Here is a 72,089-nt window from a genome sequence, read left to right as displayed (position 1 = left end):
GAGGCTTTAGTTACCCTGATACCCAAAATACACATATATGCAACAAAGAAAGAGAATTACAGACCAATCTCCCTTATGGATATTGATGCAAAAATACTGGGAAACAGAATCCAAGAACACATAAAAAAATTCATCCACCATGATCAAGTAGGCTTCATCCCAGAAATGTAGGGATTGTTCAACATACAAAAATCTGTCAGTGTAATCCACTATATAAACAAACTGAAAGAACATCTAACTCTAAACATTTTTCTTAAAAAAATGCTATCATTGAATGAAAATTAAGTATTCTAAACTTCTATAATATAATTATTGGAATAATTCCTGATTTTCTAAGTTTAAATTCTGAATTTTTCTCTAAATTTTCACCTACAATCAACTTGCTTTTAAAATCATATATAAATTAATTTCACAATTTTATCTATATTTCCCTCAGTGATCCTAATTCAAATTCAAGGATGTATTTCCAGATAACAAACATCATACTAAGTATTTGAGATAAAATAGGATAAGATGAATCTGGAAGTTTTCAATCCTAGAGGAGTAAAAAGAAACATCATAATTATAAAAACAGCTTATTAGTAGATGTTCAATCATTGAGATTGATTTTCATGACTTGGGGAAAATAGACATGATTTGAAATAAAATATATGTTCCATGGACAGAGAGTGACTTCAGAGAGAATTTAAACCTTGCAAGGTAGAAATGAAAAACATAGCCCACTAAACAGAAATTTGAGAACAAGCGTGGGACAATCTCTATATCCTGTATAAAATATTTTTTTTTCAGGAAAAAAGAGGTCATAGATAAAACAGATTAAGAAGTATACATGAAAGGCTGTTGGTAGTTTTCTGTTGTTAAGGTATGATGCCAAAGACAGAGAGTGGAAAAATGAGAGTAAAATATTAGACAGAGGGTGAATCATAAAGAAAACTAATATCATCCATTATAATTTTGATAAGCTTTCAAGTGGTTAAGCAGAAGACTTAAACAAAGTAATTTTCATTTTATGTTCATCTTAGTGGGCACATAATAAATATCTGCTAAATGAATAAATTAACTTTATCTGGTTTTTAAGAGAACTAAATAACTCAGGGATAGGAGCAGGGAAATTCATTATGAAGACAATGCAATAATTTACAAATCATATTATCAATACTGCAACAACTCTAGTATAGATGAGAAGAAAATATCTTGAAAATATAACTTTTGGCAAAGCAATAGCTGACTACATGGTGTGAAAATTATATTAAATAAAGGCCAATGACATAGTAGTGGAAAAGATAAAAATGTTCTCAGCATGAGTTTTTCATTTGAGACAAATCCTTACAAGAAAAGAAAGTACATTAATAGAAAAATGGACTTTTAAAATATACTTAGTATATATTACATAGGAGAACCTCAATGTAAAGTGTGTGAGAGCAATAGCTTTGCATTGTACCTTAATTTACATTTTCAAAAAACAAAAAACTTGGTAGAGACATGAGAGGTTGAAGGAAAGGCTACTAGGCTTTTAAGGATAAAAAAAAAGTTGGAAAGGTAAATATTTGGAGGAAACTAATATGGTGAGATTTGTTTGGAGATTCCTCTGGGGATGATACAGGACTGATAAGATGCCAGAGTTGTCGTGAAAACAAAAGAGAAATTATATTCTGACTTTAGGCATAAATTCCTCCTGTTTATTTCATCTAGATCTCTAGTTTGTGGAGTGACACATTTTCTTCTCTGTTAATCTTCTCCAGAAATGCCTACAGAGACAAAGCTAAAGATTTCTTTACTAATTTCCCAGACTTTTCTTATGTCTATAAGTTTGAGAGTCAAGATTAAGAAAGTTGACTTCCTCATCATTTGTTATGCTTCTATATTTAAAATCATCACACTGGTTTATAATTAATATTGAATAAATATGTGTTCAATGAATAATCTTATATCAAACATAATTTTATTTCAATATATGCTACTAAAATATAGCTATAAAAATATTTCCTTTCAGATATTTAACTAATGTTGACACATGCATATTGAATATGATATTATATTTTTCTGTTTGTAATCACTTGTGATATCTTACTTCATATTATAAATCATTTATAAGAATCAGGAAATTTCCCCATTATGGTCTATAATCATAGATTGTCCCATTGATTTAGATTTATCTTCTCTGTCTGCCAAATTGATAATGATATATGGGTGGACTTGGGAATGCCAGACACTTAAAGAATTAATTACTACTAGCATGGGGGATTGTGGTGTAAATTGTATTGTCTAAAAGCCAAGACATTCAGAAGGATTGTTATAAAATATTATAATTTACAGATTAGCAATAACTCAATGCCAGCAAGGAAACATGCAAAGGGATATTATGGACAATGAGTTCATAATGTAAATATTTTAAAATCCTCAGTAAAATATTAAATAAGCCAGTCAAGCAATGAAAATAGATATCAAAGTTGGGTTTAGGTTAGACTGCAATGATTATTCACATTAATGACCTACTTAATAACTCACTTCACTTAAAGTTCAAAAAAATAAAATTGAATTAACAAACATACTCATAATCTCTTAATGATCTTAAGCTAGCTCATGTATAGCAAATTCTAAGGAAAGTTCCAAAAATTCTTATAGTGTATTTTATAAGGGCAATATGATGGAATTTCTTTAGTGACAGGAAAATAGTGAAGACATCTATCACTTTTCTCAATTGAAAAAAGTTTGTAACATCTACTTTTAAATGAAGAAAGATAGGTTTAAAAATATTGGAAAGTGATAGCTTATATGTTGTATATACTTATATGTTTATAATAAATATTATGTAAAAGAAAAATAAATTTAACAAATTATTTGCCATGATTTGAAAATTATTTACAATGTACCTACACATGTATGTGTATGAGTGTAAACAAGAAATTTAAAAATGTTTTTAAAAATCCAAAGAGCTACTCTCCCTCATCTATGTTGGTATTTTAACTGGCTTGGTCTTGTATAGATCTTGTGCAGATGTCCACAGGTATTGTGGGATCATGATTGATAAATGTCCCATGCTGCGCTGTATATCCCCAAACCTATGATCAAAATATGATCAGAGCTAATAGAACTTAATAGGTTATCCTTCCCCCTAGAAAATAAAGACATGAAATTGGGAGGGGTAGTGCTATGGAATAATGCTCTTATATACCATAAAGATTTGTCACTCGGATTGGTTTAATAAAATGCTGACTGGCCAGTAGCCAGGCAGAAAGAATAGGAGGGGTGACCAGACTAGGAGAAGTATGGGAAGAGGAAGGACAGAGTCAGAAGTAAGTAGGGAGATGCAAAGGAAGCAAGATGAGAATGCTGCACTGTGGCTAAACATAGATAAGAATTATGGGTTAATTTAAGAATAAAATCTAGTTAGTAATAAGCCTGAGCTATTGTAGCCTGAGCATTTATAATTTATGTTAAGCCTCTGAGTGGTTATTTGGGAACTGATGGGTGGGAGAGAACCATTTGATTACAGTATAAAAGATTAGTAGATTATGAGTAAGAAATATGTGGTCATTCTCATCACATTTCACTCCATATATGTATGAAATTCTCAAGAAAAATGAGATTAATGAATAGAAAATGAAGTAAACAAACCCAAAAGATATGCACAGATGCTTTATAAGAGAAGGAACTAGATGGCTATTGCAAATATGAAATGTGCTTGTTTACTTAAAAGTAAGGAAACACATATTTAAAAAATAGCTAATGTCTCACACTAAATTCCTTAAAATCTCAAACAAAATAATTTAGGGCTATGGTGACACAGAACTTTTGGGAGTACCCAAGGGATGTTTGATTTGACATAAAGCCTACTCCACAAGAAGGAACTCATACCCAACAATGCATGGATAATCAAGAACCAGAGACTAGATAGCCCAGATACCTAGGGTAAAACCAAACACTACTTGTCTAAAAAATGAATGAAAAGATTCCTAATGATTTTCTGCTATACTCATAGGTCAGTGACTTACCCAGTCATCTTCAAAGAACCTTCCTACAGCAGCAGATGGCAACAGATGCAGAGACCCAGAGGCAGATTATATATAGAGAGAGTATAAATTGGCAATCTCCATCAAATCCCTCCACTTTTAGCTAAGGGAATCCCTCAGAAGAGGAGGCAGAAAGATTATGAGAGCCAGTGGAGACAAAGGATACCAGGAGAACCAAAGCCCTCTGGATCAACTAAGCAAGGCACGTATGAGTTCACAGAGACTGAAGCACTAAGTACAGGGCCTACATGTGTCTGTACCAGGTCCTCTATTAACTTAGTATATTTATGGCACTCCTGACTATGTGAATGAGTGGGCCCCTGACTCTTGTGTCTGCTTTTGGGACTCTTTTCCTCCTGTTGATTGCCATGTCCAATTTTGATATAATAACTTTTGTTTCATCTTATTATATTTTGTTATGTTTGATTGCTTTTCCCCTTTGAGGGCTGCTCTTTTCTAAGGAGAGCTAGAAAGAGTGTGAATCTGGATGGGTGTGAAGGTAGGGAGGAAGTGGTGGGAGTAGAGGAAGGGAATAGTATAATTAAGATATACTAAAAAAGAAAATCTGTCTTTAGAGCCCGGCAGTGGTGGCACATGCCTTTAATCCCAGCACTTGGGAGGCAGAGGCCGATCCAGGCGGATCTCTGTGAGTTCAAGGTCAGCCTGGTCTGCAAAGTGAGATCCAGGACAGGCATCAAACCTACACAGAGAAACCTTGTCTCAAAAAAAAATCTGCCTTTAGTAAAATAGAAAAATAAAATTAAAATGTGATTGTTAAAAATAAAAATAAAAAACCCTCAAAGTTCAAATATAAAAGTATATATGAACTTATGAAGGTGATGTAGTTCAAAAATACTGCAGGTATATGTCAATTCAGGTACAGACACTTTTGAGAGGAAAGAAAAAGGTAAGCAGGTCTATTACTTGCACTACAATTGTATCTCAGAGAGGCTCCTATCTGTTTGCAAATAGAGATACTTAGAGAGTAATAATAAGAACTTAAATGGAATGATTTCCATTAAAACATTGAGTACAATTGCTTATGCCTATGCTCCTATCTCTCTTGTGGGATTGCTGTCAATTTAAGTCCAACCTGGGCTACATAGTGATTTTGAGGCCACTCGGGATTATAGAGTGAAACCCTTCAACATGAAAAGCGGATCATAGTGTTGTTGTGAACTATTTAACTAGGCAAAGATACATTACATTTGTTTATGTTGTGGAGCATTACTTTAACTATGAGAAGGTGTGTTGCATTTGTTTATGCTGTGTTTGTTGAATGATTTAAAGGAGGCAGAAGTGAGAAATACGTAGATAGAAGTATAGAGGAGAGAGACAGAAACACAGGATAGCCTTAGAAGGGCCTGGGCCAAAACCCACCAGCCCCTTCTGTCTCTGGTAAAAGGCTTTTAAAGGAATGCCAAGGGGTGGAGAAAAATACCTCTCCCCAGCACAGTCTAGTGCAGACCATTCCAAGACACCTGGTAACCATGTACATGGCCAAGCCATCTCCTAATGCAGCCCTGCTGTGTAAAGCAAGCTCAGATCCCACTACGAAGCTTTTGTGGGCTCCCACAGGCACCTAATTTGTCTAACAAAAAGCTGAACAGCCAAAGGCTAAGCAGGAGAGGAATAGCTGGGGCTAGCAGGCAGAAAGAATAAGTAGGAGAGAGAGAACAGAATAAGAGGAGGAAGAGAGAATGAGGGAGAAAGAGAAGGAAATGCCTGGGGCCAGAAGCCAGGCAAGCACTAGCCAGCCAGACACAAAAAGTAGAAAAGCTGGATATACAGAAAGAAAAAAAAGGTTAAAAGCCCTGATGCAAAATGTAGGTGAAGAGAAACAGGTTAAATTAAATTATAAGAGCTAGTGGTACAAGCAGAAGATAGGCCAAGAATTCATAACTAATAATAAATCTCCATGTCATGATTTTGGAGCTGGTTGGTGGGCCAAAAGAAAGTCTGCTACATAGTACGTCTGTATTCACTTTATATTTTTTTTATTTTCTTGCAAATTGCAGTGCTGTACAGAAAGAAATAATATTAACCAAAGTACATAGATGATTATTATAATTTAAGACTGAACAAATACATACATTTTTATATGTATGCAGAATGTTTAAAATACTTACAAAACTCTAACAAATGTTTAAAAGTCATTAACATATTATATTTCTGTGTTTATTTGTACTGGGTGGTTTTGTGTATCAACTTGACACAGGCTAGAGTCATCAGCGGAAGGAGCCTCAGTTGAGGAAATGCCTCCTTGAGATCCAGCTGTAAGGCATTTTCTCATTTACTGATCAATGACGGAGGTGGGTGGTGTTATCCCTGAGCTGCTGGTCCTGTGTTCTATAAGAAGGTGGGCTGAGCAAGACATGAGACACAAGCCAGTAAGCAGCTTCCCTCCATGGCCTCTACATCAGCTGCTGCTTCCACGATCCTGCCCTGCTTTGACTTCCTGTCCTGACTTTCTCAGGATGAACAGCGATGCTGAAGTGTAAGCCGAATATAAACCCTTTACTCCTCAACTTGGTCTTTGGTCATGTTGTTTCGGTGCAGCACTACAAACATTAAGACATTATAGATACATAAATCTGTTATGAAAATGATAAAAGTATTCTAAGAAAACATGAATAACACACCCAAATGTATAATGTCTAGAAAAACTGAGACGAGAATGAAATTTGAAGTAATGTGCACTGATACTTCAAAGAATTTTTTCACAAAAAATGTTTTTAAATGTATGTTATTTTAATATATTATTTTAGGATTTTTGTCCATCAAAATTCCTCACAATAGATTTTTTTGGGGGGTGGAGAAGGATGATTCAAGCGTATTCTCAGTTACCTAGGATCATTTGGTTATGTGTTTGAACATTAGGCACGGCAACAACAAATTAAATACTTTGGAAGTAAATTTGTGAACTTGGTTTCAGTCATAGTTGGTTTTAGAGTCTTTAGAAATCATTATACATAAAAAATATGTTGAGTATAGTTTCAGTGTAGCCCTTGCATTAGAGATAAATACTTCATATCCATAGCTAATACTGATCAGATGAAGCCCAAGTAGCTTTTATGAGAATACCTGCAGAGATTACATAGAATAGAGACATTATTCCAGGAGCAGAAGGAAGGCATGTTAGTTTTCATAGATTGGTATGGATTTCAGCTCCTCAAAGCATCAGTAGAAATTTTAAACTAGAAATATCATCAGAATCCTGAGACAGAGGTTTCACAATAGTCAGTGGAATAGATTGTTCTAGGGAAGCAGTATTCAGCATAAACCACCCTGCCATTTATGACTGGGAATTATTTTCTAGATGTATAATCATTCACGTTTTAGAAAGTAGGCACCATTAATATATTTTAAATATGAAGATGCTGATTACAATGCAATATTTGATGTATCCAAATGTAAGATTAATGTTTGGCATAGAACATTAAATTTAGTGTATTCTGCTGCAATTTATATATACATCAAAAGAGTGTGTAGCATGCAGCACATGATGAATATATTCAATTAATTAAAACAGTGCAGTGAAATAATAATTTAAATAACTATAGGTCTAAAATCCTCCGTATCTCAGGTTTTGTAAAATTGATCTTAATTTCTATGTATTCAAAGTCTTGAATATAATTAATGTTCAGTATGTAAAGAGATGGATGAGTGAAAAAGGGCATAGTAATATCCGTTGATACTTTTTTCCCCCAGGTATGATATATTAAATATCTGTTATAGCAAAAATATTTACAAGTATCAACAGAGTTACAAAACATAGTATTTTGAAATATAGGGAAAACAAACTATTATTGATGAATGAATCAACATAATTTAATGATGTGTAGCATTAATAATTATCCTTCAATTTATTTCATATATTTGAAACACCTTACTTGGCTTCACAAACAAGACAGGATGAAATTATATAAAACAAAGCTACCATCATTTCCAGCCTTCACCATTTTAAGAGACAACCAATCTGTCTTTCTATATTAACTACTGGTTTTCTAATCCATGCTCTGCATTGAATTGAAATTATACAACTGCCTGGAATTTGTGCCCTTCTCCTAGCTCCTTTTTGTTTTGTTTTAAGTTATTCTGATTTTATACAGGAGTTACCTCTTCGTAGAATCCCTCTAGTGTTATCATATGTGTTTTAAGATTTTGAGCACACTGAAGTTTTCTGTTGTTTTTATTATTTAGAGGTAATTGTTGAACCATGTTAATTTACTTAAAAATATAGACTTCTAATATATTTACTATTCAATTTCTAGCAATCATTGCTAGAATCAATATATGCAAACATATATGGTATTACGAGTTAAGTAAATCTTTTATCTCTTACATTGCTTATATCAGACATTTTAATCACAGCAACTGGAAAGAAAACTATGGCATTTCCCTATAAAACAGTGTTGGGAAGTTGGGGCCTTTTGATTGTTGTTTAGGTCCCAGAGTGGTTTAATGTCATTATAATAAATAATAAATGACTCAATGAGTTTGTTACTTTTCATCCTTAAAACATCTTCCATAGGAGTATACAGTATCTCTGTCCCCTCCAGGATGCAAAATAGCAGTTCCAGTTTGGAAACAGTAAATTATTGTCCTATTGAGCCATATTAAGTTATTCAATTTTGATGCAATTTAATCTTTTTTTCATTCAGCGATATGAAAGCAGGTGGCAGGCTTTCCTCCCAATATATTATTTTTATAGTTCGATGGAAACTTTAGATGTTCTTTTAATTGAGGAAACTAAAATCCAAAGGAGCTGAGGAACATAGTTCAGCATTTTAGTCACTAGTTGAATATTTAACACAGTGATACAGTATGGTAATAGGTATTGATAACATAATAGCTACTAATGTTTGGGCAAATGATGATAACCTCTTAGCATGTTTCAGAATTACCTAGAGTTAAGTACAGATACCTGTATCCTATCCCCCAAATTTCTGATTAAGTAAGAAGTGGAGCTTGAACATTAGTATCAGCAGCATTTAATGCTGGCTCATAGACAGAACTTGAAAATCAATGGTTTAAATCAATGGCTTTAAGACCAAATGATACATCATATGAAACTTTGGGGCTATTGGCACATTGATATTTAAGCCTTTACTTAGTCATATGTAAGTAATATCCACTTTGTGTGGATTTAGTACAAAAAGATGTGAGGTTAGCTCTGTGCATGGTATCTATGGCACCTGATACATAATTTCGATCATGTTTAAAATTATCACAGTTTTCTAAACATTTAGAATCACCAGGAACAGATCACGGCAGATCAACTATATCCTACTAACACCCTTTAGGAATTTTATTTAATAGTGGAAAGAATGGAGGTTTTTGATTGTGTTATTTACATAGAAACACAAGCAATTCAGTTTGACTGGAAAGAATTGAAGTGGATTCTTAAATAAAATAAAATGATTGACTGCCTCTCCTTTACATTGGGCCTAATATACCTTCAGTTTATTTGCTAAAATTCATCTTTATTTTCAGAAAGTAAGTAGTATATACTGCCATCAATTTGAGTAAATAAGCTCAATGATGTGTTACTGCTTGTAGCATGTGTATGAGTAGTAGTGCTTTTGGAGGTCAAATGCAAATATTAATTTTTTGATAAAAATCTCTTCAAATGCAAATGCTTTCTGTCTGGAGGTAAATAATCTCCAAGACATTTGAGGAACATATAGGAAACAAAAAAACGGAGCAATAACAACAACAAAAACCCTCTTTAATCCCCAAATGCCAGTCAACTGGTTAAAAGGATTCTGTTGAATGCATTCAGGGTGGAAAGTAGTTTTCCCTGAGCTCCCCTTGCTACTGTGCCACTCTGTATTCTGGGGCTTGCCTCTTGCCAGATTGTTTCATTATCCAGCAATATCATTAATCTTTTTTATTAGAACCTTAAAAATAAACAAACAATGATTTTGTTATGTTTGACACAAGTAGTGCATTTTAATTTTGTAGGCTTGTATTATTGACTTAAAAAAATCTGCAACAATTCAGATTGAAATACTGCACTCAATTCTTAACAATATGAAAACTCTATTCAGATGTGTAGAAATATAATGGCATCTGTTATGCATATTAAATGAAGCAAGCTATTTTTGCATCCTCCACATGGAGCTTTGGATTAACTAGGAAAGTTGGTATTAATTACCTCTGAAAAATTAAAACTTGTCATTCAATTTTCTACTCTCCATGAAACTTGCTGTGAAATTGAATTAACACTTCACAAAATGCTCTACTTACAATCATTTCACAAAGATCACTTAAAAAAAGAATACATATGGTTTAGTTAAATGATAAGATGGGTTTCAAAACCAGTAAATAAAAACAAAAAGACACTTGACTCAAAGCTCCTAATCCGTGACATACTTTTCACCATTTTTCTGTTTCTTTGTTTGTTTGTTTGTTTGTTTTTGAGACAGGGATTCTTTGTGTAGAACTGGCTGTCCTGTCCTGGAACTAGCTCTGTAGACCAAGCTGATCTTGAACTCACAGAGATCCACCTGCCTCAGCCTCCCCAGTGCTGAAATAAAGGCATGCACCACTACTGCCCTGGCTCTATTTTTGCTTTTTAATGTTATATTTTTTCATAGATTTAGGTTACAAAACATCTAGCTTTCTTTCTCCCCTTCTCAGAAACAAAGCCACACATTGCTGCAGCTACCACTGGACAGAGAGAATACTGTGTCTTCAGAATCCTTAATAAGAGTTCAGTTTTCTTCCTCTCAATTATGGCTTTGAGCAAGCCTAGTGCACCTGATTCCTAGACCAGACATAACCTTTAATTACAAGTTTATTTTTACCAGTATCATCCTGACTTAAGGTGAATATGCCAGGTTAGGCTAGGTCATGGAGTATGGAACTTACCACTGAAACCTCTAAAAGCATTTAAGGTAGAGAAATTCAATTTGTTTTGAGGATCTGAAGGTTCCCACATCTCTCTTCAGGGCCCCTTATATCTTGCCTATGGCCATGATGCTGTATTTTCTAATGTTCTGCCACTTCAGGGTACAATCTTGACTTCCTATTATCTTGAGGTTTTAGCCCTTGGTAAAGATCAACTGAAGTATAATTTTGAGTCATCTTCTTTCAATGCACCTCCACTTTTTTCCTAAATTATTACATAGATAAGTATTTCATTACTTACAACCAAGGAAAAACTAAATGAAGTCAAAACTAGGACTATATGCATATTTGCTTTCATTTAACATATACATTTATTTATTTACTGCAATGCAGATGTACCTATACTTGTGCATATAAGGAATTCCTATTGCATAGTTCAGCAAGTTTAAAAGCAATTTCTTTATGTAATAACCCTCAGGCTTTAAGACAAAATCAAAAACTTTATTTTATTGTCCCAATTACATGAGATGTTTTTATCACACACACACACACACACACACACACACACACACACACACACACACACACGACAGACAAAAATGTCAGGAAGTTAGGGAGCAGGTATAAAGTCCCAGAACTAGGTTAAAAATCCCTTGGAAAATGAAAGCTGCTGGAATAGAATGGATTACTTTTCTTTAAAGGTGTGGATTGCCCCACACCCAAGAGTATATTTTTAGTATAAATTGTACTAGAGTTGATAAAACAAAACAAAAATATAACACTAAGGTAAGTAGAGAAGGATATATGAATCTCAGAGGAGCTGGGAGAGAATAGGTAAATGTGATCAAAACTTATTATATTAAATTCTCAAATAATAAATATTTTTAAATTGACTCTAAAATAATATTTATTTACCAACCAAGTTTCTGAAAAGAATATTGAACTAGACTTTGAAACTCATGAAAACTTAATATGTAACACTGTTCTGAAAAAAACTAGCAAAACAGTCACAAAGTTGCTGTCCTTAAGCCTTCAGAATGAGAAAAAACCATGCAAAAAATTCAAGCTAGTTTAGGGTTTAGATAAATTAAAAGCATATCAATTTCAATTGGTTATTGGTCTTTAGACTTCTAGACATCACTTAGGAGTATACAGAAATATGACAATAAATAAATGAATAACTAAGAATTATTTGATTAGGTGCCCCTGGCAAGTGTGTGATTAAATATATATTACTCTATAGCCATTTTTAGAAAAATAGCTCTTGATAATTAATGAAAAAGCAAAATAATTATATAATAATATTTAAACAAAGCAGAAGTAGGTTAAAGACCTAAATGTAAAATCTGGAAGTATAAAATAAATGATGAAAATGAGAGGAAAAAATTTATAATAATAGCACTAAGGGCCTAAGACATTATGTATAAAAATGTCACAAGAATTCACTAAAATAAATAAATTAATAATCTGTGGTGATATTGTATTCCCCAATATATTGTGCACCCTAATAAACTTATCTGGGGTCAGAGAACAGAACAGCCACTAGATAGACATAGAGACCAGAAAATGGTGGCACTCACACCATTAATCCTTGCACTTGAGATGTCATGTCTTGCTTGGGAAAGACACATGCCTTAAATTCCAACACTAGTTAACCATGGAGGTCTGTACAGATAGACAGGAAGTGACAGGGCTGGGCAGGAAGAGAAAGTGATGTATATATAGAGAGAGCGAATCAGAGAAGCAGACCAGAAATTTTGTGAGGATACCTGTTGTTGTTGTTGTTGTATAGGTGTTGTTGTATTGGTGTTTTTTAAACTCTTTCTCATTTTGGGGAGCTGACAACCAGCTCCCAAATAAATACATGAAATACATGTAGACTTATTCTTATTTATAAATGCCTGGCCTTAGCTTGACTTGTTTCTATATAGCCTTTCTTAAATTATCCCATCTATTTTGCCTCTGGGCTTTTATCTTTCTCTATTCTATATACCATTCTTTACTTCTTACTCTGTTGCTTGTTGTGTAAATGGTTGGCTTGCCCCTGACATCCTCCTGTCTTTGCCTTTTTTCACTACCCTATCTTCTCATTCCAGATTTCTCCTCCTATTTATTCTCTGTGCCTGTCAGCCCTGCCTGTCCTTTTTGCTTCCTAGCTATTGGCCATTCAGCTCTTTGTCAGACCAATCAGGTGTTTTAGACAAGCAAAGTGACACAGCTTCACAGAGTTAAACAAATGCAATATAAAAGAATATAACACATCTTTGCATTGTTAAACAAATGTTCTGTAACATAAACAAATGTAACACATTTATAACTAGTATTCAACAACAGGCACCAAATTACTTTCAACTTTAATTAAATTACTCTCAGATATAGTCTAAATTAAGCACATATTAAAACGAAGACATTTTAAGTATTATATAAAAGAATCAAAGTGTAGAGAAGGGATGGAAAGATAATGATAGATAGACAACTTTTACAAAAATAACTATAGCATTTATTTTCAAGTTTCAGCTTTTTATTATTTCTTCTCCCTATATCTGGTCTCTTGTGCCATTGTGTGTAGGCATGCACATACATGATGATAACATGCAAATTTACAAAAATAAAATTGATCTTCCAAACTTGGTTTTATAGAAAGTGGAGAAAAATAGTGAAGCATTCTGAGAATCAAGGACAAATTGAATATTTCACAAAATGGAAAAGTGTGAGACATGAATGAGCACTCATATTATCATGATAAAGATATTTAAATGAATATTTGATGATACTTCCATATATGGTGAATTGGGTTTCAAGACAGGGTAGACAAATATAACTAGATAATTGAATATTGCCATCTGACAAAATCATATGTCTATGTATGTTGTATTTGTAAATATTCATAATTGTAGAATATTTATTGGGAAAGGAAACCTTGCCTTTTACTCATCTCAAGGATGTTCGTCATGGGATGTTAGTCCCTAAATATCCATAGTTGTCTCATTTCTTGTGCTTTCCAATTATATATTACAGTCAAGAACTTTAATTAATAAAACTATGGGACTCAATTGTTCAGTATATAAGACTATGAGTTCAGAACTACATATTATTAGTAGTAATATTTCATTCATCTTGCATCTTCTTCACTGATGTTAAAAATAACTATTCTAATATCCCTATGATTTAATTATATGCATGTTTTATTCTTCCTCATCTGTGACTGTTATAAAACTTTTGGTAACTCTTTAGTATTCATTAAATGTATCAATATTTACATCTTTCCTATTCACCCCATTTCCTACCACTGATTGCTACAGTGATACATAAAATCAATAATATACTTTTACATTTATTTAAATTTTATTTTATAGAGAACATAGCTGCACATATTTATAACATGGAAAATGATATTTTTATTTTTTGTCATTTGTTAGACAATATATTAAGATAATACAGTGTGGCCTAGAAAACAGTATGTAGTGCAGGCTAACTTGAATTCATAATCATCTTACTGTGGCCTCTTTAGTACTTGGATTATGGGTATGTTCAGCTATGCTAGACAAAGTGATATTTTAATTGATGTTAAATTAGTATTTTCATCATTTTAAACTTTCATTATATTTCTTTGGTAAACTTATATAAACTCCTCTCTTCCATTTTGTTATATGACAATGTATTTTTTGTTAATTGCATTGACACTGTTGTGTTTATTTCTCTTGTATACACCAAAATCCCCCAAAATCAACTTTTGTCTTTCTCCATCCTCCTTTTTGTAACCTGTGACTGGTGAACCTTATTCTGTTCTCATCATCTGGAAAATCAACTTTCACTTTCATATTCTACTTCAATCATGAAATTGTGTTTTCAAACTTAATGTGTTGTATTCTATGTGCATTCCTATTGTTGAAAATTATATTTATTTATCTGTTCATGAACATGTTCATTTGTCCAACTAGCTATTGTGAATATCACACAAATAAACAAGATCATGCAGATATTCCTCTGATATGCAGAGAGAATTTTCTGTAGTGAGTCTTTCTCTTTCCTGCCTGCCAGTTCCCAAATAACCACACCCAGGTTTATTAATGAAAGCTTGGCTGATAGCTTCACCTTGTTTCTAACTACTCTTATAACTTAAATTAACCCATTTCTATTAATTTACTTTCTGACTCATGGCTTTATCATGTTTACTCTATACTGCCCATGCTGCTTTCCTGATTCCTCCATGTCTGGTTGGTGACTCTGCCTTCTTCCCAACATTCTCTCTGCCCTGAAAATCATGCCTTGAAATTGGTCATTCATCTTTTTATTAAACCAGTCAGAATGACATATCTTCACAATGCACAAAAGATTATTCCATAACATTTCCCCATTTTTTCTCTAAACAAAAAAGAAAGTCTTTCATCTCTAATACAGTAAAACTATATATGATAAGTACAATTATCAGGTAAGAATTATATTTACAATGTCTGGTCCATTTATAATTGTCAAATTCAGAGAAAATCCTCCATTAACCATCTTCTTGTGATGAGTCCAGGGTTTTGTACCTAATTAATTTTCTATCATGATTAAGGGAAACTGTAACTATAAATATCTTGTCTTCAACTCCATCAGAGACCTGAGAAGGATATATTACCTAAGTAATAGGAAGTACAGAGCAAGCAACTTATAAAACTCTAAAATAATATAGACTGCTGGCTGCCTGGACAGTCACCCTAGGGTTCCTCTGTAATGTTGGAACATCCATCTTCAGCTTATGGGCCTAGAATATCTGACAGACTTTTCTGTTATGCAGGAATTTATGAAGGATTGTCCTACTCTGTCTTGGCAAAGTTTGGCAGTTGCTTTCTTTTGTGTCCTGCTTATCAAGTTTATACAGCATACAGTCAGTAGGTGAAGAAAAGGCAGTTTCTTGCCCAAATAGCTAACTTTTGCCACAATTAAGCTAACTCCATATGGAGGTTTTGAGTTTCCAATCATCCTTTTATAAAGTAGATTAGTGCTGCCAGGAGTAGACGTGTCTCACTGTCATGAAAAGCTCTATGTTATTAAAACATCAAAAAGCCATATTCTGTAGGTCTCTGAAGTGTTTGAAGACCATCTATCTATTTAAAATATGTCTCCAATTGATATAAAATATACCTAACATGACTCTAAGTGTGTTTGTTATAGACGAATAACTACTAACCTGTATTTCTTTATACTCCTAAATAAGTTTCAAAGACTAGAACTTTACATTGTATTTATAAATGAGCTGCATAGGTACAATAACTTAAACAAGAAATAGAACCATTAATACAGTATAACAAAAAAATTTTAAATTTGTGTCAGTATACAAAAATATCTTACACAAGAGTAGAAGCATATATACATTATAACAAAAATAACTTTAAATTTTTATCAATATGAAAAAATACCTTACACACGATTAGAAACACATATATAATATAACAAAAATAACTTTAAATTTGTATCAATATACAAAATTTCTTATACAATGTGGGCATCGTATTCTGAAAACTATTTCTTGTTTGTTGTCTGGAGGCAATGGCATCTTTAGGCAACCCTGAGAAAATTAAGGTAATGGTCAAGTTCAAAGGGAGCTAGCTGTTGTCCAGTCTCAGTGCAATGGGATAATGCAAGGCTTATTTGGAGTCCTGGATGGAGTAGTCTATGATGCTTGACCATCTTACCTAACCACTTTGAAACTGTCCTGAGCAGTTTGAAGTCCAGTGATGGTCTTTGGATGATGTTTGTCAGTTTAGTGCCATTATCACAATCCAAGTGTATTCATCAGTGTGGGGTCCCAACATCCTTTCAGAGACTTCAAAGTCACTGATAGAAATGGTCATGTTTCACTGCAGGAAACTTAAACAATTTAAATGTTATGTGCAGTTGATAGCAAGTGGTTAAAGGACTACAATCTATTAAATACTTCCAGGATACACAAACTCAATTCCTAGTTACCTGGTTCAGACTCAATCCTGAAAACACATACAGGAAACTAGATGAAGCCTATTTCTAGAATTAGTTAGTACTCTATATGACCATTAATATCACAACATAAAATGTATATACATACATATACATATATACACATACACATATATATTAATCTTATACATTTAGAGATAATATTTATACCTTAGTGACAATAGAATAGTCCTTTAATTTTGTTTTTCTTATGTTCTATAGCAATTTTCTTTATATATTTATCCATGTTTAAGAACTTGCATTATATGTTAGACCAAATTTTTAAATTTGAAAGCAAACTTCAGAGAATTCTCTATTACAGTCTCACTAGATTTTTATTCTCACTATGACTATAACAAAATGCCTCTTTGTCAACATCCACATAGGATATATTTTCCTAATGTTCACTGATATTGAATATCTTCTCATATGCCTGTTAGCTAATTCTATATCTTCTTTTGGAATATAGTCAGATATTTAGCTATAAAAACTTTGTTGTTTATTTTGCTGTGTTTATGTTTTGGTGTCCTTTATATTCTGCTTCCTAATTCCTTCTCTGATGTTTAGTTTGCATATATGTTTCAAATTCAGTAGTTAATCTGTATATTCTTTTGACTATTTCGATGGTTTCTCAGAAAACATTAAGTTTGATGAGGAATTAAATGTACTACTGAAAACAATAAAAGTATTAGAAGAAAACAGAAAGGGAATTATTCAGAACCTTATTCTAATTAGTGATAATTTCTTTAAAAAAAACTATAGCTTTACTTTATTTGTAAAACCCAGAACCTAGAAACAACCTAGATGTCCATCTACTGAAGAATGGAAAAAGAAAATGTGGCACATTTACACGATGGAATATTACTCAGTTGTTAAAAAGAATGACATCAGGTAATTTCAAGGCAAATGAATGGACCTAGAAAAAAATCATCCTGTTGAGGTAATCTAGACCCACAGAGACAAACATGGTATGTACTCACTCATAAGTGGATATTAACGTTAAATAAAGAATAACCATGACACACTCCACAGACCTTGAGAAGCTAGATAACAAGTAGCACCCAAGGGTTATGCATGGATTTCCCTAGGAAGGGGAAATAGAAGAGATCTCCTGGTTGTACTGGGGAATAGTGGGAATGAGAACTTGAGGGATCACATTGGGGGTTGGGTGGATGGGGAGAGTACTAAAAAAAACTACTAGAAATGTGGGAGCTTTTGGGGGTCAGGTAGAAATGTGATATAAGGGAAATTCCCACAAATCTACAAAGATGACCCCAGTTTAGAATCCTAGCAATATGTAACCTGAACTGGCCATCTTCTATGATCAGATTGGTTACTGCCCCAGTTGTCATCAAAGAGCCTTCATCTAGTGAATGATGGAAACACATACAGAGACCGACAGCCAAACATTAGGCCAAGCTGAGGGAATCCTGCTGAAGAGAGGGAAGAATGATTGTAGGAGCCAGAATGGTCAAGGACATCACAAGAAAACCATAGAAACAACTAACCTGGCTCATAGAAACTCACAGAGTCTAAACCAACACGCAGAGAGCCTACATGTGACCAACCTAAGCCCTCTAAATATATGTGTCAGTTTTGTAGCTTGGTCTATTTGTGGTACTCCTAAGAATGGGAGCAGGTGCTGTCCCTGATGTTTTATTTGGCTCTTGGGTACCTATTCCTCATACTGGATTGTCTTTCCCAGGATAAATACAAGGGGAGGTACTGAGTCTTACGGCAATTTGGTGTGCCATACTATTGTAATACCCATGAAACAGAGGAGGAGTGGATTGAGCTGGGGGTTGAAAGAAAGTTGGAAGGAGGAAATGAGAAGAGAGGAGGGTGAAGAAACTGTGGTCAGGATGTAAAATAAACATATAAAATAAACATATAAATTAAATTTAAAAAATTAAATAAATAAATTTAAAAATCTATAGCTTTAAATGCACTAGTAGAAATAATAAATAATAAATAATAAATAATAATTAGTACTAATTATTTTATTCCACATTAACCATTTACTCTGACACCTTGAGTTTTTTAGTGCATGTAACTTTGACATCTCTAAAATACTGAATTCAAAAAACCTGCTTGTTAAAATAACATTGGATTTTCCATTCTCTTACCTTAAATGAATATTCTCTTCGTCTCTTAGTACTTCATTTTCTGCACTTTATTAGACCTCATATATTCATTTCCTTTTCTAAACATTGGGTTCATCCATAGTCTACTATATTATTGTTTATAATAACACTTAATTACCTCGGATACCTCCCTTACCTTAGTATTCATTATAATTATTTTCCCATTGTTTCATTGATCCACACAACAAAAGTTGATAGCATTCAGTGTCACCTTTATCATGACTTCATAACTATACTTATCTTTTAATTATTACCAACTTTATTTCTGTTTTATCTACAACTCAAACTTCCTATAAAATATTAAGAATGCCTTTTTATTAAACCTTACATTCTATTATCTTATATTTAGCTTATAAACTTGATTATCCCCTTCATTATAAGTTGCTCACTTTGTGTATCTTTCATTCTTCTACTCCTCAGTGAAAATGTCTTTCTCCTTTCCAATCTCATCAATACACGTTACTCATTTCTTTTTCCAAATCAAACAGTAAATGCATACATATGCTCAAAATATAAATTGTTTTATCCTAAGACCTTTAGTCACAGGAAATTTACTTAGTTTAGGTTTTTAGGAGTTAGTTAAATCCACCTCAGCCTTGCTTTTTCATTTATTTAACTTTACAGCAGTATTGATTTTATATAGAACAATGCTACTCAACTAAAATAACTAAATAAATATTGATAATTCACCAATGTTTATGTGGCCTAGTTTCATTTCTGATGTTTTGACAAATTATGCTGACAAAAAGCAACTTAGAAAAGACAGCATTTTTTTCTTAGTTATGGTTTCTATTGCTATGAAGAGACACTATGAACACAGCAACTCTTATAAAGGAAAACGTTTAACTGGAGCTGGCTTACAGTTTCAGAGTTTCAGTCCATTATTATCACAGCAAGAAAGATGACAGAATGCAGGCAGAGATTCTGCTGGTAAAGGAGTAGCCAGCATGGAAAGACTGCCACACTAGGACCAGATTGAGCATATAAATCTTTAAAGTCCACCTCTACATTTACTGACACACTTCCTCCAACTAGGCCACACCTACTTCAACAAGCCCATACCTCTTAATAGTACCACTCACTATGGGCCAAACAGTTAAACGCATGAGTCTGTGGGGCCCATTCCCACTCCAACTACCACACATTTATTGGGCTTATACTGCCAAGTAATAGTGGATTACTATAGGGAGCTCAAGGCAGGAACTTGGAGCATCATATGCACAATAAAAATTTGAGAGTGAACAAACACATGGATCCCTGTTGCCAACACTCAGGGTTGTTCTCATTTCAGTTTACAATTAAAAAAAAAAAAACCTCCTTACAGACATGAGCACAAGACAACCTAATCTAAACAATCCATCATTTATTGTGTCATCTTGGGTGATTCAAGATTGTAGCATTTAGAACTAACCATGACAGTGTGTTTTTAAAATATGAACCAAGCAATACTGATAAGAACCCCATGGAAACATGATCATCAGTTTTCAATACTGTAAGCTTAAACAATAGGAGTTATTAAATTTTACCAAGAGTATTACAAGACACAGAGGACTGGTGTTTTACTTTGGTAGGACATAAGAAATAAAAATTTTAGTTGTATTTGTTAGAAGTTTTCCAAATTATGTCATGATCATGATAACCTACATCCACCTGTAGGTAAACAGGCAGCCAAGGATTCAGATTCAGTTGTGTGAATATATTCTAATATACCCATTTATGATTGTAAACTTATATGACTATCTTTGTCAAACTTTTCTCATTTATAAAAATTAGATAGTAAAACTAATTGTCTTAATGAATTATGTGTATTAAATTAAATGATGTATATAAAGATGAGGTCTTTATTGATCACCTAATATAGGACTATAAAAAGTTGGGACTATTTTGCCTCTGAACTGTTTGAATATAGAAAGATTTTAAAATAAATAAAAGTTTCTTGCAGCCTGACTCATGCAAATCAGACTGGGAAGATGTCAGAGTAGTAAGGAGAGGATAAATAAAAAGATTGTAACAATGATACATCACAGTTAAGTTGTCAAAAGTAGAAGACAAGGGGGCATATAGGGATTGATAAGATCTGTCTAAGTTCCATGGAACTATAGAGACTTAGTAATGTAACTATGGATCCTTGTTATACAAAGGCTATATAATTTGGAGCCATTTGATAGAGTGGCTTACACAAGCCATTAGGGACACTTGTTTAACATTAACAAGGTCCCCATGAATATCAATGCCTGAAAGAAAATAGAGGATATACAGTCATTACTGAAGAAATTTATCCTAAGTGTGTTTTATTTCCTGCCTGCCTAAGATCATGGCACAAAAGACAGTTTAAAAAAAGGAAAAAGAAAAAAGAAGAAAGTTAATTCAGCAGAGACCTTGAAATTGAATGAGACTGACATCACTTGTTTGAGCCTGTAGTGGTTTGATCTTTATGATGTAGGAGAGGCTCTGGTGGGTCTGAATAACTTAGACTGACATGTGATTTTGAAGATGCCAAAGCACGAAGGAGTATAGCAATGGTACATTACAGACAAGTATTCTAAGTTAGAAGACAAAGAGAAAATTCTTAAAGCAATGAGAGATTAATATTATATCGTTTATGTGATAACATACATTGGACTAAAGGTCAATTTCTCAACAAAAACATTGTAGCACAGGAGACATTAAAAAGAATTATACCAAGTTCTGACAGAATGCAACTATCTATTAGTGAAATTATTAAGGCTACTCCACGTACTTAAAAGGAGATTTATTTAATGGCGTAACTTACAAATTAAGGGATAGGTAGGTCACGGGGTCTGGGGAAGGTGTATCGCAGTCCAGCGGTGTTCTCTGGAGCTCTGCTTGGCCCACCTCCACCGTCCAGGGTCCCGGACCAGAGAGAGCCCTCGCCCATCCAGCTCTCTGGTCTCCAGGTGCCTCCCTTGGCCCCGCCCTGTAGGCGTAACAGTTGCCGAAGTCTCAATGGGGGTTGGAACTTCCAGATCAAAGCTGGAATGGCTACTCACTACATCTATCAACCAAGAATACTATATGAATGAAGATATCCTTTAGAAATGAAAGGAGAAAGCAAACCATAATCCCTGTACATGAGCGAGGAAAGCAAATGTAGCAAGATTTGTGTGAAGACAGACTCTCTAGGTGAAATAAAATGATATAAAAATAAACGTTGTGCTTATGATTCACTGGAAGGCTCTAAAGGCTAGCAACAGTTCACTGAACAGAGACTAGGAAGATCACCATGGCATTTTTCATATCTACCTAGGAAGGAGGTATCCTTAGTTGGTAGCTCCTTACTCCACTGCTTTTAAAACAGTTTGTTCAAGATTATGTGCACATAGAGAATATGAAGGGTGGTCAGACTGTCCCATATTGAATTGTGTATTTCCTAATCACCTACTAATTAATCAAAAGAACAGTAGAGCTTTGGTGGATGTTGGAACAAATTTGATTTAATTCATGGAAATCTCCAAGGCAGAAAAGTAGCAATGTGATATATGAAGTTAGAGAGGAATAAGCACTAAACCCCAATCTGCCACCTGTAATCCCTGCAAGTCATAAGATATATTTACTTGTGTAATAGTGGCATGAATTTCATGGAAATAACTATTTTCTTATTCAGTTTAAGGTTTCTCCATGAAATGAAACCTTTATTAAACACTGATAACAAGACCAATATCCCATGTCTGGTTGTGCCCTAAGACCTGAGAGAGAAACTAATACAATTATTCTGCTAAATAATACAATGTCTAGTGTGTTTTTGTTACACACATTGGTTAGTTTAACTATAAACCTTTATCAGAGAAGATTCTGCTTGCAACCTAAACTATCCAACACAGTAAATAAGTGATGGGAGTATTCAGCCCTGAATGAGACATCATATCACACCCTTTCTCTCAGGGCTTAGGGGCATTCAAGAAAGGGGATAGAAACAGGCCCTCTGAGTGGGTGAGACAGTTGATTGGCCTGATCTGTTTGGGAGGCATCCAGGCAGTGGGACCGGGTCCTGTGCTCATTGCATGAGTTGGCTGTTTGAAACCTGGGGCCTATGCAGGGTCCCTTGGCTCAGCATGGGAGGAGGGGACTGGACCTACCTGGACTGAGTCCACCAGGTTGATCTCAGTCTGTGGGGAAGGCTTTGCCCTGGAGGAGATTGGAATGGGGGGCGGGCTGGGGGGAAGGTGAGGGGGGCGGGAGGGGGGAGAACAAGGGAATCTGTGGCTGATATGTAGAACTGAATTGTATTGCAAAATAAAAATTAAAAAAAAAAAAAGAAAAAAAAATAGAAACAGATTGAAAGAACTAGAAGTGGCAGATACCTTTAATCATTCAGTTTTTTCCACATACAACAAGCCTATTGCAATATGAACTTACAGTGATTATGACACTATACATAAAACCTCAGTATGCTCAAATCATATAAAAATGCTACCACGGAGAAGGGAAGGTAAGCAGAAAATTTCAGTGCTAGCTGAGGATATATTGGTATTTGATAGCTGATGAGAGAGGAGGAATCAGTTTTCTTTAGTGATGTGTTCATTAGTAGGCTGAGAACTCCAGGGCAGATGCATACATTCAAGACTAGCTGAGCAACAGAAATTGAACTTTGTGGGTTAACAACTTTAAAAATAGAAATCACAATGTTATGTGGGGAGAAATGAAAGGGTAGAGAGGATAGATATGGGACCATTTGTAGGTGAATATGATCACAATATACATTAAATGAAATTCTCAAAAATAATGACATATTTTAAATGCATGAAAATTGTGTACTATAAGAGACTAACATCCTATATAAGGGATATTTGAACAGTATTTTTCTGATTGCTGCACCACTCATAGGAGCAAAGATATGGAGTAAACATAGATATTCTATAGATGATGAATTGATAAAGCAATGAATATATACATACATATGTGTGTGTATATGTGTATATACGCTATAGTGTATAGCAAATTGGATGAAACTGGTAGTTATAATATGTGAAATAAGTCAGACATAATAAGGCAAATATTGCTTATGGGATATGTTTAAAAATTGATGACAAAATAGTAAGAGTAAAGTGGGAATTATTCATGATTAGGAATGTGAGAAAATCAGAAAATGAGTTCCAAATTCTACATAGTATAAATTATGGTATTGTCTATCACAGTAGGGCAAATACAGTTCATAGGTTACAATATACTTTGTGAAAAAGGAGAAGAAATTGTCTTTAAAGCTCCAAATGAAAAGCATAAAGGATGAAATAGAGATATTAATTACTTTAATGTCAATTACTACAGATTATGATATAAAAGATATTGTGACATTATTCCATGATTGACAAACATGTGCTCTTTTCTGCTGAGGAAAAAATTGTTTTCAGTACTTAAGGAGGTAGAAGTGTTGATAACACTGATGTGATTTTGATCAATTGACAGTTGACAAACACATTTTAAATTCTGTTATTTCATAAATTCATAAAATTCAAGTAAATATAAATATAGCAAATCCCTAGCATGCTGCAATCTCTCAAAAACACTACTAACTACCTTGACAATTGTATAGATAGTCAGAGCTTGAAAAGTTCATAATGTATGTTTCCACTTGAAAAAATAATCACTATCTTTTGGGTAGCCCTGAAGAGTTTACTTTTCTATATTATGCTATTAAAGTTTTTGAAACCCAACACAGCAATAACATCCATATTTTGCAGTTGAAAATTCCTACCAATGTATGGGCATCTCAGAAAACATAAGAAACCTAAAATTAAGAACATGTTACTTTTTCACGGGAATTTTGAGATGTTATTTCACAATTTAAGCTAGTGTCAATATATATTCCCACAGTCATTTTATTCTATTAGTATTTCCAGAATTATAACCATATTGGAAAAATGCAAATAATTATCAGATTATTCTGGAACCCTAGGCTACAGCAACCCAAAACTAGACAATGTACAGACAGTGAGAGACTTCTGAACACTGTTTTAAATGGGATATCTTCATCGAATTCCTCCCCTTTGGTCTCAGGGAACTATACTGAAGAGAAGGTGGAAAAATTTTAAGAGCCAGAGGGGATGGAGAACACAAAGGATACAATGCCTTCTGGACACAGCAGGACTAATACAGATATGAACTCCCAAAGATTATGGCAGCATGCACAGGGCATGCAGAGGACCAGGCTAGATGTGGTCTCATTGGTGAGAGGGGAAGTGAACATGAGTACCCAGAAGCCATCTCTAATTGACAACCACTCACAAAGGAAAACTTAGTTTTCTTCAATGGAGTCTCACTGGCTCTACAAATCACATTTAAGGGCGGGCCCCATGCCCAGTAGTGGATGGCCAACACAAAACTAGCTCAACAGTATTTGGGGAAGTTGTTGTTTCTTTTTTTTTTTGTCTCATAATACTTTTATTTAAAAAAACATTTTATTGATTCTTTGTGGATTTTATGTCATGCACTCCAATCTCACTCATCTCCCTGTCCCCTGGCTTCCATCCTCTGCCCTTGCAAACTCCTCCCCAAAAGAAAACAAAATTTTAAAGTAAAACCAAAAACAAAACAAAAACAAAAATAAGCAAACAAGCAAATGAAAAACAAAAGAAAAATTTTTGGAAAGCTATAGTATGGCCCATTGAGTCACACCATATACCCTTTAGTCCATACATCTTTACTTACAGGTGTTAATTGCAATGAGTCATTGATCTGGTTCAAGGCCTCTGGCTTCTGCTACTCTATTGATACTGAGCTCTCACTGTGAGTCCTCTTGGATATCCTGTTATTTCCTTGTGTCATGGAGATCCTGTAGCTTTTGATATGCAGGTCAGTTAACATGCTCCAGCAGTTCATAGATGAAGTGGATGTTGTGATGGGCTAACTCATAGCCCAGGTTCTGGGCCTGGTTGGTAGCTGGGTTGGTCAGCCCTCCAGCTTTTCCTTGTTGTCACCACCAAGTGAGCTCACCATCACTGCCCTGTGTAGCTCACCCAATGCAGCAGGCAGCAAGGAGAGGGCCAGTTCTCCTGTTGCCATGTGCTCAGATTCAGCACACCAGCACTCACACCACCAGGGCCAGCTCTACTCTTTTGCCCAGAGGAGGTGTAGGGCCCACTGTCCTGATTGATGCTCTTGGTGAGGGGCAGGACCAGCTATCCCATTCTCATGCTCTGAGGCCAACTCTCCCACCTGCCACAAGTGGCAAGGTATAGCGGCAGGGCCTCCCCATCAACAGGGTCAGCTCTGCTATGGGGCCAGGGAAGGTGCAAGGCCCTTTATCCCATGGGCTGCAGTTGGTGAGGGGCAGGACCAGTTCTCACTAGTGTTGCAGCCAGTGAAGGCAGGACCAACTTTGTGCTTTCAGTGGTAACAGGAGCCAAGGACATCAACACAGACCTAGACCGTGGCAGGGCCACAGACCCAGACATGGCCCTTGGCAGCAGCCCAAGCTTGGACCACCATGGCCCTGGCTGGCAGTGTAGGTCATTCAGATTGGCATGGACCCAGTGACAGCATGGCCCTCAAATACCCACATGGCCTCAGATCCCACTCATGTCTTCATTGATGGCAATAGGAGCCTCAGTCATCAATACAGACTGGCTATGGACCCAGCATAGCCCTAGCCACAGCTTGGGACCATACAACACTGTGGCTCCAGGTGGCAACACATGTTACTCAGATATGTATGGGCCCTGCAGCTGCAAAGCACATGGACTCTAACATGGCTACAGGTGGAAGGCCACATTCTGGGCATCTATGTGGCCTTTGGTGGCAACACAAGCCATGGAAATCAGCACAGACTCAGGCTGTGGTAGGACCATGGTCCCAGATGTGCTCCTTGGCAACAGTCTGGGTCCTGATGTCATTGTGGCCCTAGTTGGCATTGTAAATCACCCAAATCGGCATGGCCCCAGTGGTGGTGCGGCTCGTGAATGCTAATATGTCCCCAGTTTGCAGCCCAGACCCCAGTCATCTGCCTGGGCTTCGATGGTCACAGAAGTTAAAACACCAACACAGACCTCCATGGCTGCATCAAGGACACAGACCAAAACATGGCCCTAGACAGAAGCCTAGGTCCAGACATCGCCATGGCCCTGGGTAGCAAACAGGCCATCTACCTCAGCCTGATCATCATTGCCCTCACCTCTTCAGATCTGCCTCTCTCCCGAGCAAAAGAATGATTCTGCCTCTATCTCTCCCATTTCTCCACTCTATACTAGCTCACCTAAATGGTGCCATGCTGGGCAGGATCATGGTTGATTTCTACCCACCTGGGCCAAGAGGCCTCAGATGGATATGTGGCTGTCCTAAGCATGCCTGTCTGGGCCTAGAAGCTTGGAGCAGCACATGGTTGATTTTTTGTCTCATAATGTTTTGTTTGAGCATTTTTTTTACCCTACTTTTCTTTTGCCTATGTATTATGGCTCCCAAATTTATGATTTTATGGATGTCTGTATGTGCATGTGTCTGTCTGTCTCTCTGTCTCTATTTTTATTTTTGTTTTTTTAATCTGTTAGTTTGTTTGCTTTATTTTATTTTGGTTTGTTTGTTTTCTTATTTGCCTGCTTGTTTTCTTATGAGAGAAAGAAGGTGTGTAGTTGGATGTGTGGGGCAGTAGGGAGGGGGATCAGGGAGGAAAAACCATAATCAGAATATACTGTATGAAAAAAAATATTTCAATAAATAAAACCAAATATTTATGGTATCTTTCTGTAAAATTATCTAGTGACAAAATTAGTACATTTTTATTGTAACCAATACCAATACTTTGATATAGGGTAGACGATAATAACTGGGCATCTTAACTATATTATTCTGTTTTCTTAGATGAATGCTTTCATGCTTTAACACATCTTTCTTGTGTCTTTGAAAACACTGACACTTTTGGTTCACATAATCAGCATGTGTTTTGGGTATTTTTTTTTATTTTAACGAATAGTTATTTATTTATTTCTACCCAGAAAGATAAAATTATTATAAAAGAGCTGCTGGACACTGCTTCTATCAGTTTCATATTTTTTTTCTCCCTTGGATTTCATCCAAATCCAAATTTGTTTAATCTGTTGGCTACTGTTCTAGAGTTACATCTGTTCAAATTTACACTTTTTACAATGGCTGACATATTATTTGTGTTTGTTTACCTTAAACCTAGTTCCAACTGCCTCATGCTGATAATTTGTGATTTCTTCATTCAGCATATTGCAAGTTTCTAGACATTATATTGCTTATGCTACCCAAGTAAAATCATAATTTCATTACTTGTACCATGTTAGAGAACAGGGAACAGAACATGAAAATTATAGCTTATTGAGTTAAGTGGGAATCAAAGCAAATGTCTTCCTCTCTTAGGAATACCATAAAATTTGCCAGTAATTAGGCAGATTGACATACATGTAACACATCAAAAATATATCATGGTATTGACTATGTATATAATAACATAGCAAGGTATATAAAGAAAATATATAAGAATTGATAATGAATTGTAGTATTTTACAAAGTACTCTTAGAAAAAGTTGGGGTAAGAATAACAAAGTTTGCTCATGATAAAATATACATCCATCATTTTAATCATCAAATCCTTACCATTGGATCTTAGTTAATTGATTTAGGAGACTTAATTAATAATAAAAATAACAGTTATAAAACAGTTGTTTGTATTATTTCCTGAATGTTGAAATACTGGAAATGGCTAAAATTGTAAATATGGCAGAAAAATGCAAGACATTTAAATTCTGCATCTTAATGGTATTTAGGAGTTGTTGGTGAGGAAGAATCATTCTTCTTTGGGGCACTGGCCACTGATAAGTGGCTCATGTTCCAATGGGTAGTGCCACCCCATGTGAATATGTGTAGCAATAAATGTGCATAGTGGATTTTTTTTTAAAAAAGAATAGGATATGAAAATAGGAGGTAGATATTTGGCTGTGATATCTGGAGGGAGTGGAGGGGGAATGATCACATTTCCTTTTATACATATGAAATTCTCAAAGAATTAAAAAAATAAAATTAAAGAACCAAAAGTGATAATGCAATCATAACAATATATTTCATTTTTTCACCCTGAAACTGATACTGTCATTTAAAAAACAGTTATTTATCAATTTTTATTTGTATGAGTGTTTTGCTTGTATGTGTGTACATGTATCATATGTATATAGTGCCAGTGTGGTCCAGAAGTGGATTTCATATTTACGGGAACTGTAATTACACATGGTTGTGAGACACCTTGCAGATATTGGGAATAGAACCCGGGTACTATGCTCTGAAATGCCCAGCCATCTCTTCCACTTCATGTACTGTAGTTTAAAAAAGTCATCTTCAAAACCAAATAAATTATGTTAGAATATGAATACACTAAGAAAATAAATACCATCAGCTTCAATTAGTCAAGATACTGAGGTATGAGGATCACTTGAGCCCAGGTGTTTGAGGCCATCTTGGGTTACAGAGTAAGATATAACTCTTTATACAACAAAAGCAAATACAAAAGAAATGAAAAAAAATCAAGAAAGTAAAAATAAAGAGGAAATGCTCTTACTAGGCCTTAACACTAAGGTATAGAAGAATAAAGCAGGCTGGTGAATAACATGGTTGAAAAGCCATCAATGACAAATACTGATGTATTTATAAAATAGTCTGAAGATTTAATGAGTATATACTATACATCAATTTATTATAAGTAGGACACCTTCTTTGATATATATTCATTGGTTATTATGACATTGTCCAAGAAGCAGAATCAATTACAAGAAAAACAAAAGTTGAATGGCCAATATTTACAAAGAATAATCAAATTTGATTATTTAATTTCCAATATTATTCATCTATTTTATTGTCAATATAAAATTTAAGGACAATTAATATTGTCAATAATATGACATTAAAAATTCATCAAAATCATTATTTTAGATGTAGTATGATTCTCCATTTTTTTTACATGACTGGGAGAGGAGAAAAAGTGGAAACTTGCATTGTGTGATATGTTGATTATGTTCTGATGAATGAAGCTTGCCTGGAGTCAGAGGACAAAGCTAGCCACTTGCTGATCATAGAGTTTTGGAGGACTAAGGACAGACAGCATACAGGAAGTAGTAAGGTGGGGCTAAGAGAGAACTTTGGCACTTTTGAGTTAGGAAGCAACTGGTGGCTGGTCCTGGTTCTCTGATCTTTCAGGTTCTTACCCCAATATTTGACTCTCAATTTTTTTATTGATAAAGATTAATTAGATCTGATTGATTTTCATAAATTCTCAGTGAATGTCTATATTTCTACATATTGAAAACATGAATTTCAAAAACTGCCATATTAGGTCAGTTACTGCTTGGAGGAGGGGTACTGTACTTAAATAATTCTTGAAGGCATTTAAAAAATTTTTCTTATAGCTAGAAAATGTAGTTAGTGCAACTCTTATTAAAGGTCTGAGGCTTTTATAATTATAGAAGTAGAAAGTTTTACTGTGCCTCATACAATAAACTTGGAGCATATATGCAAATGTTTACATAATCAATATTCATTTAAAAATTAAAATTCTTCCTATGTAAGTATTTATTATTGAAGTAAATGTACCATCATTAAGTTATCTGCCTCTGGCCTATGATGTTCAGAGGAAGTTTTACTTTGATACGTTGAACATTTCTCCAAGTGAAGACAATTGCCATTATGACAATCTCAAATGGTTAAAGGAGTTTCTAAAAATATTTTAATCAAGTAGTAAAAATTATCATTCATCTATGTAGCTAGATGATAGAAAAAAGAGATAAAGACAGATAGATGATAGGTAGGTAGATAGAAGATAGATTTAGTTCTTTTAAATGAGAAAACAAGTTTATTTGCAACCTATTTACTTTGGAAAAATATCTTGAAGGCTAAAATTCTTTTAGGTATTAAAATATATTTCACCACATTTATTGAGTAATAATTGTAGATAGACTTGTTATATGTCTTACTAAGGCAATATTTCATTCTTCTTGGCCTGAGAGATGTTTCATTTCTTGATATGGAAAGGCATGTCTATTTTGATAATTGTCTACTTTCAGAAAAACATGAAAGTGTTACCTTTTTCAAGAAGTTTCCTTCAATTCAGATTTTTGAAGTAACTATATAAGCATAATCATTTTCTAAATACATCAGCAATATTGCAAATATGGCTTATCATATTTAGTGTAAAATATGTTCAGTATAAATTGTAAAACTTGAAGAAATATTCTGTATTGACTCAGAAAATATTTTCTTTTTTAATTTAATTTAATTTTATTAACTTTTTTTCATTTATTTTACATGTCAACCAAAGTTTTCCCTCCCTACTCCCATTCCCTCCCCCTCTCTCATCTAACTCCCTCCCCATCCACTCCTCCAAATCCATTCAGAAACGGACAGGCCTCCTGTGGACTTGAACAAAGCATGGCACATCAAGTTGAGGTATAACCAAGCTCCTCCCCTTGTGTCAAGGCTGGACAAGGTAATCCAGCATGGAAAACAGGTTTCCAAAAGACAAATAAGCCCCAGGACCAGGTCCTGATCTTGCTGCTAGGAGCCTTACGAACAGACCAAGCTGCAAAACTGTCATAAACATGCAAAGACCCTGCCTAGGTTGGTCCCATGCAGGCTCCATAACTGTTGCTCCAGAGTCTATGTGCTCCCACAAGTTCAGGTTAGCTGTCTCTGTGTTCCTTTCATGACATTGAAACCCCTAGCTCATACAATCCCTCTTCCCTTTATAATAGCCACAAAAAAAATATAAAATATCTTGGGGTAACTCTAACCAAACAAGTGAAGGATCTGTATGACAAGAACTTCAAATCTTTGAAGAAAGAAATTGAAGAAAAAGCCAGAAAATTTTTTTTCTTTTTTTCTTTAGGTTTGGTTTTTTGCTTATAACTTTTCTAAGGTGTTTATATCATGAAAGTTTTACCTTCCCCTTTAATTATGGTAAATATTTTCTTGTCCTATTAATTTTGCTGGATATAATAGTCTAGGATGGACATAGTCTTTTAGCACTTGGAGTGCATTGTTCTTGGCTCTTTTGGATTTCAAGTTTCCCTTGAGAACTCAGCTGTTGTTTTGATAGTTTTTCCATTATTGAGGTTTGTGTTAATTTTTCTTTGTTCACCATCCAATCCTCTGAATCAATAGTTTCAACCATATTCTGTTCACTGATCTGATATTTGCCTTTACCTGCTCAAAGTTACTACTGAATATTTTAAGTCAATTATTCATTTCAATCTCATACACATTGTTTCTGGTTTTTCTTTATTCCTGTTTATAATTTCTATACTTTTATTGATATCATTATTTTTATATATAATTTTCTTCATTTAGTTCTTTTTTTCCCATATAGTTTAGATCTTTCAGTGTATTTGAAATATAGTTTGAGAAATCTTATCTAATAAATCTATCAATTTCAGGGTTAATTGCTATTCATTATTTCCCTTTGTACCATCTGATCCTTCTGATACTTTGTAGGATTGTGTTTGAATAATAAATACTTGAATGGTATAATATGGTAACTCTGAAAAACATTTCTTATTGGGGGTATATTATTGATTTTACACTATTTAAAGCTGTCATAGTCTACATCTCAATAATTTTCATAAATTATTTTTGCAAAAATTTCATTTCTTTTTGTGTGGTCACTGAAAGGTTTGTCCCTGTTCTCTTATTATGATGCAAGTGGACAGAGTTGTCTCTGAATGCCACATGCTTCTGCTTTAGTCCTCATCCATTTTTTTTCTGTGCAACATTACCTCTTTTTACAGAATTGTCATTTTAGTTGGTTCTGGAAACTTCCTTTCTCTGGCACATGAGGGCTTATGTTTATTTTCTTTCTCAATTAACTTCCATAGAAATATATTAATTATATTCACCATACAAAAAATGCAACTTTTAGTTTCATTGATTTTCTATATTACTTTTCACTTTTATGTTTCAATGGCTTTATCTTAATTTATGTTATTTCTCACTTTATATGCAATTATTACAAAAGCACCTCTTTCTAATTGATAATGTCAAAAGAGAAATAAATGTTTTCAGATCTTTATCTATTCAAATATTTCATTTTAATATAATACATTTCCATGGAGGTAGACTTTTAGCTAATCTTAAATTTTTATTTGATGATTAATTGATTTATTTTGATTTTCTTTTATTTCAAATATTAGTAGACTTTCATGATGTTTATATGAGAACATGTGTACTGATTACATATATATCGTTTGGTCTCTAAAAATTTTGAAATTATCTGTAGGAAATGGTTTACTAGCTAGGTGTTCTCAAGGACGCAATGCTTTTTTTTATTTTAATCAAAATATTCTATTTTTTTTTCATTTGTATGGATGTGTTTTTTCCTACAGATGCTACTCTTGTTTATTTACCTGGGGTATAGAAATCCTTGTAGTGACGGATGGGAACTCACAATTCAGCCACAGAAAGCTCATACACAGTGCAGCTGCTCTAATCTGAAACTCAATCATGGAGAGAAAAGCTCAGTTGGAAACTCCACCTGTATCTGAACTTTCCCAGTCACTTTCTACCCTGGAAGCTCAGGTTCCATGATTTTACCTTTACTCTCCCAAACAGGATACTCCAGTGACTTCTGTTGCCTGATTTAAGCTGATTTGATAATGTTTTGCTATCACTTGAGACTTATACTTGTTATTTATTCTTTCACTGTTGCTGAATACATACTTAATAAACTCATTTATTTAAACCCTCCCCCCCAAAATTTTTTGAAATTAATTTTCCTTGCTATAAATCTTTTTTTGAAATTAATATTACCACTTAAATTTGGTATTTTTTCATTTTTTTATGTTTAAGCTGGGTTCTTACATTTGAAATATTATCTCAACAACAGCATGCAGTTGAACTGATAATTTTTTTGTTTCTGAAAATTTTAAATTTAATAAGTATATTTAGAAAAAAACTTAAAATTATTGTTGAGTCTTTCAATTTATATAAAAAATAATTTAAATATTTTCCATTATTAACAAGTCTTTTTCTGACTTTTCTGAATTTGAGAATTAATATTTGAATTTACATCCTCTCTGAACACATTAATTATACCTCTTTTAAAGTATAACTACTGTAATAGAGCTTTCAGTATAACATTATTACTGAACCCACTGACTATATTTTCAAAAAATATTGTTATGCCAAGTAAACAATTTAATAACTTGAACAATATATTCTCATTTATTTCTCTTAATCCTTTATAATACTATTTATATTCCCTTCAAAGTCCTTTCATTTTTCCTTATTTTGAGTTTTCTGTTCTCTTTTTGGACGAAGAAGGTTTTTTGTTTCAATTTCAAATGTCAATTGTCTTGACCTTAAGCCTTAGCTTCATGTTCTGTTCTGTTTCCTCTTTAGAGCATCTCCCTATGCAGTTCTGGATGGCCTCACACTCACAGAGCTCCCTCTGCCTCTGCCTCCTTAGTGCTTGGATTAAAGGCATGTAGCCAGGTTAGATTCGTAATTTTATTCTTTAAGTTCTTTACATATTTCACTCAGCTTTCTTGGGTGGAAAGATTTTTTAAAATATTTTCCTTTATTATTGAAAACTATAACATAAACACATGATTCCCTTCTTCTTTTTGCTCCCTTTTACCCTCCCACGAACCCCCTTGCTCTCTCTCACAATTTCATGTTCTCATTTTTAAAAAAGAATTGTTGTTATTGTTGTTGTTTTGTGTGTGTGTTACAAATACATAATACTACTTGTTCAGTCTGTATCAGTCTTTATAATGTTTCAAGATCTCATGGCCTATCACTTGGTATTGAATAGCTGATTTATGGGACTCTTCCCTGAGGGAGGCTCTTTATCCTACCATCAGATTTCTCTAGTTGCCCTTAATTCGTTATCTAAGGTTGGGGTCCCTTAAGTTTTCCCCTTCCATGTTAGCATTTTTATTGGTGACCCTGTTGTTTAGGATTGTTTAGGAAACATGTTAATGAGACTTCATGCCTGTAGCCTCTCTGACATTTCAAGAGTATATAATTTCACAGAGTTATTATAACCGTGTGTGTGTGTGTGTGTGTGTGTGTGTGTGTGTGTGTGTGCGCGCGCGCGTGCATGTGTGTATATGTGTATGTACATTTAACACAAATCTCAGTATAATTGAACCATGTAGATGCAATATAGCTGTGAAAGACACCGACTAAAAATTATCTGAAAATGCAGACAGGAGCTTATCACTAACCTGTGTCATTCATATAAATAAATTTAAACTTCATCTTGTAAAACATAGACAACAAAGCTATTTGACCAGTTTCATTTGCAAGCTGTCTTGTGCTTACTCATGATGTAGAATAACACATATAAAAAATAAATTCAACTGATTTTGATAGTTGAAAATGGATGATGGAGATAAAAGAAGTCAACTGAAAATAATTTTTAATAATATGAGTAGAATATAATGTCTAGCAATCTGCATATTGACAAAGGAAACATAAGAATTATTTTTGACAATAGTTTGTAATTGCTTAGTTCTAGGTAAATGGAACTTAAGCCTAATTTTATTCTAGTATGTATGCATTGACATAAAGGAATGAGAAAGATAATAATGAAAGATTAAATTTCAGGGAAACTTCAATAACATATAGAAAATCTCAACATGAGGTAATAATGTGTGATTTCAGATGCATGTAATTCAAAATCTTCCAGTTATAGAAAGCTCAGAAGTTGGAAGGTTAAAGAAACAGATATAAACCCAAAAATGCATAGGAGCAATGAAGTACAAATGCTTGAAAATGTTCATCCCTATTTAGACGTCAAGTAATTACAAAGATATATTAGATCCCTAAGCCTATTTGTATTTTAGACCTTTTATAAAGAAAACATATTGTCAAGAAACTCTTTTTGTTTCATGAAACACTTTATTTAATAGTACTTTTTGAAAATGTACTGCCAAATCTAATTGCCACCCATGTCTTAATATGTATTTTTCTCTTATGCAGTTCACAAAACAAATGTTCCCCATCCCCACCCCATGGAGAGCAAATCATTGTATGGCAAGTGGCAGTCCAATTACATAGCATCCTTTAAAAATCCAGCATCAACAATCTGGAGAGGAAATTGAGCCCAGGCCCATTATGTTGTCACATACTTCCAGTTTAGTGCTTTTTTAGTGACCACTCAATGATCATAAACTACCGTTGGAAAAGTACTCTTATTGCTTTTATGTATTCTCCTGTTTCAGTTCTGCATTGAGTTTAGGTTTTTGAGATTAAAGTTAGTCTCTTTCATCTTTTTGTCATAGCTTCCTAAGTAGAGAAGAAATTGAAGAAGACAGCTTTAATAACTTTACATACAGTAAGGAAACAAGGCACAGGCAGAATATAAAAAAGTAATCTAAAATTCAGCACTTTAAGTGCCTAGAGCTTCAAAATGACAAAGGTGTTATAGCTTAATAACATCTTTTTGGAATCACATTTTGCAGTTAAAAAAATAAGAGGAGGAAATGCAACTTGTGATTTGTGGTACAGTATATTGCCCTTCTGAGGATAATCTGTTGCCTGCTCATTATTACAACAAGTCTGATAAAAGTAAACCCACGTTTAAATTATACTGTGCAGATCATTGCCATCTTAATTTACAGTAAGTGAGGTTAGTAATTAAAACCAGTTGATTTTGTTCATAAACTGTTGCTGTAACCTTTGGGGATGTTCGAACCTAAATATTACAAAAAAAAATTAACAAAAAATAGAAAACACTTTAGTTTTAGTATAAAAGGAACCTTTATAAGTAACTTGCACAGTATAAAATGTGTACTTATTTTTCCTGGTTTTGTTAGAAGTCATTTGAAAACAATGCTAGGGTTCACACTAAGAATATATTTTCATATATTCATGCCTTTAGTCCCATAAACACAATAAACACTTGATGTAGTATTTGAAAATCAACATGTTACAACCTTCTTAGATTGGCCTGCTTGACCTCTTACTGTTTAGTTTCACTCTCTCAAAATTTTCATGACTGTAGGCATGGACAGAAACAGAATGGAAAGTATTCATGGAAAATACACATAAACCAATAGAATACCTATGAAAGAAAGGTATAAAAACAACCCTAATCTGTAATGTAATCACATCACAAGGGATTTTACCTCATTTGCTGGCTATGTCTATGCTGTTGATAATGGGTGTAACTAGGTTTTTCTATATACTTAGAGGATACATTGCCAGGCCAAAAACAGGAGATTAGGTAAATTAAGTTCTCTAGGAGAGGCACCTAGTGAATCAATCAGACCAGAGATAAGAAAAGTCAGCTGCATAAGAAAACTACAAGTCAGGCATTTAATGACAGATTATTTTACTATAAATGTAAATTAATAAATTAGCAAAATGATTTTATCTTTATTCTTCTGTTTAGTTTAGTTAGTATAAATTATCTATCCACTGTTCATATAATAGCTGGTCTCTTCAGTATAGCCCCAATGTATTGTTATCAATAAAAATATTACCATTACTTAAATGTATGTAAACAAACTAAGTATTCCAATTCTGAACCGAGTGGCATCATTTTAAAATAATGCTATCATTCAAAAAGGTTGTTTTCAGACATCTTATGTACATGCAATGCAAGTACATCATTGCAGTTATTAAATGAGCAAACTAAAGATATGATTGTTGGATAAAAAAAATGAAGTTCAGTCATTACATTGAAGAGTTGAAAGTAAGTTGTTGAGAAAATATCTCTACAACAACAATCACAAGAAAATTTGAAAAATTTTTAATAATGTTTCAATTTACTCCTGTTGTGGGGTATCCACCAGGGAATACTGCTTGGATATGGGTTTAAGCCTGTAGAAAATCTTTATTAGCCAGCTAGAGACCATGGTGGATACTTGAAATTGCACTATAGCACTGAGCCTTTTTTATGGTAAGCTTTTAAGCAAAAACAAGCAAGTAAACAAACAAACAAAAAACCCTTGCACTTCATTTAACAAGAGTAGTTAGCTAGAAATGGAACTACAGAAGCAAAAAAGCAAGGTTAGTACATTAACAGACTTTTTCAGAACTATGGACATTGATGGATTAGGCTTTTTGTTGTGATGGTGGTTTTTCCTTTTCTGTTTTTTTTTTTTTTGTTGTTGTTTGTTCCTTTTTTTTGTTTAGTTTTGGCACATGCTGTCTATATGATGAGTTTTATAGGCTGAATGTTGCCACCATCATGGAGTCAGTTGTGTTAAGGTCTGGGAGCTTACTAAGTTCTGGGGCGCTGTTATACTCTTATGAAATTTCACACACACACACACACACACACACACACACACACACACACACATATATATATATATATATATATATATATATATATATATATATATATAATGTATTTTGAGCATATCCACTCCTCATTGTACCCTCTAGTTCCCTCCATGATCTCCCCAATATATCTCCTTTACAACTGCATATCCTATTTATTTATTATTTTTTAAACTGTTAAGTCGAATTGGTGCTGCTCATATAGATTTAGTGTGTGATCATCCTTTAAAGCATGGAAAGCCTACCAGTGGCCATTGCTCAAGAAAAATCAAAAGTGACTTTCTTCCTCTGACAGTCTCCATAGCACCTTCTAGGATTGTGGAAGCTCTCCAGCTGTAAAAGAATGGTCTGATCATTTCAAGACTGATTTTTCTACCCAGAGTCCAAAGTGAAGAATGTCTTACCAACTAATTACATTGGCAACCAAGAACAATAGTAATAGCCTGTATTATTTTAGGTGCCTCTGGTGCTTTAATGACTCATGGGTTGATTTTTCCCAAGTGCTAAGATTTTTCACTTAATAATCCATTTCTTTTAGAGCAGAATTGCTTAATTGCTATTGAGACTTTCTTTTTATTAGTATATTTTTAAATAGCTTACAATCTAGTAAGGCTTTTATAAGGCTTCTTCATAAATGGCAAGTTTGGATTAACCTATCCCCTACACACTTCATTCCCTAGTTTGTTAATAATAGGTGTGATAAGCTATGATGGTAGTTATAGTTATTTAATTAGCAATGTTTAGGTATACTTAGGTTTTTATTATTTCTCAGGCTTTAAATACCTTTTTATTTTTTATTATTTTTTTCTTTTTATTTTTCTTTCTACTCACTCTACGTACCACCCACAGATCCCCCCTGTTCCCTCCTCCCAACCTCCAGCCCTCCCTCCCTAGCCAGCCCACATTCCCACATCCCCTGAATCAAGGTTTCCCATGGTGAGTCAGCAGAGCCCAGCACACTGAGCCTAGGCAGATCCAAGCCCCTCCCCACTGCACCAAGGCTGCCCAAGGCATCACATCACAGGCACTGGGCTCCCGAAAGCCTGCCCATGCACCAAGGACAGATCCTAATTCCCCTGCCTGGGTACCCCCCAAATAAAATACCTTTTAAAAATGCTGTTTGTGCTACTAATATCGAGCATGACTTCAGAGTTCTGAAAGGATGGAGATACCATCAATTATGAAATGCTAGTTAGAAATTAGTAAGAGAGAACACAGGGCTTAAAGATCTTAGTTTAGATTGAGGTAGGTGGGCTTCAAGATTCTTTGAAACATAGAGATAAGTGGTTAAGGAGAAAATCTGAAATACAGATCATGATTACATTTTTTTCATTTATTAATGTGATAATATCTAGAGAGTATAAGTTCATTAATAAAGAAGATTAGGAAACAGTATCTTGGAGATGAAAATGCTTTATGGAAAAGGGGTGTGTAGGAACATGTGACTCAAATATAAATTAATTAAAGAGGAACAAAGAAAATAAAGGTATAAAAATAGCAACAGTGTTGAGAAGGTAACAATACTGCGTATTGAAAAGAGGAGAAAAATATCAAATGCATCCATTAAATATCATTATCACTCTCTTTATAAAAAGAACTCTCAATAGAAATGAGCACACATATCCTTTTGTAAGATATTGAATTCTCAAGTAGAAAAAAATCATCCTGAGTGAGGTAACCCAGATCCAGACAAAAAAAATACGGTATGTATTCACTTATAAGTGCATATTAGGTCTTAAGTAAATGATTATCAAGCTACAGTGCACAGACCTAAAGAGGTTAGGTAAAGAGGAGGGCTCTAAGGGGGATGTATGGGTCCCCCTGGGAAGGGGAAATAAAATATACTTTGCAGGTGGGTGGGAACAGGAGCAAGAGTGATGGTAGGAAGGGACAGAGGGAAAGAGTAAAGGGAGAAACAGCAAGAATTGGGGGAAATTGAGGGGTAGTGTAGAAGCATAGGGCAGAGGAAACTTCCTGGAATCTATGACAGTGACCCTAGTGAGTACTTGCAGTAGTGGTGGATATGGAGTCTGAACAGGCCATTTCTGGTAGCCAGGCAAGGCTCCCAGTGAAAGGACTGGGTTGCATTCTCATGAGTTATTGGTCAAGGAGGTCCCTTGGAAATCCCCACACAACCTAGGCTGCTGTTTGGGCAGAGGGTTGTTCTCTCCATACTGACAGCAGGGCCTTTTGTCTAGGATAACTTTCACACAGCTCATTGAACATGGAGCTCTCCTGGTGCCTGCATGGAGCCTTCAACCCTATTTTCTTTTCTCTTTGCTGCAGAAAGGTACTCTGCAGGACACAGAAAGAGAAACCTGGCACCAACCCAGTCACAAAACTTTTATCTATGATCTGTTCTTCCTGCAGAATGTGCTGGGTGGCACAGAACTTGTGAGAGTGGCCAATGAATTTCCAGTTTAACTTGAGGCACATGCCTTACACTACCTGTGTGACCAGCAACTGAATGCTAGAAAGCACGGGGACCTAGGGTAAAACCAAATATGACTTGCAAAAATATCAGTGAAATGATTCTGAATGATTCTCTGCTCTCTGCTATACTCCTAGATCAGGGCCTTGCTGAATTATCATCAAAGGGGCTTCCTCTGACAGTAGGTGGGGGCAATTATAAAGACCTAGAGCTAGGCATTGTGTGGAGAGAGTCTAAATTGAAGGTTTCAATCAGGTCCTTCCCCTTGGAGATAGAGAACTCTTCAGAAGAGGAGAAGGAAAGATTCTAGGAGACTGAGGGCATGGAGGACACCAAGAGAACATGGCACATTGAATCAACTAAGCAAGGCTCATATGGGCTCATAGGGATTGAACTGGCACACATGGGGCCTGCATGAGTCTACACCAGGTCCTCTGCATATATGTTATAGATGCAAGCTTGATGTTTTTGCGTTACTCCTAACATTGGGAGTGGGTACATCATTGACTCTTTTGCCTGCTCTTGGGACTCCTCCTCCTACTGGGTTGCCTTGTCCAGCCTGGATAGGAGGGCTTTTGTCTTGTCTTATAGTATCTTGTTTTGTCCTGTTTGTTGTTTCTTGGAGGCCTGTTCTTTTCTCAAGGGAAATGGAGAGCAAGTCAATTTGAGGGGGTGAGGCTGGGAGGAATGAAGAGGGGAAACTGTGTTCAGGATATATTGTATGAGAGAAGACTCTATTTTCAATTAAAAAGATATTGAATTCTCTATAGTTATGGTCTGAAACTAGCACTGAGTAAAAAGACAGTATCACCTGTTCTTCTGTGTTTGAGGGGAAACACCGATCTTCATTGAAGAAAAGCAGTAGTAGAGACACCCATATTTGTTTCCTTTTATTGAAAATAGTATTTTCTTCTCACATAATTTAACCTCATTACCATTTCCCCTTCCTCTACTCCTCCAAGTTCCTCCTCTCCTCTCCTCTAATCCAGACCTACTGACTTTCTGTCTCTCAGAAAACAAGCAGGATTTTAAGCAATAATAATAAAATAAAATTTAATAAGATAAAAAAAAAACTAACAAATCAGAAGAGTACAAAACAGACAGTAGGAAAAAAGCCAAAGGAAAATCACAAGAAACAGTTATAGATGCAGAGACCTGCTTGTTTGCACACTCTTGAATCCCATAAAAAACCTAAACTGGAAGCCATAATAATATATATTAGAATGACCTGCAGGGTAAAAAGAGAAGAGAGGCTCAGCTGCAGGCCAAACCAGTCAGAATAACAGATGAACTGCGATACTCCCTAGAATCATTTCCCAAAGACTTACCCTACACTCCACACCAGCCCCTATCCCACCTCACCATCAGTACATTGTACAGTCTCCACCCCCAACTGCTGCAGACTTCTGCTGTTCAGGCTCAGGCCACACCAGTCATAAGAACAAGTGTAGGCCACAACAGTCACAACAGAGACCCTCTGCCACACCAAAGGCCAAGCTAGCTACCAGAAGTCCAGTCCCCAAGTTAGACAAAAACTCCCTACTGGATCAGATGTCATGATGGCTGCCAGAAGTTCAGTCCACAAAGACCAGAAGATCAAAAAAGAAAGAGAAACCGAGGAATAAAATACACATCCAACAAATACAAACTCAGAAATGCGTATCTAGACCTACAGTCAATCCAAATTCAGATGCCTAAATGCCAATATAAGAACACAATCAACAACACCCAGGGCAATATGGCTGCACCAAAGCCCAGCTCTAGTAAGACTTGAGTATTCCAACACATTTGAATCACAAGAAAGTGACCATAAAACCAAACGATAGAGGACCTTAAAGAGGAAATGAATAAATCCCTTCAGAATCACGGAAAAGGCAAAACAAAAATTTGGAGGAAATCAATAAAGAATGTCAAGAAAGCAAAGGAAAAAAAAAACAAATAGTTGAAGGAAATGAATAAAATTGTTCAAGACCTAAAAATAGAAATAGAACCAATAAAGAAAACACAAACTAGGGGAATTCTGGAAAAGGAAAATGTAGGTAAGTTAATAGGAACTACAAAAATATGCATCATCAACAGAATATAATAGATTGAAGAAAGAATCTCAGGCATTGCAGATGCAATAGAAGAAATAGATAAGTGGGTCAAAGAAAATGTTAAATATAAAAAATTCTTGACACAAATTATTCAGGAAATCTCAGAGAATATGGAAAGACTCTACCTAAGAATAATAAGAATAGAAGAAGGAGAAAGGCCCAGAAAATGTTTTAACAAAATCGTAGAAGAAAATTTTCTTAACCTGAAGGAGGGTATGCCTATAAATGTACAAAAAGCTTACACAATACCAATTACATTGGACCAAAAGAGAAAGAGCCCCTCACCATGTAAGATATTTAATAACAAAGTCAAATTTAAACAATATATATTCCTAAATCCAGCCCTACAGAAGGTATTAGAAGGCAACTCTAACTCAAGGATATTGTGTACCCTAATAAACTTATCTGGGGATAAGAGGACAGACCCAACCACTAGATTAAACATAGAGGCCAGACAGTTGTGGCACACACCCTTAATCCTATCACTCGGGAGGAAGAGATCTGTCTGGATCTCTGTGAATTCAAAGCTATACTGGGAACAGAGTTAGGCAGTGATGGCACATACTTTAATCCCAGGATTTAAGATCTCATGCCTTTGCTTGAAAAGCACCCACACCTTTAATCCCAGGAAGTGACATGGATGGATGGAGAATGGTATATAAGGCATGAGGAGACAGGAACTAAGCAGTAATTCAACTGACACCCTCAGGGGTGAGGACTCAGAGGCTTTCAGTCTAAGGATTCATGGAAACAGGGTTGGCTGAGAAGTTGGTGAGGTGAGGGTGCCTGTGGCTTGTTCTGCCTCTCTGATCTTTCAGCTTTCATCCAAATACCTGGCTCGAGGTTTTTTTTATTATAACACCTTTTAAGATTCATGTTAAACAATGAGGTTAACTAAACCCACAAAAACACAGACAATTAATAATTTTACATCAACAAAATGCAAAGAAAGGAAACACACACCCACTACCACCACAACCACCAACAACAAAATGACAGGGATTAACAATCGTTGTTCATTAATATCTCTCAATTTCAATGGACTCAATTCCCTAACAAAAAGACACAGTCTAACAGGTGAATACAAAGCCAAGATCCATCCTTGCGTTTCATACAAGAAATGAACCATAACATCAAAGACAAAAATTACTCAGAGTAAAGAGTTGGAAAAAGATTTTCTAAGCAAATGGTCCCAAGAAACAAGCTGGTGTAGCTGTTCTAATATCTAACAAAATAGACTTCCAACCAAAATTAATCAAAAGAGATGGGGAAGGACATATCATACATATCAAATGAAAAATCTACCAAGATGACATCTCAGTGCTGAACATCTATTCCCCAAATGTAAGGGCACACATATTTGTAAAAGAAGCATTATTGATGATTAAATCATACACCAGACCTCATGCATTAATAGTGGGAGACTTCAACAACCCACTCTCACCGATATAAATGTCATCCAAACAAAATCTAAAAAGAGAAATAATAGAGCTAATAGAGGTTATGAATCAAATTGATCTAACAGATATCTACAGAATGTTTCACCCAAACACAAAAGGATATATGTTCTTCTCAGCACCTCACAGAACTGTCTTCAAAATTAACCACATACTCAGTCACAGAGCAAGCCTCAACAGATACAAGAAAGTAGAAATAAACCTGTGTATCTTATTAGGCCACCACAAGCTAAAGGTGGATATTAACAACAGCAGAAGCAATAGAAAGCCTACAAACTCAGGAAAAATGAACAACTCCCCACTGAATGAGAACAAAGAAAGAAATTAAAGATTTCCCAGAATTCAATGAAAATGATTACACAGCATACCCAAACTATGGTTACACTGAGGAAAGTTTATACCACTAAGTGCATTCATACTAGCAAGTTAAAAGGATACCCAAAAGCTCTAGAATAGAAGAAGCAAACATACTCAAGAGGAATAGACAGCATGAAACTTCACACTGAGGGCTGAAATCAATAAAATCGAAACAAAGAGAAGAATGCAAAGAATCACTGAAACAAAAAGTTAGTGCTTTGAGAAAATCAACAAGATAGACAAACCTGTATCCAAACTAACTAAAAGACATAGAGAGAATATCCAAATTAACAAAATCAGAAATAAAAAGGGGAACATAACAACAGACAAAGAAAATCCAAGAAATCATTAGGTCATACTTCAAAAACCTGTATTCCATAAAATTAGAAAATCTAAAAGTAATGGACAATTTTCTTGATAAATAACACTACCAAAGTTAAATCAAGATCAGATAAACAATTTAAATAGACCTATAACACCTAAGGAAATAGAAGCAGTCATTAAAAGTGCCCCTCCCCCAAAGAAGGACCAGGGCCATATGGTTTTAACACTGAATTCTACCAGAGTTTCAAAGAAGAGTTAAATACAAATACTCCTCAAATTATTTTCAAAATAGAAACAGAAGGAAAGAACACTGCCAAATTCATTTTATGAGGCCACATTGACCCTAACACCCAAACCACACAGACTCATCATAGAAAAACAATTAAAGACCAATATTCTTCATGAACATTGATTCAAAAATACTCAATAAAATACTCACAAACTGAATCAAATGTAGGAATACATCAAAAAGTTCATCCGCTATAATAAAATAGGCTTCACTTCAGAGATGCATGGATGGACCAACATATGAAAATCTGTCTATGTAATCCACCATATAAACAAACAAAAGGAAAAAACCCACATGAAAATCATCTATAAGCTGAAAAGCCTTTGACAAAATCCAACACCCCTTCATAATAAAAGCTTGGAGAGATGAGGGATACAAGAGACATACCTAAAAATAATTAAAGCAATTTACAGCAAGCCTTTGATGCATTTGGAGTTGATTTTTATGCAAGGTGATAAGTTAGTATCTATTTGCATTCTTCTACATGCATCTGTCCAGTCCAGTTTGACCAGCACCATTTTGTTGCCGGAGTTTTCTCCTGTCCTGCCCAGCCCCACAGACTCCACAACCACTTATAAAATAATCACTCAGAAGCTCATATTAATTAAACTGATCCGCCATTAACTACCACTGTCTAGTTCTTACACTTAAACTCAGCCCGTTTTTATCAATCTATACCTTGCTACATGGCTTGTGGCTTACTGGTAACTTCCACCTTGCTACTTGTTGCAGCTGGCAGCATCATTTGACCCAGCCTTCTTCCACCCAGCATTCTCCTCTCTCCTTGTCCTGCCTACACTGTACATCCTGCCTGGCTAATGGCCAATCAGCGTTTTATTTATCAATCAATCATAGCAACATATATTCACAGCATACAGGACATCCCACAGCACCATTTGTTAAAGAGGCTGTCATTTTTTTTCAGTGTATGTTTCTGGCTTATTTATCAAATATCAGATGTCCATAGATATCTGAATTTATGTCTGGAACTTCAGTTTGATTCCATTGATCAATGTGTCTATTTTTATGCTTATAATGTGCAGTTTTCATTACTTGAGCTCTGTGTAACAACTTGAAATCAGAGGTGTTGATACCTCCAGCAGGACTTTTATTGTTTAGGATTGTTTTAAGTATCCTGGAGTTTGTGTTTCCATATGAAGCTGTAAATTGTTCTTTCAAGATCTGTGAAGAATTGTTTTGGCATTTTGATGTGGATTGAATTGAATCTGTAGATTGCTCTTGTTAGAATGGCCATTTTTACTGTATTAATTCTATGGATTCATGAGCTGGTTACCATATATTAAGTCATCTGAAAACCATGTGATTTTCCACTATTGTTGAAGTTGTTACATACACACCCTATGGACTTCCTTCTCTAGTGAGTTTTCTAAGAGTTATGCAAAAATAAGTTTAGAAAAGTGAGGTGACACTTTCAAAACCTGGCTCCTGGTTGTGTAGAAAGATTTATTTCCTTTTCAAATTTTTATAATTATAATTAGGGAGTAATTATGAGAATGTATCTTTAAATATGTTTAGTTTGTATCAATACCAGTATGTACTATCCAAGAAAAATATAGAAAATGCACAATTGCTGGACTTCAGAATTTGCTTTAAAATTCCTTTCCATACTTAACAGTTTATTTTAGATTTACACAATGTAGATTTGCTTTATACTGTTTTGATGGTAGTAATAGCCAACTCACAGTTATATTTGAATCCCAAGCATCATACTAGAGAATAAAATAAATATAATTTATGTGTTTATGTGCATTAGTCAGTTACATCATTTAAACCTGAAAATTCAATTAGGAGTGCTCTCAAAATGATTTAATTGAAACTATGTTTTCAGCCTGTATTTTCCTGAAAAAATCAGATCATTTCTGAATATATATCAAATAATATCATTTTATATGATATTTTTCAAGTACATATTTCAAGTAAACACCCCTCTGAGGTAATATAAAATGCCATAAATCATATTTCTGAGAGTTACATGCACAATATATCATTAAATATGGACACACAAATAAGTAAAGTGCATGGTTTATTTATGTAATTATTCAGGAAATTCAACATCAGTTTCCAGTGCAATAAAAAAAAGATGTTGCCAGAGGATATAAAGTGTACTGCTATATCAGGAATTTTTCTTTAATCTGGAAGCTGCTATAATTTAAAAACTGGAGGTGGTGTCTTTTCACCCATCTGTAGTTTTAAACATTTCCCTGTTGCTATTTCTAACAGACTTTGTTTTGATATGGAGAAGTACAATGTATATACCAAAGCTTCTTAATGTTTCTCTTTTAACTTTGTTTTTGTTTATAGTATACCAATAATGATGATTTTATTTTATAATTTTACTTGCCATTAGAAAGTGAAACATGAGAAAATGAAATGGAAATTGAATGTTTCTGCCTCCCTAATTGATTCAACTAGAGCCTATGGCATGTAACATAGGGGGGAAAGCAGAATAAGTGTTTTATGATGAATTACTTATGGAGATATTCTTACTTATGCATAATTTTTGCATGAATGAATACGGTTACACTTTTATGCTTAAGTAAAAAATGTCAAGCATTCACCAGAAATAAACTTAGATACTTCTTGAAACACTAGGTAAACTCAGAAGATGTCACTATTACTTATATTTAATTACATACTAGATAATTCTTAATGTAGAGCTTCTTGAAGGACTCAACTTTTATGAATTTTACAGAATGTCTCTGTCAAATATCTATACATGATTAGTGTTAGGGCAAATATATTGTCTTTATATTTATTCAGAGATATGAATATTTTATTTATTATCTTATTTAAACATGTATGCCATTTCACCTTTGATAAATGGGGTGACATAGATTTTTGGTGTGATTGTGTTTCTATTGTATTCTAAAGATAATTGCATTGTTATGTATATTATGGCTTATCATACATGTTTCCATGTATATTCCAACAGAATTAATAACAGGGTTTATCAATGAATGCTAAGTAATACGGCTGCTGTGAGATTTATTTAGCATAATGTTGAATTTGTCTAATTTACATTTCTTTCTCTGATTACCAGAAGACTTCAGTTCAAAAAAGCAGTGACTTTACTTGGATACCACTGGTTTAAGAATGTGATTCTATCATGTTACTATCTTGAGGGTTCCTATATGATTATGTAACAAGGGCTAAAAATATTATAAGTCCATTGCATTTTAACTAAAATGAAAATTGAAATAGTTGATATATTAAGAGAAATACTAACACAAGAGCTTGGGAAAGTACAACAGAGGAAAATACAATTTCCACAGAGCAATTTTAGTTACAATTCAATAATATTCACAAATATTGAAATACCTCAATCACAAAGGTTGAATCTTAAAATCCTATGAAGCCAACATAGTTTCTAGGACTCACTGAATATTTTTTGATAAGGATCATTTACAAGTGAGATTAAAGGTTTACTGCATATGACATTAGATATTTCACCCAGTCATACCAAAGCATATGTGAAACACTGTGCCAAAATGAAGCCATATGCTTTAGGGATTAATGGTGTCTCCTTATGGTTCAGCAGAGGGAGGTAATTTGTCAGTGATGATTTATTATAGCACATAATACCAGTCAGTTCTTTACTCTAAGGTATGCAACACCTTCTATTTTTAAGTCATTTTAAATGAAACAATAAGAAATCAATTATATATGTATTTGTGGGGTTTTTACATACTCATTGAAAGGTTTTTTGGTTATTTGATTGGATTTAAGGTTTGCAATACAAAATAAATTTAGAGACTGAATATTGATATTTAGGAAAATAAAAATCTTTCTCTGTGTGTATGTTTAAAGATACAGATAGAAACAGAGTGACTGCCAGGCAATTTATGACAATTAGGGTATAAACCACATGCTAAAGTGAATTATATCTCTCTATATATAGAAGTGTACCATAATTTAATATTTAATTTTTTTCAGTATCAATTAAAACTTAAATGAGAAGTGAATATTATCATGCTATTTTAAAGACTCAAAACACACTGGAATTTAATTATAAAATTAACTTTATCATGTTGGTTTTATCATAGAGATGTAGAGATAGTTCAACATATGCAAGTCAATAACCTTGAAAATAGACTCAAGGACATAAGTCAAATGAGCATCTTGTTAGATGAGGAAAGTAATTTGGTAAAATCCAACATTATTTCAGTATAAATGTTTTGAGGATCTTTGAATACATGTGACCTGCCTAAACATAATAAATGCATCAAATCACTAGCCAAATCCTGCTGAGCAAATGAAAAGCAAAAACAAAGCATGTTTTACTAAAATCAGGAACAATACAAAGATGCCAATACCTCTTCGATATAGTATTTCACATCTTAGCTACAGCAAAGAGACAAGTGATGGAGATATAGGGGCTACAAATAAGAAATGAAGAAACCAAATATTTCTTACAGGTGATACAATTATATGCATAAAGAACTCTCAAAAGTGCTAAAGTTAAACATATTCAGAGAAGTAGCACTATTCAAATTAACACAGAAAAATCAATATTCTTCCTATATAAAAATGACAAATGGGTCAAGAAAGAAATCAGGGAAACAACACATTCACAATAACCTAAAAAATACCTCTGAGTACACCTAATCAATGAAATGAAAGAATTGAGTGAAAAACCAATTAAGACAAAGAAAATAATGACAATGACAGCATAAATCATAAGGCACTTTCCTGATCATGTGCTTGTAGGATTAATATTGTGAAATTGCCCATCCTATAAAACAAATTCAACAGATTCAACATAGTTCCTTTAAAAATGACCCTGCAATTTTGACAGATATTGAAAATTATAGTCTTAAGTTGAATATAAAAACAATAAAATCACAGAATTATCCAAACCATACTGAACAATAAAAATGCTTCTAAAGGTATCACCATCTTAGATTTTCAGTTATACTACAGAGATATAGTAATTAAAACAGCAAGGCACCGGCATAAAGCAACGCAGCAGGATAGTACTGAGTATTCACATAAAAGACCATTCCCCCACAGCCACATAATTTTTGACAAACAGGCCTAACGTGCACATTGGAGAAAAGACAATATTGTTAACAAATGGTTTTGCTCAAACTTAGGTAGTTACATGTTTAAAAAAAAAACCCACTATCATTATCTCTTACTCTGTACAAAATTCAACTCCAAATTAATCCAGGAACTTATAATAAGATCAGATTCCCTGATTCTGATAAATAAAAGGTAGGCAATATGATTGTACTCATTAATAGTACAGGAAATGGCTTTCTAAGCAGGCTCCCATCAGCACAAGTGTTAAGATCAGCAATTGATAAATAGAACACTATAAAAGTAAAAAGGTTTCATACAGCAGCGAACAATATACTTTGAGTGAAGAGGCAGCACACAGAATGGAACATAATCTTTACCAGTTACTCAGCTGACAGTGTTAAAACATAGAATATATAAATAACTCAAAACGCTAAACATCAAAAATGAGGGACAAAAGTAAACAGAAGATTCTTCAGAAAATGAAAATAAAATGGCTAATAAACACTTTTAAAAGGTTTAACATTCTTAGCCATTAGGGAAATGTAAATTAAAACGTTTTTGATTTCATCTTTCCTCAGTCAGAATATCTAAAATAAAATCAAACAATCAAACAATCAAACAAACAAACAAACCAAGTTATGACAACTGCTCATGCAGATATTAGAAAGAATGAATATTTATTTACTGTGTTGAGAACAGTCATTCAGGTAATCAGCTTTGAGATTGCTTAAAAGTCTAGGAATTCACTCTATTGCATATACCCAAAAGGGTATTATATCCTACCACACAGTTACCTGTTCAACCATTTCATTTTTTGCTCTATTCATAACATCTAGGAACAGCTAATGTGTTCATAATCAAATGACTGATTAATGAAAACATGGTAAATTTATACAACGGAATATTAGTCAACTATTAATAAAAATGAAATTATGAACATTTCAGGTAAATGGGTGGATCTGAAAACAGTCATTCTGAGTGAGGTAATACAAACTCAGAAACAATTATTTCAAGTTTTCTCTTTTCTGTAGATATTACCTTTGAACCACCAGATATTTGTGCTCCATTTAAAGCATCCAGTGAGGTCAGAAAATTAGTAAAAGGGCACAGGGAGATGCTTTCAAGAGACAGGACATAGAATGCAGTGCTATAAATGGTTACAGAGGAATAATGGAAAAGGAAGAAATACGTACAAGGGATGGGAAGGTAAGGAGGAGGGGATATGTATATGGAAAATTAAAAAAGAATCCCTATTATAAAATCATATGAAAATGTACTATTATAAAAGCTTTGTGAAATATATATGTACATATACATAAAAAGAGTTTAAATGAATTTACCTGATAATAGGGCAATAATGTGCCTACTAGACGCCACTGGCTTATAAATAAAATGGCCGGTGACAGGAATGGGTAATTTGTTTTGGATTTCCTGGCCAGTGAAGTTCCATTGATAGCCTTTCCCAAAACACAATATGCTATTGCCAATACACGCCTGACACACAGAACATGAAGTAAACAAGCTTGTGCCAACCGACAGGCTTCATTCTTACTCACCAGGAGGGAGAGAATATCTTGAAGAAAAATCCAAATATTTGCTCTTTTGTAGAAACATCAGAGCCTGGTTTTCAATATGATCACATCTTGTAAGTTTCCAGAGATACGGATTTTATTTTCTGAATTACAATTAGGTAGTATTTAACTCAGTGTTAGAGGCCAAAGGAGACAAATTATTTGAAAATAAACTTCATAAAGAGACATGTCTTTACTTGAATATTTAAATAGATTTCTCCAGGTGATTATACATAACTTTCAATTTTGAATACATGGAGGAATTGTTGACTTAAACACATGGTATATGGAACAGTTCTGGGTAGATAAGCCAAATTATGAAAAGGAAGATGATTTATGTATATAATTTATAAGTAAAATTGGGTAAAGAGAAAGTATGTTTCCATAAGCACTTGTTTACTGCTGAAACTAAGAATCAAAGATCCAAGCATATTGAACACTGAGATGATTATTCATAATGCTGTATGAATCCTTTTACTTTACTATGATAGAATCCAGTAGTGATGTTTTCAGAATCTTTATCTAAGTAGAACTTGGATCAGTGGATTGTGTAAAGGAACAATTTGCATTTTAAAAATGTTTAAAACACATTTGGGGTAGTTTGGAGGATGAAAGTTGAAGTGATTGTCTTGGCTAATATAAGACTTTAGTAGGTTTGTTTACTGTGTTACAGCATTCTTACATGGAAAACTTTAATTACCATCACAGAAAACACCTTAAGAATATTGCCCCTACCGGCCCCCTGGCAGTAGGATCAGGATCCATCCCTGGTGCATGAGTAGGCTTTTTGGAGCCCACTACCTATGATGGGACACCTCACATAGCCTTGAGGCAGGGGGAGGAGCTTGGACCTGCCTTTACTAAATGTACCAGGCTCTCCTGACTCCCCATGGGAGGCCTTATCTTTTTGTAAGAGGGGATGGGAGAGTGTTGGATGGGAGGATGGGGGAGCGAAGAGGGGAATCTTTGGTATATAAAATGAATAAAAATATTTCTTAATTAAAAATATTACCTCTACTAGATACTGTTTAATTTTAAATGAAATGCACAGTATTAGAGGTTTTGTTTTTTAAATTTTTGCTTAAAGTGTTCTTGCTTTATTTAGCCAGTTTACTATTTCCAAGGAGCCTCATTCCTGCCTTTTGTCTGTCTGTCTTTACAGGGTACTATTGAGGCTTTTAGAGTAAGGTAAGTTCTTGCTATATAAAGGTCAATAATAGAGGCTAGACAGACAGCTCAGCAGCCCAGAGCACAAGTTCTGTTCGCAGAATCCACATCTTGAGGTTCACAACCTCCTGTAATGCCAGCTCCAGAGAATTTGATGCCCTCTTCTGGTCTCCATGGGTACCTGCACTCATGTGTGCATTCATATATACAGACCTACACATACAAACAAAATTTTGAAAAATAAAATAAAAGATAAACCTTTGTACAAAGCAAGACCAATTAAAAAGCACTTTAACCAATTTTGTAATAGAAATAAATGTTCAATACGTAACTGATCTTAAAATTATGATCTCCCTCAATACTAATTACTCCACATTAATGTTGTCCTAGATTTTGATTTTATTGTTGTTTTATTAACTAATCATTAGGAAAATCATTTGTTTAGAGTAAGAAGCTGATATTATTTAGAGCAGGAGTTTCTCTTCTTCTGTACAGGTAAAAAATAAAAATAAAAAACAAAAAAGACACCAAGAATATGTATCAGTTACTATATCTGCAGATAATCACATTGAGCCAATTGTTTACAAATAATTCTGACTGCATTTGATCATTATTACTTTCAACAGGGACATGTTGGTTCATAAACCCCAAGATTAACCAAAATGCTCATATCATATAAGTGGAGAGAGCCTTCCATTAAGAACATACCCTTGTTACACTAGTACATCTCGTAATGAGCCTGGGTCTTTCTAAATGCCTTTGCCCTCATTTAAACAATTAGCACAGTCTTAAAGTTCATCACTTGAACTTGAACAATTCAACAAAAACAAATTTATACACCACATTACACAGCTTTATTTCTGAACATACTATACAGGGAAAGCAATTGCTGCTTGTTTTCATTTAATTAACAATGAAGGATAAATGACATCAGATCAGCAACGAAATATCAGCCAAAGGGGACTAAGTGTATTTGTTGTAGATCGCCTCATTAGCTCGTTTCCAAAATATGTTCTCCAGGATGAAAAGTAATCATGTGACTAGCTGGGTGACAAAACATCTGTTCTATTAGCTCCAATAAGGCTACTGGGGATGGGCAAGGACAAAGTACGCTTTTATTTCATCAGGTTAAGTGGAAAAGAAAAGATAGCTTGTCATTTCTGGTCTTGTCCCTGGATGCTGTTACTTGTAAAATAATAATAACTTAGAAGATAATGGTTGTCATTTAAAGTATTATGATCTTTGCGTTACTAAATGTTTCCATCTGTTTTGTGATGGGTATAAATAATATAGCTCTGAATTGTCAAAAAAACAACTACCTCAGCTCTTGTAAGAAACATGCCAATGACTGAGAGAATGCATTATAACCAAACAAAAGATTTCATTAATTTTTACATGATAAATTCCTCATGAGAACATTAAACTAATTATTCAAGCTGTTACTTAATAATGAAGATGAAAACATCTGAAACAGAGATTTCAGAGTTCTCTAAGTTTATGTTCAAGATAGAAATTAGTTACAGAAAAGCAAATGGTTATCTATAGCAAGGACATGCCATTAATTGAAATAAAGGTTTAAGACATTTTGTAAGGTGGAGGAATTGATTCCTTAAGCTTCTTTAATATTTTACAAAACAAGGCATTTACTCTCACACAAAGGTTGTGTATAAGTACACAAATGGAACTTTTGTTTTGTTTTGTTTTTTGAGACAGGGTTTCTCTGTGTAGCTTTGGTGCCTATCCTGGATCTTGCTCTGTAGACCACGCTGGCCTCGAACTCACAGAGATCCTCCTGGCTCTGCCTCCTGAGTGCTGGAATTAAAGGTATGTGCCACCACTGCCTGGCAAATGCAACTTTCAATAGATAAGATATTTTGTTACTTTAGAAGGAATAATGTTTCTATTTCATGTAATCCCTTAGTAAACCATCATGTAACCATTACTTTAAGGAGTCCAATACATATGGAAAGGTATGATTTGCTTGAGAGAATAGAATTCATGTTGCCAAATGATTGCAAAGTGTTGTTGATTCGATGGCTGTGCTTTCATTTTTTTTCTTCTCAGATATTCAGCCTCCCTTTCTCTAACAGAATGTAGAAAGATTTGAGAAATATTTTAGCAACTGGAAGGGCCTAGTGACATCAGGTTGTTATATGACATACTCTAAAATGATTTGGGAGTTTCTTGTCCCTAATAGTAAACAAAATATACAATATTATAAATGTGAAAGCAGCATATACAGAGATATGCATCTTGTATTTTAGAATGTGTAGAAGTGTCTCAAAAGCTTGAAAAATGTAGCTACCATACAACTCAGTTAAGTCACTCCTGGATATGTAATTAAAGGATTTAATATCCTAATACAGAAATACTTGTACATTGGTGTTTGCTGTTGCTCCATTCACAACAGTTAGGAAACAGAATCAACCTTGATGTCAATCAATTGATTAATGTACAGTGAGAATGTAATGCAGATACACAATGGAATTTGATTCAACCATAAAGAAAATGAAATTTATGAAGCTGGAAAAGATATTTATCAAGGTAATCCAGACTCATAAAGACAAATACCAAATATTCTCTCTCACATATAGATCTCAGCTTCTAAATTTTATATGTGTGTGATGATATTTTATCTGTGTACCCCAATAAAGCTTATCTGAGGATCAGAGGAAAAAGCCAGCCACTATAGTAAACATAGAAGTCAGACAATGGTAGCACACACCTTTAATCCTAGCATTCAGGAGGATCTCTGTGAGCTCAAGGGCACACTGTGGAACAGAGCCAGGCATGGTGACACATACCTTTAATCTTAGAACTAAACATAAAGGTCTGGAGGTCTGTACAGACAGACAGGAAGTGATGTAGCTGGGCAGAGAGAGGAAGTGAGATTGCAGAACAGAACGGTATATAAGCGTGGGTATACAGGAAGAAGCTCTCTGGAGACTGAGGCATCTGTAAGATGAGGTTGGGTATGGCTTTTCCTATTCCTCTGATCTCTCAGGTTTTTACCCCAATATCTGGCTCTGTATTTTTTTTTATTAAAAAGACTGTTTAGCAATTCATCCTACATATGTGTATTGGTGTGAGTATGACTGAGCTTAGAGGATAAGAAACTAGAAAGGAGCTTATCACAAGGGAGCAGGCAATGAAGCTCCACATACACAAGAGGCATGTAAATTGAAGGGGTAAATACTAAAAGGTGGACATTTTTAATTTGAGAATGAAGTCTCAGGAATATGAAGAGATGAGACTGTAGAAAAAAGAATCTCCTAAATCTAAGTATGTAGGGAAAATGTCATGAGGAAACTTGCTACTTTATAAATTAAAAATAAAATAAATCTACTCTCTAAGTAAATCTTGACTAATGAACGATGAGATCTGCTTTTGTTAGTGAGCATTCTTATGTGTTGTGGAATATTATTTTAACTATGTAAAGATGTGTCACATTTGTTTATGCTGTGGAAAATTACTTTAACTATGTAAAAGTGTGTTACATTTCTTTACACTTCATTTGGTTAGCAGTGTAACTATGTATTACATTTGTTTTTGCTACATTTGTTTAATTATGTAAAGTTGTGTTGCTGCCTTTGTTTCACCTTGCCTACCTAAGGCGCCTGAAGGGTCTAATAAAGAGCTGAATAGCCAATAGCTAGGCAGGAGAGAGAGCTGGTGAGCTGGCTGGCAGAGAGAATATCTAGGCTAGAGAGAGAAGGTGGAGGAAATGACAAGGTGGAAAAAAGGGCCATGCCTGAGGCCAGAATCCAGGCAGTCGCCAGCCAGCCAGCCAAAAGAAGCAGGAAAGGAAGACATATAGAAAGAAAGGTAAAAAGCCCCAAGGCAAAACATAGATGAAGAGAAACAGGTTAAGTTATAAGAACTAGCAAGAAATGAGCTTATATAAGGGCAAGCATTAACAACTCATATTGTCTCCATGTCATGATTTGAGAGCTGGGTGGTGGTCCAAAAGAAAAAGCCTGGTACACTTATGGTCTACTTTTTGAGTAAACACAGTGTGGAGGCATATGTACTGCTCTACTTGTTCAGCCATTCCCTTATTGTCATTTTCTCAAGAAAATTCTGACACACTTTATATTTCTTAAAATATAAAGGATATCATGTATTAATATATTCTTTTGCTTAGACCCAAGTGAAAATGAGTTCCTGAATATTAGGTTCAAATATTAAATGTTTCTTGGATTTTGCACATTTCCTCTGTCTATATAACATGTCAACAATTATTTTTCAAGATATTTAATTTTTGTGGCATTAAGTTTAGCTCTGTGAGGCATAACACTTTAAATGCTCATCACAGAGAAGACAATGATTGAGAGTGCTAGTAACAGATTGGTACTTTTAATGGTATTTTCCATGAGAAGATATAGTTCAGCAAAGAAAATATTATAGGTCAAGCTTGCAATGATCAAGCAAAGGTTATCTGTGTCGTTTTTAAGATTATCAAGGAAGAAGTGTGAGTGGAGTGCAGTGAGCAGGGAAGAGTGGGATTCCTAATTAGGAGAGAGAGTTAATGAAGGGTGAACTTGTACAGGTCCTTGTAGGGTATTTGTCCCAGAATCCTAAGTAAAGAGGTATTTGTTAACTTGAATCAAATTGCCTTGTTAATTAGCTTATTTGACCTCATATTCTATATGTGAAATGCTCTGTCCAAAGAACCCCATCAGTTCTCACATAATTAAAAGGAGATAATGGCCACTCATAAAGTAATCATGAATGGCCACTAGAAAGTTAGAATATATACAATATTTTCAAGATAATGTTAAATTTGAAAATATACTCTTAGGCAATGTCTTAGTTATGATTAGTATTGTTATGATGAAACACCATGACCCGTAAGCAAGTTGGGGAGGAAAGGGTTTATTAGGCTTACACTACCACATCACTGTTCATCATCAATGGGCTGAAACAGAGCAGGGACCTGGAGGCAGGAGCTGATGCAGAGGCAGTGGAGTGGTGCCACTTACTAGCTTGCTCCTCATAGCTTTCCCAGCCTGCTTTTTTTTTTAAATAGAACTTGTAGTTATCAGCCTACAGATGGCACCACCCATCAGTTATTAATAAAATGCCCCACAGCCTAATCTAATGGAGGCACTTTCTCAGTTGAGGTTCCCTCCTCTCAGATAAGTCTAGCATGTGTCAAGTGTACATAAAACTATCTACCAGAGACAAACAAAGCAAAGTCCCAAATCAACACTTGTTTTATGTTAACTACAAAGCAAACTAATCTCTAATGTCAAAATGACATTCTTCAGCTGTAAATCGATTATTTTTCTATCATGAGCATGTGGCTATATTCATTATGGTCATTCTACTCCCTCTCTAGATTCATTGCCAAAATATTAATGTGTAATTTGATACTTGAATTGTTAAAAATAAAACATTTGTTTCTGGAGAAGTACATAATAAGATAAATTACTCCAAATTTTTATTTATTTGATATATGGATATCAGATAGACAAAGAATTACAGAATTTTCTATTCTTAAAGTATGTCATCAAATACTATTGAAAATTTTTGCTGCTGGCTTTCTTCTTTGCTTATATAACAGCTCCTGCACAGGAGAAAAAAAAAATGAATGAGACTCTTAAACAGCTCACAATTAACATAGAAAAGAGAATGACTGAAAGTCTCAGCTAATAAAGCCCACTCAATTAAACCCTAGCAAAACACAGGAGAAAATAAGCAATAGAAGAATCATAAAGCTTATTTGGCTTCAAATTTGCCTTTCAGATAGACGGAGTTTTTCATCAAACATTTAAAGGTTCCACTTAAAACAGATCACACATGATTCAAGTATACATATGTCAACAATGTGCTATCTGCTCTATTGATTTTCATTTTGAAAACCAAAGTCTTTTCTCATTAGTGATTTGAATCTTCTCTCAAATCTTCCTATAACCTGCCAGTGAACTTTGCTCTGCATAGTCATTAGACAATGTCAAAATCAGTTTCGTACTTTTATTGAATAAATGTTTGTGTATTGCAGTTAGGCTACATCATGTGACTTGGCATTTTATTTTTAAACTTGTAAAAGAAAAACAAACGAGAATTTGAGAACTCAGAAGTCTAAGAACATCAAACAATGCATTAATGGCTGTTCATTTGTTTTGTGCTGAATGTTTATAAATCAGAAGAAAGGTCACCAGACACTTAAGGTGGTTAGTAGGTGAGTAATGGACAAAAACCCAAAAGAAACAAATGGTTATTGAATTCCTCAAGTAACATTGAATAATTGTATTGTAGCTGTCAATACAACATCTAGCCTTCTTGTAAAATTTCTGTGCTTAAAATGTCCAATATTGTATGATTACTTATATTGTCTCATGTTTCTGCACAGGTAAAGGGCGTCATCAAAGACATGAAATTCTGTAACTAATTCTTTGCAGAATCTTTTATGTTGTTTTCACCTTCAATATTTGGTTTATAGTTATTGCCAATTTATTTCCACCTTACTTTTTTACTTTTAGATATTTTTGAAGAAAATTTACTAAACTGCACTCTTACATGCACACATATATACACACACAGAGTTAACTCGCATGCCACTTTATATTATGAAGATTATAAATAACATTTTATTGACAACTTCTATTTAATTATTTCTATATTCGATCACATAATGACTATTCCAAACAAATACAAAAATTTAAATAATATAATAATTTTGACAGATCTCTTGTTTTGAGAAACACAAAGCTACCAGTGGATGTGAAGTCATCGCAGTAGCTATACCCTGAGATACAGTTCCATCAATTATTTTTTGTTTTCTTTTTCATAACAGAGCTTCTCTGTGTATCTCTGACTGTCCTGGAACTCTCTCTGTATACTAGGCTGCCCTCAAACTCAAAATTCTGCCTGGCTCTGCCTCCTTTTTAAGCCACTACCAGCTTCCATCAATATTTTAATGTTAAAAAATAACTTTAAAATATGGCAAAAATGCTTTTTCCATAAGAGTATGAGATTATTCTACCTTACATTTTTCTACATTGAAATATGTCATGAAAAGAATAGAAAGAATAGACAGAAACAGTGCTTGTAAATGTCTATATAAAATACATTCTTTTATTTTAAATTCTCATTATAAGATTTATTTTCCTTATAACAAAGGTAAATATTTTTTTTGACTTTGATATGAAAATGCATTTTTAATACCTACCAATCTGTGCGTTGTGACCCCTTTTGGAGTCGAATGACCTTTTCACAGGGGTTGCATATCAGATATCCTGTATTGTAGATATGTACACTACAATTCATAACAGCAGCACAACTTGTTCCTGGGTAATTATTTTTGATTTTTGAAATAAATGAAATCCGTTCTTCAAATAGCATATATGCAAAAAAATTAGCTGCAAAGTCACTTTATGATAAGGTACATATTTTAACATCAGCACTAATAAATAAGCTTCTAATTTAGTGACTTTTTAATCTTGTTTTATAAAAGTAAGTTTATATAATGAAACAAATCAAATACTCACCTATACCTCACAATGATATTCCAGTCCATGGTTTGAATATATGGTAATAGTCTCATAAGATCATTATATCTGGTGACACTATAGCCATCTCATGTTGTATAAGCATATTCTATGATGTTCATGTGACAGGGAGACTAGCATATGATTTCTTAGAATGTACCATCAGCCAGGCAGTGGTGGCGCACGCCTTTAATCTCAGTACTCAGGAGGCAGAGGCAAATGGATCTCTGTGAGTTTGAGGCCAGCCTGGTCTACAGAGTGAGTTCGGTACAGCTAGGGCTGTTACACAAAGAAACCCTGTCTGAAAACAACCAAAAAGAAAGAAAGAAAGAAAGAAAGAAAGAAAGAAAGAAAGAAAGAAAGAAAGAAAGAAAGAAAGAAAGAGAGAGAGAGAGAAAGGAAGAAAAGAAGGGAGGAAAAGAAAATGTACCCATCTCCTTAAATAATGTGTCACTTTAACATAGTTCAGACTCCATTCCCACCAATTATATTGTCACTAACACTGAATTTCTGTTCTCTTTTAAAATTCCCTTTTTTTATTAGCTAGATTCAAATGTATAATTATACATGCAGCAGATTTTCAGTGCCCATCTAACTTTTGGCATAGATTTTCTTAATTATGTACTCAATGATCTGATAGCTTTAATATGGCCCAATTCTAATCACTTTAAGTATACAGAATAAATTCCTTACTTTGACTCCAAGAACCTTAATGGTCAGGACTCTTACTTATCTGTCTACTACCAACTCTCAGCAAAACAAAGAATCCTACTCCTCATACTGGGTCACCTTAATATATACGGAGGTGCTTAGTCTTACTGCAACTTGATATGCCATGTTTTGTTGATATCCATGGGAGACTTTCCCCCTTTCTAAACAGAACCAGGGGAGGAGGAGTGGATTGAGGGATAGGAACAGGGTGGAAGTTAGGGGAAGATACTGGGAGGGGGATGGGGGGAGGCTGTGGCCAGGATGTAAATTAGATGACAAAAAAAAAAAAAGATTTTGCTTATACTTCCCTCCAAAGTGCTTATCATACCTCTTTAGAGCTATATTAGTTTTTCTTTATCCTATTCCCTCTTCCTGTAATATTCTTTCTAGTTCTAATCTCAAAGCTTCCTTTCATCCAGTATTCATCATCCAATAATTCTTTTCTGAAACCCTGATCCTTGCTTATTTATTATACTCAAGAAAGAGTATATATGCATCTACAAAAGCATAATTATTGTTTCTTATAGCTGTAGCTATGCCAAACCATTGTACTTTTAAAATCAGGTTAAATGGTCACATTTCTTCAACATTCTATATCAGGGTGACGTAAATCCAGAAATGAAATTAATGACTGAGAAGAAGGAACTGTTGAATTAGGTATTGCCTTGTTAAAGTATGATTTAAGATGCCTGTTACTTGGAAGTATTTGCTAGTATTTATTTATTTTCATTGCAGTTTGCCTGTCTAGCTGGGAAACTGAGCAAAAGTAAATTAGAAGTATGTCCTGTGATTGCTAATTTTAAGATTATGCAACTGAATCCAAAATGTTAAATACCTTGTCCAAAATAACATGTTCCTGAGCAAGATAATTAATCACCTCCAGAGCATATAAGTTTTAATTATTAAGTCATAAAATTTATATGGGGAAAAAAGAAAAATGTACAAATTTTGTTTTTTTTTTTTTTTTTTTTTTTTTTTTTTTGTTTTGTTTTGTTTTTTTGGTTTTTCGAGACAGGGTTTCTCTGTGTAGCTTTGCGCCTTTCCTGGAACTCACTTGGTAGTCCAGGCTGGCCTCGAACTCACAGAGATCCACCTGGCTCTGCCTCCCGAGTGCTGGGATTAAAGGCGTGCGCCACCACCGCCCGGCTGAAATGTACAAATTTTGCCCAGGAAGTACTCGGTAAATGCTGGAGTTCCTAACTTATACACAGGTATCATATGCATATTTAAACTTAATTAGTTTTCACATTATTTTAAAGCATTCCTTTCACTTAAAGTGTATTATTTCGATCATCTATTATGATTATGTTTAAACTATAGTGGTAGATGATTGCCATTATTACTGAGTAAATTTAAAGTTCTGAGTAATTTTATTGTTCACAAATAATGCTTATCTAAAGAAGTAAACTTAGAAGATTATTAAAAGTGTCTCTGATTATAATTTCAAATATAGCTGGCTTAACTCCCAACATCTTCACTTACAAGATAGTGGCATTAAGTGTGTAGTTTATCCTTTCAAAACCAGAGTAAGATTAAAATAATGGAGAAAATATATAGTACTCTAATCATGAATCCTTGTTCATCCTCTGCTTTAACCACAATTACCTACTTTGAAGACTAATATGGTTTCACCATTTTTTATACCATTTCCCATGATATGAAAAATTAACATGTAAATTATAAATGACCATCTTATGGTTAATTTGACAAGTCATCAGGCACTTCTCAACTTGATTTAGCTCATGTAAGCTTTATGTGTATCAAAAAAAGTGTTTTGAAAATAAAATAGTCAGTTAAATGAATATCTGCATGATTCCAGAAACAGTTGTTTTTTTCTCAGCTTACCACATTATTATACTGTAGATTCAATTCCTTTAACTAACATAAAAAAGATAAAAATTGATGATCAGAATTACCTTTTCCAAATATTAAGTAAAAAGAGGAAATTGAATGAAACTGGAACATAAGGACCCTAGAAAAGAATGGTGTTCCTGTCTGTAACACAACTTACTGAAAAATTATATTTCCTTACATTTATTTCTGTTTATATCACATTCTACTTTATTAATGAATAGAAGATAGTAAAAATTGTTCTCATCACTCTCTGACCAGTGTAAAAGAATCAATGAGCAAAGAATCATTTGTAAAATATGTAGGATTGAAAAATTAAATTCACCAATTGGACAACCTGAGACTCATCTTTAGATACATGAATACAAGAAGCAAAATATTCATAGTGAAGAATAAAGACTTTATGTGTGACATTGAAGGTCACACTACTTAAAAATATGAACATAATAACTTACACTGATTTCTATAAATATTAGCATTACTTTAAAGTCTTATTAATGTGTTGAGTCATAACTGGACCTGTAGTAATTGTTGGTAGATTGTATTGTAGAAATAGTAATACTGTTAACACATGAAGATTGTTACATTATTTTGGAGGTACTAACATCAAAAACATATATTTTTCTCTATTTTTTTGAGATAATAAGCATCAAAGTTCATTTCTTTTCAATGGGGTAAGGTTCTTTAGGTTCTCACATGCATACAATACAGATGTCTCAATAGCATACTACATGGAACATGCTCAGTGTTAAAAAAGGAGAATATGTTATACATGTGCCTCCTTTTCTCAAATGATGGGTCATTGAATACTGATAGCTATAGGAGCTGTTTGTGATTCAATCAGGTAGAAATTTCTGTGATGCTGTTTTTCTTTTCCACATGGCTACAAAAGTTACCACAAGTTCAAGCATCTAGTCTGTATGGCATTGTGTTAAATTGCCCTGAACTAAGTTATTTTGACCTTTAAATGCAAGTGAGATTCCAATAAAGTGTATACATTTTCCTCATCTAGATCTGAGATACAGAAAGCATCATATAACTGAAGTTATATGAACTAGAGTTTTACCCTAGAGACAATGTTTTCCTTTTTTTTCTTTTTACTTATTCTTTGATATTGCATATGGTAATTTTGGTCATATTTTTTCTTGTCTTTGAACTCATCTTAGAGTCTCCTTGCTTCCTATCCATCTAATTTCCTGTTCCTTCTCTGGCTTAAAAAAACCCAAAGCAAAAACAAAAGAAAATAAGCCACTAAAAACAGAGTCTAATTTGTGTTGGTTAGCTACTCCTGAGAATGGTGTCAGCCCTGCTTTTCAATTGAGATTTTCACCACTATATTGCTAAGTGAAATTATGTCCTATTAAAGCTGCTGATAGCCAGTATATTCTCACCTTAAAAGACTAATATATGCACTTTAAGAGAGAATAATATTATATGTGATACTCACTTTATTGAATATAGCATTTAAACTGAATTTCAGCAGATTGCCTTAAATATAGGTATTCACTTGAAAAGACGAATCATCATACTTTGACTTAACATCTATAGAACTGTTGCAATATTGGTGATGTTTCAATTATAATTTAAAAATCAGATAACAATTTTGAGTAATCAAAACTAGTAGTCATTTAATATATTCTTGTTAAAAGATAATAGGAAAATATACTTTAAATCAGAATATGACGTTATTCAAAGAAATTTATCCTCTCACCTATGTTCTTTAGACTTAAAATATGTCTATTTAGCATAATCTCCTAAGATTATTTTTAAAACAAATTTTGGCTATGGTTTCTTCTGGATGAAGTGAAATTTCAGAGTGTGGGGTCCTGTCAACCAGGCATCAATTAAGTTGTATACATTGGACACCAGATTAATGTTTATTAACAAAGACATAAACTTATATTGTACTCTTTCTTAAATATATCATTTTTAGCATGATAGTGTAGTGAATTGTCAATATTAGTAGTAAAAAATTAGTAATGAGGCACAGTGTAAGGAATCCTTATCCACAAAATTATTTTGAAAAAATTCTATAATTGGCAGTTTGGAGACTCAATGATTTCAAAGTATGTCATCCAATATACACTTCAAATGATTAAGGGGAAACTGTTCAAATACGGAGAACGGTACTTTCGGATTTTCTTAAAAAAAAATAGTTTAGAAAGCTTTGACTTTGAGTTCATTGAAATTCAATTAGGCCACTTGTATTAGAAGAAAATTTGAGTTCAAGATCCTCAAAAAGTTCAAGTTCTACTTGAGTTTCAGTGCTACACAGCCTCTATTCTTTATCAGAAAACTGAGTGTGCTGATGGGTTAATTAATCACAACAGCCCAGCATTCAGGCAATAGTTTCAAATTATTCAATGGAGTGTTTTCATCGCCAATGATTTTTTTTATATGCCTTCATGGAGGAGAGTATATTATTAACGAACAAATAGTTAACAGACCTATTACACACCAAAAGGTTTAAACTTAATCCTCACCACAATTTTCTAAATTGCTGTTCCTAAAATTCCATTAAGCTCATAGATGTTCTAGGATTCATGCACTGTTGACTGAGAAAAACACATTTTAAGTTTTTGTGAGAAAAATAATTATGTTCATCTCAACACTAAATCTGCTATAAATATTGATTCTTAACCTAATGTCTGTTCTCTTTCCAAATCTTACTTTCCTCACTTTTCTTTACCTTTTTTTCTTTTCCTTCCTTCCTTCCTCCCTCCTTTTCTTCCTTCCTTCCATTCTTTCTTTTATCTCAGTATGTAGCTTAGATTTCCTTGAGCTGTTGTAGCCTAGACTGGACTCAAACTTGAAATCTTCCTTCTTGTCTCAGCTGGAAATATAGGTATGAATCACCATACATAAAATTCAATGTTACATTTAATTTTATATTTTTAACTACATGGCTTTCTCTAGTCATTTATAGGTTAATAGTACAGATCCAGTCAACTAACTGTCAAGATATACTATTTAAATGAATCTGTATGGTCCATTGTTTAAATGTATTATATATTTGTATTATGTATTTATTCTTGAATTGACATTGAAGATATTGCACTTTTCTGGCTACTGAAAATAGAGTAGCAATGAATAAGCAAATACAAATGTCTCTGAAGTAGGATATAGAGTCCTTTGGGTACATGCTCAAGAGTGGTGTATCTACATCATGAGGTAATTTAACAAACTGTCACATTGATTTCAATAGTGACTGTACCACTTTGTACTCCCACTGGTGGTGAAAAACCATTATCTACTTTCTCCCCATTCATCTTAGCATTTATCATAATTTGTTCTTTGGATCTTAGGCATTTAGTTTGGGACAAGACAAAATTTCAAAGTAGTCTTCTTTTGAATTTTGCTGATATCACATTCTGTATTTCTTTTCTGTTGCTGTAATAAAAGACTAGGACCAAGGCAACTATGGAAGAAAGAGTTTATTTTGGTTTATGATTACAGAGGGTTACAGTGTATGGATGGTGAGGAAATATTACAGGAAAAAGAAGGCAGGGCAGCTTTAGCAGCAAGCTGAGAACTCACCTTTAATCTTCAGTTAAGAAGGAGAGAGGGAAAGAGTGAGTGAGAGAGAGAGAGAGAGAGAGAGAGAGAGAGAGAGAGAGAGAGAGAGAAAGAAAGAAAGAAAGAAAGAAAGAAAGAAAGAAAGAAAGAAAGAAAGAAAGAATACTAGTAATGGCTCTAGGCTTTGCAACCTCAAAGCCCACCCCCAGCGAGGTACTTCCTCCAGTAAGGCAAAAAATTCCTATACCTCCCCAAACAGCAATACCTCCCCAAACAGCAAGACTAACCATTGACTCAGTGTTCAAATACATGAGCCTATGGTGGACATTATTATTCAAACCATAATAAAACTGTTTCACCAGCAGGTATATCTATCTGGGCTGGCCATTATTATAGCTCATGAAGCTTACATCTGTGGAACTTAGGTGATTATTTTTCTTCTTTAGTGGCCTATATAGCACCTTCTAGTGCTATAAAGGCAAACCAGTAGGAATACAGTTGTGTACCAGATTGATTTCACCATATTCTATCATTCAATTGTGTGATGTCTTCAGCAATAGGACCTTACCAGCAAATTATGTGGGGGTAACCAAGAGCAACAATAGGTTGCAATTTTCTGGTGCTTGTGAGATCTCACTATCCAAGGACTCAAAAGAAAGTAACCAATTCCAAATATCATGTGTTTTATTTTTTTAGCAGCTGGTATCTTACAGGGACACTTTTGCTCTATTATAAGATGACTGCATTCTCTCTCTCTCTCTCTCTCTCTATATATATATATATATATATATATATATATATATATATATATATATATATATATAATGTCACCCAGAGCCATAGATAAGTTTTAAAAAAAACTCTCTTACTAGGCATGAGAAACCTCTGATCAAGTTATTGGCAAGACCCTGACCCAACCAAATACATGCTATTGTGATTGCACTAAATTCCCTCAAAACAGCTGAAGATAAATCCTATTGTTTATGACATCACATGCAGAGAATTTTGAAAAGTCAAGATAGAAATCAATTGGAAGGCTCTACCCTGAGGAGCACCAGGTCTCTCATTATACCAGAACATTCTATGCAAGCTGCCAATGATAGAAAGTTATCAATAATTCTACACTTCTGTGAAACTAAGCCAGCCTCAATTAAATGTTTCCTGTAAAAGAGTTGGCATAGTCATAGTTTCTCTTTACAGCAATAGAAACCCCAAGTAAAACAGAAGTTGGCAACAAGAACTGGTGTATTGCTGTTGTAGGCCTGAGCATGTTTTTGCTTAGAGGAATGTGGTAGACTTTGGAATTTTGAATTAGGAAATCTGTGGAATGCTTTATGTGGGGCTTAATGAGCCATACTACTAGGAACAAGGAAAACAGTGCTACTGAGGATGATGTAAACTGTTCAGGCCAGACTCAAGAGGTTTCAGAGGAGAAGAATATTGCTATGTGCCTTAAAGACAGGTCTTGTGATATTATGGTGAAGAATGTGGCAGCTTTTTGCCCCTGTCTGAAAAGTCTGTCTGAGGCTAAATTAAAGAGTTTGGGATGAGTTCCATGGCAGAAGAAATCTCAAAACAGCCTAGTAATTACTTTGTCATAGGGTTATTAGTATATTCACTCTTATGAAGATCTATAATGGAAAGGATCAAGCTGAGAAAGGAAAAATGCAAAATGTACAATTTGAGGACAAAAAGGAGCAGCAGAAAGTGGAATAGAGCTAAATCCCATGTTCAAGGAAATAAACATACTAAAGAAAAGACTGATACTAAATGGAAATGGAATAAAGGGAGTGGTGACCTCAGGGCAAGATATCACCAAGCAAATCTTCCAACTTTTGAAAAGGAATAAAAGAACAGTTTGGGTCCAGAAATGGTGTTGCAGGCCTTTAATCCCAGCACTCAGAAGGCAGAGGCTGGCAGCCTGGCCTACAGATTCAGTTTCAAGATAGCTTAGGCAGTGAAGGAAACAATTAAAAACAGAAAGTTGGTTAAAATATGATTGAACAAGTGGTCCATGTTCCAGCCTCAGCATGCAGAAGAACTTGGCAGCTTCATCCATGTGGTTCTGGCTTCAGAGTAAAGGATAGAAGAAAGGAGTTATAGAATATCTCTCTGTGACTAAGAAAAGCCACTGAGGCCAGGTGTGTGGCAGGGGTGTCTCTGCATGGAGGTCTTCAGAGGCCATTGTGTGAAGCTGTGAAGGTAAAATATGGATTATTTTGAAGATCTCGCTATGTTAGAGAGGCCAGAGTCATGGGATAGTTTATGAAGAAAGCTGATAACAGGGAGTGGAAACAGTCCGAGAGAAAGAAGTGTGTTGCAGTCAACAGAGCTGAAAGTAGTTGGAGATCTGGAGAGCATTTTGACATCAGATGTAGAGATGTAGAGATTAGAGTGTGCCCAAATAGTTTTTGGTCTTGCTTTGGTAGAATATTTCCTCATTATGCTCCCTTCCCTTAATTTTGCAATGGCAATGGAGATCATGTGTCATCATATGTTGGAAGCATATGATCTGCTTTTTGATTTTACAATAGATTACAGTTAAGAGATTACATGGATATTAGAAGAGACATTGAACTATGGACTTTTAAACATTATTGATACTGTGAAAGACTATGGGGATATTTGAAGTTGGACTAAATGAATTTTGCATTGTGTTATGGCTACACCCTATGTGGGCCAGGCAGTAGAACTTGGTGGTTTGAATAGGTATAGCCTTCATAGTTTCATATGTCTATGCTAGGCTAATAGGGTGTGGCACTATTAGAAGGTAGGGTCTGGTTGGATTAGGTGTGGCCTTGTTGGAAGAAATGTGGCACTGTGGAGGTGGGGGTTGAGGTCTCCTATATGCTCAAGCCATTGAGGTCTTCTATATGCTCAAGCCATGCCCAGTGTAACACTCAATTCCTGTTGTATATGGGTCAAGATGTAGAACTGTCAGCTCCTTCTCCAGCACCAGGACTATCTACATGCTGCCATATTATGATCAATCCACATGAGTTTATTAAATGGGTAACAGAATTTATTAAGATATAAATTGAGGAAATACACTCACAAATACAGAATAGAGTAGACAACTGAAGTTGTTCTCTGATCTGACTGGGAATGAATCCACCTCGCAGTCAAAAGCAGGGAGAAGGGGCACGTGACCCTTCTCCAACTCCTTATAAGAGGTCACATAAAACGGCAGGAAGCACTGCCTCCTTTGGGCCATATAGCCCAAGGTCATGGGCAGAGCAAATGCTACTACATTTCCCCTTTTTGTCTAAATAAGAAGGTTCTAATCTTAATGTAAACTATATACAATAAGAATGATTATCAAGATTTGTCCAGGAAAAACAAAGGTTATTAACATAAACAAAAATGGAAGTGCATCCAACAAGAATAACATCAACAAGAAAAACATGCTAAATGTCCAGAAATATTCAGAACATGGGTAAATGGCAAATTACTGAGATTACTCCAATAGCTGTCCTGTCCTGAAGATTCTAACTCTAGTACTAATATGTTCTAGCTAAGATACAAGAAGATTGTAACTGTAACTACCTAGTCTTCAACTCCATCAAAGATCTGAGAAGAAACATAATACCTGAGAAAATGGAAAATGCAAGCAAGCAATTTCCAAAATTCTTGTGAGAATAGGCAGATATATCTGGCAGCCTGGAAAGTCACATAAAGTTCCTCAGCATCATTGGAACATCCAATTTGGCTTCAGGCCTAGAATATCTGACAGACCCTTTTCAGAAGCAGGAATTTTGAAAGACCATCTTACCCTGTCTTGGCAAGGTTCAGTAGATTCTTTTCCTTGTGTTCTGCTCATCCTTAATGGAGAGTGTTTATACTGTCAGCAGTCAAAGAAAGGGTAATTCTTTGCCCAGCAAGCCATTTTGTGCTAAGAAGAAGGCAAACTTCCAAACGGAAATGTCTTAGAAGCCCAATATTTCCTTGGGATCAGATCAGTGCTGCCAGGAGCAATCATGTCTCAGGTCAACAGAATTCTAAGTTATCAAAACATTTAAATGCCATATTCTCTAGGTCTATGAAGTGTTTAAGGATTACCTATCCATCTGATGTATGTTTCTGTAAATCTGGACAACCTAACTAACATAACTATAGAAATGACAAACACGGGTGACTATAGTTAAGTCTTATCTACCTAAATAACTTAGGGACTAAGGCTACACATTAACAAGGTAACTGTAAGCAGATGTTCCATATAAAGACAATGCACATAAGAAAATAGAAAATAGAAAAAAAGGATAATGACCTCAAAATTATGACAATACACAAAATATCTTAAACAGAGACAGAAATGTATAGTACAATATGCAACATGACAATAAGATCTTTAATATGTATCAATATACAAAATATTCTAAACAGAGGTAGAACTTACATATAGTATAATAAATATAATATTATACTTGTATCAATATACAAAATATTTCAAACAGGAGTAGGAATATGTGTAGAATTCAACAAATATAGTTCTGTATTTGTATCAATATACAAATTATCTTAAATAGGAATATAAGAATAGTTTATATTTGTATCAATATATAAGAATCCATATCAGTGCAAATTTTCTAAGGCTGATATTTTACTTACTTAGTTTACTAGTAAATACAATAATCTACCTTAATATCCTATACATATTCATTACCCTTTTTTTCTTTTCTAAAGGATAGTACTGAGTCCAAATTTTATTGTTCCACTCCCAACCCTATAACCATCCATCTATAACCCTGAGGGAAAAAAACCTTTGGGAGAGGGGCATTGTTTTCTTAGAATTACTTCCTGCTGTTTAGGGGATGACATTATCTCTGTGGGATCCTGTAAGAAAGCTTAGATTATTAGGGCTAGCCATAGAGTCTGCAGCCAGTCTCGGTAATGGAGAAGATTGTCTGAGATTCTGGCTAGAAATGTATTATGATGGACCATCTCATCTTAGAACTGTTCTGAAGAGTTTTCAGTTCAAAGCTGATCACTGAGTAATGTTCTTAGGTGCCATGGTATCTTTCTAGACCAAGTAGAGTCATTGTTGTGGGGCCCCATCTTCCTTCTGGAGACTTCAGAGATTGCTATTAAGAAGACTTACTTTCACTGTGGAAAACTTGAATATTATTAATATCAAAATGGAATGTTTGGATTTAAAGATGACATGACATATAAGGAAGGATTCCAAGAAATAAGCATGGATAGAAATAAAATCTTGATAACAATGGTCCTTAGATTATTGGTTTTCTTCTGTCTCACACCAGATGGCTCTTCTGATATAAGACAGAATCTCTTAATTTTTCTTTTAACAACATGCTTGAGTTGAGAGAAGGAGAGGACCACATTCCAACTCCAAATCCAGCTTGATTTATAATTAAATCAAGACCACAACTGTTCTAGATTTAAAGAGATATTGATGTTAGGCAGTGAGATATTACCCTGTAGAGTATATTGGTACTAATATGTTCTTCTCCTCTGCTGTAGATATCTGGGTCTCCAAGGCCTTATGATTTCTTGAAGATGGGTATTCCTATTATCCTGTAAAAACAAAAAACCAAACCCTGCCCC

This window comes from Peromyscus eremicus, chromosome X, assembly GCF_949786415.1.
Source record: "Peromyscus eremicus chromosome X, PerEre_H2_v1, whole genome shotgun sequence".
NCBI classification, from domain to species: Eukaryota; Metazoa; Chordata; class Mammalia; order Rodentia; family Cricetidae; genus Peromyscus; species Peromyscus eremicus.
Note: the sequence above shows the minus strand (reverse complement) of the source record.